At 48.1% G+C, this 67,178-nt stretch overlaps 23 protein-coding genes across 23 annotated transcripts; 13 read left to right on the top strand and 10 right to left on the bottom strand.

Annotated features, from left to right (window-relative positions):
* Window positions 1–507: 507 nt before the first annotated feature.
* LHYA1_G002655 (uncharacterized protein) lies at window positions 508–1,539 on the top strand (the record flags this gene model as incomplete). The annotated part of the gene is made up of 2 exons (XM_031147630.1): window positions 508–646; window positions 695–1,539. Coding segments are annotated over 2 exons (984 nt in total), but the record flags the coding sequence as incomplete, so codon positions are not given.
* Window positions 1,540–3,573: 2,034 nt separating this feature from the next.
* Window positions 3,574–4,389, bottom strand: TVP23 (Golgi apparatus membrane protein; the record flags this gene model as incomplete). Its single annotated transcript, XM_031147629.1, has 4 exons — window positions 3,574–3,731; window positions 3,829–4,112; window positions 4,184–4,232; window positions 4,302–4,389. 4 exons carry the CDS (start codon window positions 4,387–4,389, stop codon window positions 3,574–3,576), a joined length of 579 nt encoding a protein of 192 aa, XP_031006841.1.
* Window positions 4,390–4,731: 342 nt separating this feature from the next.
* On the top strand, window positions 4,732–5,773 carry CLYBL (Citramalyl-CoA lyase, mitochondrial; the record flags this gene model as incomplete). Its single annotated transcript, XM_031147628.1, has 2 exons — window positions 4,732–4,780; window positions 4,872–5,773. The coding sequence occupies 2 exons, from the start codon at window positions 4,732–4,734 to the stop codon at window positions 5,771–5,773; spliced, it is 951 nt and encodes a 316-aa protein (XP_031006842.1).
* A 6,706-nt stretch (window positions 5,774–12,479) lies between these two features.
* Window positions 12,480–13,221, top strand: RBG4 (Glycine-rich RNA-binding protein, mitochondrial; the record flags this gene model as incomplete). Its single annotated transcript, XM_031147627.1, has 5 exons — window positions 12,480–12,499; window positions 12,582–12,654; window positions 12,712–12,818; window positions 12,866–13,092; window positions 13,145–13,221. 5 exons carry the CDS (start codon window positions 12,480–12,482, stop codon window positions 13,219–13,221), a joined length of 504 nt encoding a protein of 167 aa, XP_031006843.1.
* A 371-nt stretch (window positions 13,222–13,592) lies between these two features.
* LHYA1_G002651 (Glutathione-specific gamma-glutamylcyclotransferase) lies at window positions 13,593–14,650 on the bottom strand (the record flags this gene model as incomplete). Its single annotated transcript, XM_031147626.1, has 5 exons — window positions 13,593–14,151; window positions 14,349–14,353; window positions 14,406–14,455; window positions 14,512–14,543; window positions 14,598–14,650. 5 exons carry the CDS (start codon window positions 14,648–14,650, stop codon window positions 13,593–13,595), a joined length of 699 nt encoding a protein of 232 aa, XP_031006844.1.
* A 678-nt stretch (window positions 14,651–15,328) lies between these two features.
* Pdcd6 (Programmed cell death protein) lies at window positions 15,329–16,462 on the top strand (the record flags this gene model as incomplete). Its single annotated transcript, XM_031147625.1, has 5 exons — window positions 15,329–15,369; window positions 15,431–15,449; window positions 15,511–15,898; window positions 15,951–16,374; window positions 16,426–16,462. The coding sequence occupies 5 exons, from the start codon at window positions 15,329–15,331 to the stop codon at window positions 16,460–16,462; spliced, it is 909 nt and encodes a 302-aa protein (XP_031006845.1).
* Window positions 16,463–18,378: 1,916 nt separating this feature from the next.
* On the bottom strand, window positions 18,379–19,949 carry LHYA1_G002649 (uncharacterized protein; the record flags this gene model as incomplete). The annotated part of the gene is made up of 5 exons (XM_031147624.1): window positions 18,379–18,798; window positions 18,846–19,277; window positions 19,330–19,499; window positions 19,550–19,724; window positions 19,815–19,949. The coding sequence occupies 5 exons, from the start codon at window positions 19,947–19,949 to the stop codon at window positions 18,379–18,381; spliced, it is 1,332 nt and encodes a 443-aa protein (XP_031006880.1).
* Window positions 19,950–22,617: 2,668 nt separating this feature from the next.
* On the top strand, window positions 22,618–23,676 carry LHYA1_G002648 (uncharacterized protein; the record flags this gene model as incomplete). The annotated part of the gene is made up of 1 exon (XM_031147623.1): window positions 22,618–23,676. One exon carries the CDS (start codon window positions 22,618–22,620, stop codon window positions 23,674–23,676), a length of 1,059 nt encoding a protein of 352 aa, XP_031006879.1.
* Window positions 23,677–24,202: 526 nt separating this feature from the next.
* LHYA1_G002647 (uncharacterized protein) lies at window positions 24,203–24,914 on the bottom strand (the record flags this gene model as incomplete). Its single annotated transcript, XM_031147622.1, has 2 exons — window positions 24,203–24,465; window positions 24,524–24,914. 2 exons carry the CDS (start codon window positions 24,912–24,914, stop codon window positions 24,203–24,205), a joined length of 654 nt encoding a protein of 217 aa, XP_031006862.1.
* Window positions 24,915–24,985: 71 nt separating this feature from the next.
* LHYA1_G002646 (uncharacterized protein) lies at window positions 24,986–25,405 on the bottom strand (the record flags this gene model as incomplete). Its single annotated transcript, XM_031147621.1, is given in 2 exon segments — window positions 24,986–25,146; window positions 25,159–25,405. 2 exon segments carry the CDS (start codon window positions 25,403–25,405, stop codon window positions 24,986–24,988), a joined length of 408 nt encoding a protein of 135 aa, XP_031006861.1.
* Window positions 25,406–27,675: 2,270 nt separating this feature from the next.
* LHYA1_G002645 (uncharacterized protein) lies at window positions 27,676–28,455 on the bottom strand (the record flags this gene model as incomplete). The annotated part of the gene is made up of 1 exon (XM_031147620.1): window positions 27,676–28,455. One exon carries the CDS (start codon window positions 28,453–28,455, stop codon window positions 27,676–27,678), a length of 780 nt encoding a protein of 259 aa, XP_031006860.1.
* Window positions 28,456–30,716: 2,261 nt separating this feature from the next.
* On the bottom strand, window positions 30,717–32,452 carry LHYA1_G002644 (putative WD repeat-containing protein; the record flags this gene model as incomplete). Its single annotated transcript, XM_031147619.1, has 3 exons — window positions 30,717–30,899; window positions 30,955–32,161; window positions 32,190–32,452. The coding sequence occupies 3 exons, from the start codon at window positions 32,450–32,452 to the stop codon at window positions 30,717–30,719; spliced, it is 1,653 nt and encodes a 550-aa protein (XP_031006859.1).
* Window positions 32,453–32,651: 199 nt separating this feature from the next.
* Window positions 32,652–35,657, top strand: prp16 (Pre-mRNA-splicing factor ATP-dependent RNA helicase; the record flags this gene model as incomplete). The annotated part of the gene is made up of 1 exon (XM_031147618.1): window positions 32,652–35,657. The coding sequence occupies one exon, from the start codon at window positions 32,652–32,654 to the stop codon at window positions 35,655–35,657; it is 3,006 nt and encodes a 1,001-aa protein (XP_031006858.1).
* A 435-nt stretch (window positions 35,658–36,092) lies between these two features.
* Window positions 36,093–39,528, top strand: mph1 (ATP-dependent DNA helicase; the record flags this gene model as incomplete). Its single annotated transcript, XM_031147617.1, has 3 exons — window positions 36,093–39,041; window positions 39,104–39,322; window positions 39,358–39,528. 3 exons carry the CDS (start codon window positions 36,093–36,095, stop codon window positions 39,526–39,528), a joined length of 3,339 nt encoding a protein of 1,112 aa, XP_031006857.1.
* Window positions 39,529–40,141: 613 nt separating this feature from the next.
* acr3 (Arsenical-resistance protein) lies at window positions 40,142–41,565 on the top strand (the record flags this gene model as incomplete). Its single annotated transcript, XM_031147616.1, has 4 exons — window positions 40,142–40,439; window positions 40,539–40,681; window positions 40,759–40,845; window positions 40,909–41,565. The coding sequence occupies 4 exons, from the start codon at window positions 40,142–40,144 to the stop codon at window positions 41,563–41,565; spliced, it is 1,185 nt and encodes a 394-aa protein (XP_031006856.1).
* Window positions 41,566–44,406: 2,841 nt separating this feature from the next.
* On the top strand, window positions 44,407–46,081 carry crnA (Nitrate transporter; the record flags this gene model as incomplete). The annotated part of the gene is made up of 3 exons (XM_031147615.1): window positions 44,407–44,558; window positions 44,616–44,714; window positions 44,773–46,081. The coding sequence occupies 3 exons, from the start codon at window positions 44,407–44,409 to the stop codon at window positions 46,079–46,081; spliced, it is 1,560 nt and encodes a 519-aa protein (XP_031006878.1).
* Window positions 46,082–48,189: 2,108 nt separating this feature from the next.
* LHYA1_G002639 (uncharacterized protein) lies at window positions 48,190–49,014 on the top strand (the record flags this gene model as incomplete). Its single annotated transcript, XM_031147614.1, has 1 exon — window positions 48,190–49,014. The coding sequence occupies one exon, from the start codon at window positions 48,190–48,192 to the stop codon at window positions 49,012–49,014; it is 825 nt and encodes a 274-aa protein (XP_031006828.1).
* Window positions 49,015–50,213: 1,199 nt separating this feature from the next.
* On the top strand, window positions 50,214–52,852 carry vtc4 (Vacuolar transporter chaperone; the record flags this gene model as incomplete). The annotated part of the gene is made up of 4 exons (XM_031147613.1): window positions 50,214–50,783; window positions 50,828–51,073; window positions 51,126–52,523; window positions 52,571–52,852. 4 exons carry the CDS (start codon window positions 50,214–50,216, stop codon window positions 52,850–52,852), a joined length of 2,496 nt encoding a protein of 831 aa, XP_031006829.1.
* A 594-nt stretch (window positions 52,853–53,446) lies between these two features.
* LHYA1_G002637 (uncharacterized protein) lies at window positions 53,447–54,340 on the top strand (the record flags this gene model as incomplete). Its single annotated transcript, XM_031147612.1, has 3 exons — window positions 53,447–53,657; window positions 53,810–54,065; window positions 54,175–54,340. 3 exons carry the CDS (start codon window positions 53,447–53,449, stop codon window positions 54,338–54,340), a joined length of 633 nt encoding a protein of 210 aa, XP_031006884.1.
* A 2,596-nt stretch (window positions 54,341–56,936) lies between these two features.
* OST1 (Dolichyl-diphosphooligosaccharide--protein glycosyltransferase subunit) lies at window positions 56,937–58,518 on the bottom strand (the record flags this gene model as incomplete). The annotated part of the gene is made up of 3 exons (XM_031147611.1): window positions 56,937–57,210; window positions 57,259–58,157; window positions 58,183–58,518. The coding sequence occupies 3 exons, from the start codon at window positions 58,516–58,518 to the stop codon at window positions 56,937–56,939; spliced, it is 1,509 nt and encodes a 502-aa protein (XP_031006823.1).
* An 885-nt stretch (window positions 58,519–59,403) lies between these two features.
* Window positions 59,404–60,975, top strand: hxkA_1 (Hexokinase; the record flags this gene model as incomplete). Its single annotated transcript, XM_031147610.1, has 4 exons — window positions 59,404–59,547; window positions 59,597–60,004; window positions 60,050–60,504; window positions 60,552–60,975. The coding sequence occupies 4 exons, from the start codon at window positions 59,404–59,406 to the stop codon at window positions 60,973–60,975; spliced, it is 1,431 nt and encodes a 476-aa protein (XP_031006821.1).
* Window positions 60,976–61,393: 418 nt separating this feature from the next.
* Window positions 61,394–62,689, bottom strand: RMT2 (Protein arginine N-methyltransferase; the record flags this gene model as incomplete). The annotated part of the gene is made up of 1 exon (XM_031147609.1): window positions 61,394–62,689. The coding sequence occupies one exon, from the start codon at window positions 62,687–62,689 to the stop codon at window positions 61,394–61,396; it is 1,296 nt and encodes a 431-aa protein (XP_031006822.1).
* Window positions 62,690–63,371: 682 nt separating this feature from the next.
* REG1 (Resistance to glucose repression protein) lies at window positions 63,372–66,595 on the bottom strand (the record flags this gene model as incomplete). The annotated part of the gene is made up of 4 exons (XM_031147608.1): window positions 63,372–64,021; window positions 64,075–64,343; window positions 64,394–65,908; window positions 65,955–66,595. The coding sequence occupies 4 exons, from the start codon at window positions 66,593–66,595 to the stop codon at window positions 63,372–63,374; spliced, it is 3,075 nt and encodes a 1,024-aa protein (XP_031006826.1).
* Between the last annotated feature and the right edge of the window lie 583 nt (window positions 66,596–67,178).

Below are 67,178 nucleotides of genomic sequence, written 5' to 3'. Positions count from 1 at the left end.
TACCCCCCCCCAACTTGCCCTAAGCCAAGACAAATCCGGGGTAGGTACTTGTAATCTTACATACAGTACAGTACAGTTTGCCACTGCTATAAATATTCTAAGCTTGGCTTTGGCTTGAGCTTGTCCTACTACGGTACGGTACGGTACTACTGACCCTTGGGCCTCAGCTGAGTTCATGCATCCCGATGGTTTGCCGCGCAATGGCCAACACGGCCCACGGGACACAGACAATCGAAATAGCCTCGGTGAGGAGGGAAAGGTGGCCCTGCTTGTGATGCATACACAAAGCGGCACTCATTATGGCCGTTTTTTAATGTGCCACTGCACCTGAAACATGCAACATTGATGCTGCTTTTCTGTCCAGGCTTGCCGAAGCTATCCCAGCTAAAAAGTGATACCTTTGCTACATCCAATTCCTACCTATACCTACATATTCATCGCTCAACAACATGAGAGAGAGACTAGTCTAATTGAACTTCGGGTATTCCTTCTCGTGACAACAAAGTCTCAATACTGTATACAAAAACGGGGTCTAAGATGGCTTCGGGACGCAAAACGACGACTTTTGGAGACGCTACAGCTGTGAAAGCCTTGTCAACTCATAAATATAGTGCCTGGTTTCACGATGATTGGTGCATTGGTTCAGGTTTGGATATTCTCTCAGAATACACATACCCCAACTAAAATATTTCAGTGCCTCATGGAGGATATGTAACAAGTATCTTCATGCAAGTTGTGGCTACACACTTCAACACCACCCTTTCCAAGCAGAATCAACCCCACACCATAGCTCTACACTTAGACTTCCTCCGGCGAACACAAGTCGGGGAGGCACACTTCACAGTCAAAGACACAAAGCTAGGTCGCCAAGCCTCCGTTGTCCACCTTACCTTATCTCAAGCTGGCCGTGAAGAGGTGCTAGGCGTAATCACCAATTCCAACATACTCACCGAGACTGGCGTCACATTTCCAACTTCCTGGAGTCTAAACCCGGCGCCATTACCAGTCTCTCTTACACGTCTCTCGGAAAACAGGGATGAAAACTGGTGCTTGCAACCCGAAATGCCCTTTGCGGCTTTCCGTAAGGCAACGGCGAAAACAGACTTCTTTCTGCCGAGAGACGGGCAGAAAGAAAGGAACAAAGCAGATGAATGGATTAGACTGAGGAGCGGAGAGAAATGGACGAACAGTAGTCTTGGATATGTGGCTGATATGTGGCCTATGCCAGTCGAGGCTTTCATGCGCGAGCAGAATGCTTCTGATGCTAATAGCAACGGCGGGAAGATGAAGAAGTCGGGAACAATGTGGTATCCCACTTTGCTGTTGAATTTAGACGTCAAGAAGGTCCTGCCGGACGAAGGCGTTGAGTGGCTTCTTGTGAGGGTAGAAGCCAAGGCGATCAAAAACGGGAGGATGGATCTTGAGATTGTAATCCTGGATGAAGGGAATGGTCTTGTGGCTCTTTCTCATCATGTTGCTCTTGCTGTTCCCGCGGATAGGAATCTGGCAGAGCGGAATACAGATGCCAGCAAAATTTAGACAAACTCGAGGTCCTGGATCTAGAAACAAAGGTCGCCCAAAAATGGCAAGCTCTCGGCGGTGGGTGATGCAACTGCTGGCTGTTCCTGAGAATCATAACTAATTTGGGTCGATTTGGATGCTTGAAAGTCATAACTACGGAGTTTTCATTTGCCTTCTTTCCATCAACTTTTATTCTCATCTGTTCGCCATGATACTCTGAAGTTTTCGTTTTCCTAGGATTGGAAAACGTGGTAGTTGAAACCGCATATTCTGATCCCAGAGAGCGTTCCATCCATGGACACGGGAAGCATGACATGAAAACCTTTATCAAAAGTATACATGTTTCACACGGCCCCAGAGGCTCCCGCATCCTTTCAGACTTTGGTACAAAAAAAGCCTTTCGCTGCTTCGAGTTCGCACCAATCAATCACATCGGAAATCCGGAAAATCTGACATTTCCCACAAACCGAGACAGAAGCCAGAAAATTGTCTGAAGCCTCGAGCAGTATTTATGAGGAAAACTACAGCGCAAGTGCGAAGCAGGCGTGAACGGGAAGTAAGCAAAGTCATATCGACTTCCTGTGTGACTTATCCCCAAAATAAATTGTCGAATATGCCAACATACACCGGGAAATTGATTGTACGAAAGCTTACTGGTGCTAGGGTGTTCGACTCCTTCCGTAGCCTGAAGTCACAATCCTCGTCGGTGAGAAAAAGAGACCCTATCACCTATCCAAAACCCTTGTCTGTCACTACTCACTATACGGAGTACTCCAATGCCTTTTTCAAGAGCGACTTCAAGGATTCCAAGGCGCAAGTGCTTCCCTTGTGTACCTGCAAAGCACTTGAGTACCTGCAGCGAGGATATACTCGAGGTGGTATTGGCCTACACGGGGACCGGGTTCCTGAACACATGATTTACTAAGCGGCGCCTTCCTCACTCTTGCGCTAGGATATATTGTGTTGTAGATCAAATCACGCTGCAGGATTCATTCTCAAATCTTTCTCAATCCTCTCGACTAAAAACTCAACCCAACTCTGTGATCAACCGGACGGAAGCCGAAACCCCACCTCACAACACAAGAACACACCGAGATCACCCGAGAGACTGCCTCCTAACCGGCCATGCTCTTCCAACGAAATGTGATGTGCCGGATCTTGTATGTGGCCCTCTCGGCTCTCCGTGGCATCGTATCAAGGGCGGGAGAACTAGAAAGAGATTCGCGCTTGGAAAGGAAACGGAGGGGCTGGATGGGTCGGCGGCGGATGTTGGTAGGGTGTATACTCAGGCTATGCGGGGCAATGCTGGGAAGTAAGTACTTCTAGTACTCAAACAATGCATACATATTCCGAGCCATAATGGAGTCTCTTGTGATGATTTCTGGAATTATCATCACAGCGCGCTTATTATCTTAATCCTACTACACGTGTCAAAGCGGATCTTGAAACGCTGTTAGCTTAACTGCCAGGGCCGTAAGATGGGAAATTTTCACAACGTAAAGCGTAGAGTTCAAGATTCAACAGAGAAAGATGTAAAGATCACCCGCGCCGCCGCCGGCGTGTGCAAGCAAATGGTAAGAAAGTTACGTACCTACCCCCTTTGCTTGGAAGAAGGAAAGAAAAGAGGGACAGACAACGTGGGAAAAGACTAGCTTCAAGTAATTTAGCATTTCTTCAAAACTTCAACTTCGTTGTGAAGGATCTTATAAAAGACCTTACAACCATGTAGGCAATGCTTGCTCCCCATCTCTAGACCCTGCTTCTTCGGGCTGCCTGAAAACGCCATAAAACTGAGCCACTCAATCAATCACTCCTTACATACGTGGACATTCATCCCTCATAACAGACAGACTTCTGCGAAACCATGTAACTTAACAGCGCGCCTCCAACAGCAACAAATTCAAACAAATTCCGACCAACGTTATTACATCTGTTTGAAATTCCCGACTGCAGTAAAACTTTTGGCTCCATTCACGCCAAATCAAGATGGTATCATACACTTCCTTCGCCCATGCCCACCTTTCCCCAGTCACCCATCTACAAAGTACCCGCTCAACCCCGAGAGAACATCCGCCCAACCAAGCCCGTAGCTACATTTCCCGCAAGCCCTCCAGAAGACCACGCACTGCCGGCAATATTCGACGCCTGCCCAAACTTATCGCATCTCGAGAATGCAAGCGTATTCGTGACCGTCAGACTAAGAGCAATAACTGTATTGTCCATCGTATCAGTACAGTAAATTTCATGTGTTCCCTCACTCCCTCCATCCAGTAGTCCGTTTTGGAATATGATATAATATATACGTACCAACGAGCGTTAACCAGATGACTTCGAATCTGAATATAGCCACAACAGCCAATGCGACCCAGAGCAGCGGCTGCGAATAGAGTGCCATCCAGAAGAAACGTTTATCTGTCGCGTTGATGACTTTGGTCGAGGGATCAGAGCTCTCGAATACCCAGTGCGAATCCCCCGTCTGGGGATTTACTTCGTTCCACCATCTTAAGCCTACGAGACGGCGGCCGGCAATGTTCTTGAGGTAGTAGAAATCGGCTGCGAGGAGGAGGATGGTGATGATGAAGATGAGGACGCTGCAAGGTATTAGCAGTTTGTACAGCAAACCGTAGCATAGGATTTAATGTATTAGATCAGGAAGACTTACTGATTAGCCGTGAAGAGAATCCCCCCGAATAGATAGACCAATAGAGATGCTGGCGGGTAGACATTATTAGCAAGTTTCGCTGGGGACACGCAGCTGGTTTAAATCCAAGCTCACATACATATTCTGAAGGCCAAGAACCACAACAGTGTAATGGGATGCGAGCTGAGTCTCCAGCTCAAAGAGCCCTCGGGCTGGTTCTGTTCCATGGTGGGATGTGATATATGCGGAAGATGGAAAACTGTCGATGTGTCGTGTCGCTGCCGCCGCGTACTGCAACTGTGAAATCCGTCAAGCTGTCAATTCCTACCGTAGAATTACCCCTGTCCACGCTAGCGATCCACGCCAGAGATCCACGCCACGGCCAAGACAGAGGGAGAACCCCTGTGAGATCTGCCGAGCTTCAACCAACACCCGCCGGCTGGCGACATTAATGTCATTGTTGATATGAGATGGAGGGTTTGATACAAGTAGGGACCTATACATTGCTTTCTTTACAAAATATGGTCATTTTGACATCTAGAGCTCTTTCATATCCCGATTGATCCAAAATGTCAACCACTGCATCTTCTTCCATCCTCAGACGAGCTCTCCTCTACGGTATTTCCCTAACTTCCCCTCTCCCCCTCCCCCTCACTACTCCCCTACAAAACACAACACAACAACTAACATCCCATCTCCCTCCCCACAGTCCCATCCTCCTCCCCCAAATTCCTCGAGAAATCCCGCTCCCTAACCGTAGACACCATATCCTACGACCTAGAAGACAGCGTCTCCCCCGCCCAAAAGCCCAACGCTCGCACCAGACTCCTCTCCTTCCTTTCTTCCTCCCCCCGGCCCCCCCACATCACCGAGCTCTCCGTGCGCATCAACGCCGTCTCCTCGGGCCTAGCCCTTGAAGACCTAACCACCATCCTGCGCGCAAAGCACCTTGACGCCATCGTTGTGCCAAAGGTAAACAAAGCCTCAGACCTGCACTTCATAACCGACATCATCCGACACACGCTCCCCGAACCCAAGGAGAACCCGCTTAAGATCCTAGCATTGATAGAATCCGCAGAGGCAATCACGAATCTGAACGAGATATGCCGCGCGTCGCCCTACCTCGACGGCTTGATATTCGCCGCTGAGGACTTCGCGCTGGATCTCTCGCTCACGCGAACGCCGTCTCTGACGGAATTTCTGTATGCGCGCTCCGCCATTGCAACGTCGGCTAGGGCGCATCATTTGTCGAGTACGATTGATCTGGTGTGTACGTCGTTCAGGGGGGAGGAGGGCCAGAGGGTGTTGCGGGAGGAGTGTTTGCAGGGGAAGGGGCTAGGCTTTAATGGGAAGCAGTGTATCCATCCGTCGCAGGTTGAGATTGCGCAGCGGACGTTTGCGCCGGGTGAGAAGGAGGTGGAGTGGGCTGTGAGGGTTGTGGTTGGGGATGAGAAGGCGGATGTTAAGGGGCGCGGAGCGTGGACGTTAGATGGTAAAATGATCGATGTGCCTGTGGTTGGGAAGGCAAAGGCTACGGTGGAGAAGGCGAGGTTGTGTGGAATGGATGTTGATGCTATCAGAGAGAAATGGAAAGATCAGGAGCCGGAATGAGGTCTGTTGTCCTTGATGAATCCTTTGCTTCTAGCTAATATACCCATAAATCATCCAGACGACAGGAACTATTAGAACCACCTTTTGGGTATAGTACAATCAAAATCAATACCAAAGTGAAAATCGATCAGAAGCCCATTAATACAAGCGGCAAGACTTCCAAAACCCTTTAGCAGGATAGCTACCACCATCGACAGGGTGATTATGGTTTTGTTCTAGTTCTTCGGTTGACACAAATACTTCCTCACTAGGGAGGTCTTCGTACTGATGTATTAGTCCTTGTTCAAGAGGCATTTCAAAGTTCTCTACTTCGTCGGCATAACCTTCTTCGTGGCCCCACATCTGGGTCTCATGAGCATACGCCGGGCTGTTCTCCTCGTCTTCTTCGTAAGTATAATTGTAAAGCTGGTGTTCGTAGTCGCCCTGCTCTTGGGCGAGTTCATCCGCTTGATACGCCAGGGGTTCCTGATGATGGTCGTAAGTCTCTTCATGTTGGAAAGTTTCGACCCCCTGGTTAGCCGAGAGCTTGTAAGGAGGATCTTCAACGCGCAGGTTGCTGTCGAAATTCAGGGTCGCAGGATTAAAGAAATTTCCACTTTGACTCCTGTATTGAATATAATATTCCTGAGGTGTATACGTCCTTGGTATTTGGTGTATGAAAAGAGGCATGGGTTCTATGAATGGTGAACGTCTTGCAGGTTGAAAAGCGGGTGTTGAGGCTCGAGTACCCCAACCCCCTCGTATTGGAAGCCCGAGGTATGAATCATTTTCCGTCCCGTCCTTTGGACCTACTCTCATAGTCTGCTGGGCTTTCGATTCGCTCTGTAAATTGACCAGGGGTAGTACGGATTTTCCTCCCTGTGAAACGATGCCGTGCGCAGCTTGCGCTTTAGCCTGGTCAGATCCAGGTTGAGAAATCATCGTCTCTTCGATTCGAGAATCCTTTGGTGCTGGCCCTCCTTCGTCTGCGTTTGATGCTCGGGGGGGTGACGGTATGGGCTGCTCTCCACAAAAGGCTTGTTGAGCTGAAGCTCCTGTTAGAGGACCTATATCGTGCTGGTCTACAATAAGGGGTGTATTATTTGTGGTCCTTCCCATTCCTACCACGTGAGCTACAGGCAAAGTCGTTGCTGGTCGTTTGATGCGAGCGAGCTTGGCAAGTACTTCTCTAGGCATGGGCGTGCCCTTCGCTTCCGGCTCATTTCCCATCTTCAATTCTGCAGAAAGGCGTACCTCCTGGGCTCTAGAACTAGGTCGTCGATGCCATCCGAGTTCTTGATCAAAATGCTCGACAATGATACGCTGATTATCACGCAGACCTGAGTCTTTCTTCCCGTCCTTGACCGTTACACCAGGTTTATTTTCGTGCGTTTCCTTGTCGTGGAGTCCTGTCTCGGGGAACTTCTCGTACTGCGGACTTCTTGTTCTCTGGTATCTAGGAGTGTGAGAGGAGAGATTGACAACATTTCTATTGCTTGAGTTTGTCACTGGTGACTCTGATGAGATTGCGGGGCCACTGATTCGACCGCGAGGGAACTTTCTTCGCGCGTTCTTTTCATGGCCGGGCCCCCGATGCTGCCGAAGCTGTTCTGCCTCAGATAATACTTCGTTAAAGCTTGGTGGCTCTGGACGGTCATGTATCCCTGTACCACGGTAGATTCCAGTCTTTTGTAGAGACCGGCGGATGGACTCAGGTGTTAGACTGCGTTGTTGGCTCGTATTTCTTAATTGCCTTGACATTTCAGTGGTACGGGGAGAAATTTGACTCTCAGACCACGTGAAATAGGTTTTTGTCTTGCCTGATATTCTGCTAGTCGATTCCGGCGGTCTATCGGTATAATTCACACCAAGGGATGTTTCCCGGAGCTTTAAGAGTCTACCTGATGGAGATCTTTGACGAAAAGTCAAAGCTTGTTCCCTCGTAGGTTCAAGATATTGAGGCCGCTTGTCAGCGTTGTAGTACTTATCAGATGCAAATTGTCTCTCGTAGAAAGAATTTTCAATTGCGGTAATGGTTGAAGATTCTCGACCTCTGGTATTAGGATCGAGCTCTCTTAATGGAGTCTTTGTTGATTTGAAAAAAGTAGATATCTCGTCCTGGGTTCTTACTGCTTTTTGCTTTTCCTTCTCACGGCATTTTGAGGTTATTTTGTCTGGTTTGTTACCGGGCGCGATGCGATCTCCTTGGTGGAGAAACTCCATCTCTGAAAATGCCAAGTCAGGCACTGCACAAATGGTATTAGCAAACGATCCAATAGAAATATGTACTTATACTTACAACCACGACGTTTAGCTGGAGAAGATGCACGCCCATTCTTGAACAAGCCAAGACCGTGAGATGGTCGAAGCTAGGATATTTAGCATAACGGCTATTCGTATCTGGAGAGCTGCTCACTGTCAAGCGCTCTTGGTCCATGCTCTTCGATGGGAAGTTACGTATGAAGTCTTCTCCAGCTTTCTTTGCCGCCTTCTTTCGGCCACGCCTTTTCTCAGGCTTCGTGGTAGGTCGTTTCTCCTCAACTGCCCTTTCGGATGTGTGACATTTCTTTTTGGGTTCATAGCGATCTGCCTTGGTCTTATGGCGTGCTCTTTTCTCGAACGTTTCTTTTGGGGCGCTCGACTGATCGGATAGACTTGCTGTGCCTGATTCTATTGGCTCGGCTTTGCGCTTCTTATGGAGCTGGGGCTTTTGTTCCTGTCTGCCTAGAGACTTGTCTTTTCGTTCCTCTGGAACTGTACGCTGCGGCTTTGGTGGCGCTGAATACTCGAGGAGAGAGCTATCAGAAGATGAATTGTGTATTCGCTTGTATTTTCTTCGTCCGCCACTATCCTCCTGGACAAATTGAGGATGCGCATAACTTGCTACGTTAAGATGTGCATTTAGCAGGTTATCTTCACGTCCTATTAGGTATCGAATCAGCAAGTATCGTGGTAACACGAAGCTGTAGTTTCGTGAAAAGGACATGGCTTACTACTATGCGACCTCTCCACTCCTTTCGTCCTTGCATCAGCTACGTTCTGCTCTTGCTCAGTTTGTGTGAGCCATCGGCGAACGTAATCATTGTCACCGCTCAGTGCTGGCCCTAATAGACTCTGCCCTATACGTGCCCTTGATATTTCGTTGCTCTGGGGAAGAACCTTCGAAGAGGGCTTTTCGACGCGCTCCGATTCTCGTCTGCGATGATGGTCTTGTTTGTGATAGCCTACAGAGTCTTTGGGTTTGCGCTCATGAGCGCGGTGATCACCCTGGTGGTGTCTGTCCATGGACATGTGGCTGGACAATTGATAATGAAAGTTCAATCGAGCATTACAAGCTCGAAAGTGTAATGCAATTGGAGATGGAAATCAAAGTATTGTCATGCGGGTTTGAAAGTTCCAAGCTCCCTCTGAAAGAAGAGACTCATTTTTCAACTGTCGCGAATGCCTAGCTAGGAAGGAACCACTGAACAAGAACGTTCCTGCTGGTTGTAAACGGTACAGCACCAACACCAGCAACACCAGCCAGGCTTGATTTTGCGATGCCACGAGTCACTCTAATTCTAAGGCTCGTTCTCAGCTCTAGGAGTATAAAAGAGCTTGGTAGCAACGGCCCATGAAAATCAAAGATGAGAAGCGAAATGCAAACGGGCAATTATAAAAGATGGATGGGTAGACTAATTCTGAACGAATTTCGATCTCAAACTTGAAGTGTTGACACCCCTGAATCAATACCGATACCATGCATTTGGTCGCCACTCAACTCAAGCATCATCCTGAACACTGCCCCTGCATAACAGGTACTTTGCATCTGAAGTCCTCCGTATGCCAGATTATCGGACATGATTTGAGGGGAGATGACGGTGAGGGGCACAAAACAGCGGTGTAGATGGACCGTCGCAGCCCTACAAAGGTCCCGCCATACTCCATACATGCAGGCTGTTTCTTGCATCCCAAGCATGTAATCCGAGCAGGGGATTTGATGGGCCAACAGATTGAGATGCGATGTCCACCAGCGATCACATGATTTGTAGGCAATGCGACTGAAGATGCCCACGATGAGTTGTCACGAGGGAACCGAGAACCGGGCGATTGGATTGGACCATGGCAAGCAAGCTGGAGAGGCGATCTCTGCAGCTATAATTACCATTGTCCTGCGTTACCTGGAAGTCTGGGACAGCAAAAAAGTGTGATATCTTTAGCTCATTGCTGGAGGAAAAAGTATAATAGTGGGGATACTTTGACCGAAAGTTTCTCACCCTTTCCTTGTTTCCCTTTTTCTCTAGCAGCCAGCCTCCCACCTGCCGCGGTTGAAAGCACGGAGTGGAGTGGGGAGGCGGCTCAATTGCATATCGATGAAAAGCAAGAACAGAAAAAAGCAATACAGGTCTGTAATAGTACTGTAGTATTATTGTACGTAGCTCATCACATGTGCATGTTCCTGAGCAGGCAAGTTCGCGGCGCGGGTGAGGAGAAGAAGATACGAAAATACGAAGTACAGAAGTGAGGGTTGAGTGAGGATTATTAGATAAACATGATGTGCTCCCCTCTCACCCCTCTCACCCCTCTCTCAGAGTCTCAGAGTCTCAGAGTCTCAGAGTCACACAAGTGCCACTATACCGACACCACCACCACCACCAACCACGGGGTATCAAATGTTACAAACTTGAATACAAGTACAAGAAATGGCATGGCGTAGTGTATTTTAAAGCTCGAGCTCGGGCCAGGGAAGGTTAGCGTCGGCTCCTCTTGCAGGTGTGTGTAAGTGCAAGGGCCTCTCTCGCCTTATCGATAAGTTAGACCCCAGGACCCCTCAGGACCCTCAGGACCCTCACGACCCTCACGACCCTCACTCACCTTCCCTTCCCCTCCATCCCAAAATTTCACTCCAACCCCACTAAATTGGCCCGAGCAGTTACAACGAGTGGCAATCCTGCAAACATACCTATACCTACACCTACCTACCTTGCATCATGCACCTCACTCTTACCGGTAGAGAAAAATAATTCGAGCTCCGGTGCTTCTAACAACCAATTCTGATCATTCAAACGGTGTATCCCGCGAGGACCACCACCACGACGGACTCACTCGTAGTTCTACCGAGAAGTGTCCTCTTTTCAAGTTTTCTACCTAACTTTCGCGTTGCCCCTCCCGCTCTAAGCTTTCAGTATCCGCCTTTGTAGATCTTATCATAGCTAGGGGGCACACTTGCGCATCGAATCAACTTACTAGTCTACTGTAGTAAATTATAAAAGAGAGTAGGTAGGCAGCAGGTTCACTCAATCACAGAAGTCGAAGCTGTCCCCGATTCTCGACCCACCTCCAGACCAAAGAGAGAAATGCATCAATTATTGTGTGCTCCAGTATTCCTTCTCCTCAGCCTGCATATTTAGGCGTGATGTCGGAGCAGCCATAAAGTCAACGATAACTGTTCTGCTTGCTGCGATTGGAGCGATTGCAGGCTGTACCATGGCATTTGTAGTTGGCAAAATAATGTGCATGTCGGGCGAGGGCAACATCTTGGTTTGACGCGGACTTTTACAAATCCGGAGACGGTATATTGATGTCCATGGCGGAATCGAGGAATCGAGCATATAATATACGGTGGAGTAGTGCATTTGATATGCTTTCGGATGCTAAGCTAAGCCATGAAGTTTTTCAAGCGGGAGGTAGAGCTAGACGTTGAGAGATGGGCAGGGCAGGCATCCCACCATCTCCCATTGCAATGCACATGCCGGGCGTTCTAGGCTATTCGTGCGTCAAAGCTGCTTTTGCCTCTACCCGGTTGTTTGCTTGATTGATGATGATGATTGGAGGAGGACCCCTTGCTGGCGCACACCTGGTGCACCTTCGCAAGCTGTTTGACTGGCTACCTACGCATCTAAAAGCGAGAGCTTCTAGGTATCCTACAGGTAAGCTGCTGGGCTGGGAAAGCTGGTGAAGCAAAGCAGCATTGCCAGCCGTGAGATGCAATGATATGATATGGTATGATATCATATGACAACAGAACTAAAAGGATCGAGGATCGAGGATCGAGAATCTTGACCCTTCTTTGGGCTATAGAGTAGTATTTCTCATCCACCCACCCTCCTCCACCCACATCCATTCACATTTCTGCAAAGGTCCCCCCCCCTAGACCTCTCAAGACCCCCCCTGGCCTGGCTTAAATCAGACCCTTGATCAGCTTGGCGTTCTTCCTGCCCCGCCTTCCACCCTATCAACCACTAGCGCCCCATTCTAAGCGAGAAGCTGCCCCTCCTTCAAAGTCTCTGCATCTCCTCTCCCCCGCTCCCACCTCTTCTTCCCAAACACCTACACAAATCTCGATATCTTTTCGCGATCTGTCCCGAATCCTAATCTTTTGCGATTTCTTCGTCAAAGCATCCGTTCGTACTGTCCTTTCAGTCGTCCGACAATCGCCTTTGAGTCTCACAATCAACAGTCAGAAATTCACTCCCGCGCCCAATCTCTCACCTTTTCAACTCTTCAAGAAGTTCGTCCTGATCTCCTGCTTGCCTGCGCTGACCTTGTCATCATCGATCTCATCACCTTCCCATGTCCCTTCCTTGTCCGCTCTGCGGAGTCCTGTTCTGCCTCGATGTATCTTTCTTTGCGTGATCCGCATTCCGTCCGTTTCGTACCTGCCATCAACGCCATGGCGCGCTCTTTTCTGTGTGAAGCGCGTGGAAATTGAGACTTTAAGCCAGGTTCTCGAAAAAACACCAGAAATATGTCCAAGCTCTTTATTGGGTAAGTCCACCTCCGCGCGTTTGCGACCGCATTCCATTCCATTCCATCCTATCCTCAAACCGGCGCTAACCCATGCTACTAGCGGCCTCGCATGGCACACTGATGAGAATGCTCTCCGTCAGAAGTTCGAGGAGTTCGGAGCTGTTGAGGAGGCAGTAAGTCAATCACATCCTCATTTCCAATTCCAGATCCTGTACTGACACGCTTTTCAGGTTGTCGTGAAGGACCGTGACACTGGTCGTAGCCGTGGCTTTGGCTTCGTCCGATACGGCAGCGACCCCGATGCCGAGGCTGCAATTGCTGCCATGAACAACGTCGAGTATGTTGGGATTCCACTCCTTGTTAGACAAAATCTAACTTGACTAGGTTCGACGGCCGAACTATTCGTGTCGACAAAGCTAGCGAGCGTGGCTCCGGAGGTGGCGGCGGCGGATTCAACCGTGGTGGAGGCGGCGGTGGAGGATACAACCGTGGCGGAGGTTCATACGGTGGTGGTGGATACGGCGGCGGCGGCCGTGAGGGTGGATATGGAGGCCAATCAGGTGGTGGTGGATATGGTGGTAGCCAGGGCGGCGGCTACGGAGGTGGCGGTGGTGAGTTTCCTCTTTCTTGACCCTTTTAATTCCCTCCCATGCTGACCATCAGATAAAGGATACCAGGGTGGTCAGGGTGGTGGCTATGGTGGAGGCGAGCAGCAGCAAGGCGGTGGCCGCTGGAACTAGGTGCTTGTTGGATGTGATCTTCTCTCCGACCTCGCGCGTTCGTACGAATTGACAGCAAGAAAAGTTAGCTTGGGTGTGCAGCGAAAAGGTTCATTGGTGTAGGCTTAAGGATATCATCTTTGATGGTGTCTCACGGTCAGCTTCGTGGTCTCTGAATGCGGTTTGCCTTTTGCTTTCTCGGAGTTGGGGGGATATTACCTGTTGCTCGGTCTCGGTCACGTATTCTAACAATTCATCACAAATGGTCTCTCAAATATCCAATCTCAACTAAGATCACTTTGATCAAGGTCTTCTTCATAGCTACTGCACTTCGCAGTCTAGTCTAGCGGGGGTAGGCAACAATGACCCGTCTTAGGGGAATCAATGGCTTCTTACAAAATCCGCTTCTCTGTCTCTTCTTGCTCATCGGTGCTGTCGACCTTCTTGAGCTCATGATCCAGTGCCTCTTTGCCCCGGCTCACGCCACCAGTGGCCTCTGAAATCTTCTTCAGTCGATCAGCCAGGTCCTTGACATGGTAATCTCCACTTTCTGGGCTCAAGCCATCTAAAGCCGTCTCTAGACTCAAAAGATAATCCTTATTCGGCCCGCTTGGACCTTTGCTCCGATATATGTGCTCCGCAAGCCTCTCCGGATCTTGTGGGCCCATGAACTGATCGTTATCTGGGGTCCCGATATACACCAAAGTCTTGATCATGGGCGACGCATCCGCGGGATGGAAATCTGTGTAGTGGATGGTGTACCCGTTAATCTCCCGAATGTCGAGATACTCCTTGACCTCGGCGACTTTGGCTGTCTCAATCCGATATGCGGTGCCCCAAACTTTGTCTGAAGATGCCGAAGGGTGGGGATCAGACAAAGTCTCCCAGAAGGATCTTTCGATCAGTGTCACAACCCGCCCTGGCTTGTCAGGCGTTCCACGGTGATCCTGGCTTAGTCAATGTCAGCATAGTAAGCTCAAAGTGTAGTAGAGTTGTTGGACAGCAAGAATGACAACATCTCAACTATGGGCGGCGATTTGAGATTCCAAGAAATTCGGATGTCTCTTTTCAGGCTTCTATAGACCACCGCCATACTTGAGATATTGCTGCTTTTTGTAATCCATTTGAAAGAGGATTCTTCTTCTTACCTAGCCTATGATTCATAAGTCACAATCCAAAATCTCCAGATGGGAACAGCCACAGACCTGCCAAAACCGACGAACGTAACCTGTAACATAACCAGGGATACGTTGGTCTGTTCATGGGTTCAATGAAACGCCTATGAAAAGACGGTCGGGGTTCAGGACTCACCAAAGTGCGGTGGAGGTTTCCAAATCAAACTCCTGGATTTCACGTCAGAGGTGTTGCAAGAATAGAAAAATGGAAAAATAGCCTACCCGTAACCAAAAAGCCAGAATTCCTCTGTGCTTATAGAAGTATCCACTGCCATGGCGAGTTTTCTGTGAGTGGCCGGGTGACACTCAAATGAAGCCTGTCAAAGGCGCGAAGACAAGATGGAAACGACGCGGTCGCGGTGTCTCGTTGTTGAGCACTTGACTCTCGTAATAGATGACGTGGAGGAGATGATGAGCGTATACAGCAGGACTACAATTTAAATGATTGTGAAACAAAGTCGTGGGTGACTCTTCTGTCACGCGGCGAGGTTGGAATGTATTGTTGATGTTTGAAAATACTGGTATGCGACCAAGTACGTACATCCCCATCCCCATCCCCATCCCCTCCTTCAGCTGGCTTGGCTTGGCAGCAGGTAGCTTTGCTGGCACCAGCTGTCAGTTCTATTTATGTGTCGATGCAGATTCTCCTCTAATCCAACAAGATCCTTTCTTTACTTTCGCTGTATATATTCCTGCATTTTATTGATTGTGCGAGTTCCTGTTTTCATGTAAAAAGCTCGGGTTGTTTGCTCGCACCTGCGCCCACCCTTGTCTCAAGCCAAGGCGCAGCATCCCGCCAGTGCATGGTTGGTTGGTTGGCTTGCTTGACTTGATCACTCGAGGCTATCAGAGGGTTTAACAACACCACAAAACCGCCCTTCTGCTTTGATATCTTGCACTTCACAAGTACCATTTTAAGTCTCTAATCCAATCAACCAACTCCTCCCATCAAGATGGCGTACAATCGCACCTTCAATCCCGATTCCCTGCCTGCGTAAGTAAACAGGAGCAGTTCCAACCCCGCTGCGAATTGAGGCTGACCTGAACATTCACAGTTTCGCAGAGCCAGAAAGAGTACTGATTCACTATATCGAGCGCTCGAGTCATAGGACCTTCACTAACATCACTGCTATAGAAAACTGGGAAGGCCGAAATCCCTCCGCCCTTGAATTACTCCACTGCGCCCTCTGGACATACCCAAGCACAGCAAATGGCTCACCAACCGTATAACAAACCTCAGCCTCCTCTTCCCACACAAAACAGAAGATCCTCACAACCTCCGATTCCAGGAGGACAAAGACTATCGCCTCAGTTGCCACCACAAGGAAACTACGGTTATGGCAATTCCCCGCCACCCTCATCGCACGGTTACGCTTCTCCTCCGCCAGGGAACCATGGCTCGCGGCCACCACCAGTCCAGCAAAGACCGCCTCCAATGTCAAGACCGCCTCCATCTCCTGCCCCACCAAGTGGTGCCGGAGACCCAGCACTTTGGCCCCTTTTCAAAGCTGTTGACAAAGATGGTACCGTAGCCTTATTACACCCCTAGAAACTATTCACTGACTCGCTCTTCAGGTAGCGGACAACTGAGTGAGAAAGAACTTCGGGCGGCACTCGTAAACGGCGACTGGTCATCCTTCGATCCTTATACAGTCAGAATGATGATTCGCATGTTCGATAGCGATCGCTCGGGACTTATTGGTTTCGAAGAATTCTGTGGATTATGGGGATTCCTAGCCGCGTGGCGTTCGCTTTTTGATCGATTCGATGCCGACAGAAGTGGAAATATCAGCCTCGACGAATACACAAACGCGTTAGTGGCATTTGGCTATAGATTAAGCCCTCAGTTCGTAGAGACGCTATTCAGGACATATGATAAACGGGGCGAAGGAGCCATCAGTTTCGATCTCTTTGTGCAGAGCTGCATTAGCCTAAAGAGAATGACTGATGTTTTCAAGAAGTATGATGATGATAGGGACGGATACATAACGCTGTCCTTGTAAGCCATGCCCTTCAATCACGAAATTAAACTCCTGCTAATCAAACACAGTGAGGACTTTCTAACCGAGATAATTCGACAAAAGTAGTCTAAAACTGGCTCTCTGGGGGTTGGAAGTCGGTTTTCTTACACTGTCTTTTCTAGTTCTTCCTATTACGTTGATGTTTAAAGACTCATAGACAATAATGATACCCAATCTAGCATCATGCTTTATAACCTATCTTGACTGTTTCATGTTTTCAGATTTGCTGCTTCGAAATATAATATTGTTGCTGAGATGGCTGATATATCTATACACTAGCAGTCAAGATTAAGAGAAGTTGCATAGTCAGTTCTCAGCTTGCAAGGCAAGAACTGTCGCGGCAAGCGTCGTGTAAAGAGGATCTTGTAAGAAACACTAGATTCCTGCTTGTTAGCAATCCCAGACTCATACTCAGACTCAGACTCAACCATAGTTTGCCAGTCCATAAGCTTTAGGCATGCGGTATCCCACTCAAATCAAACATACTCGTGAGAATTGAGGCATCATGAATGAGCCTTACTGATCAAACACTTGGCTTGGCTTGGCTTGGCTTGGCTACCCTATAACGCAGCGCCTCTCATATGACTGCTTTGGAGAAGCACCATCGCCCTTTACTGCAACACCCTCAAATGAACCTCATCTGGTATGTTCGTTCCTCTCTGCGTTTACGTGAGATGCTGTACAGGCTATATACTGTAGCAGCGAGATCCCAGCCTGTCGCTATCTTTGAACCTAATTGGTTTATCCGAGGAAGCATAGTCTTGCTTAGGGGAGTTGGTGTTTGTTGGTGTTGGGCAGAAAGTGGAGCAGAGTTTGTTCATCGCGGTGAAGAGACGGAAGGAACGGAAGAATAGTAATGTGATAGATATATGGACATGAGCATGTGGAGAAGCAGTTATTCCGAATGTTCAAGAGGGGTTGTCGGTGTACATACAGTATGTATCTTGGAGGACGGTAATGTCGAAACTGACTGACACTATATATGGATCGAAAGCATTGCCCAGCATTGATTCCTTTTCTTTCATTAGCTTCCAACTGCGAAACATCATCTTCTTGTTGATAGATGAGGTGTCCTGCTCGTTTACAGATGGTTATGGAACTAGCTCTGCGATAGAGGTTCAACCGAAGCATTAAAGCGACAAGTTGGTTATTCCTGATACAGTAGCCTTCGAACCTCCCTCCTGCTTATTCTAGAGGTACTGTAGAAGCAGAAGCTCCGCAAACAAAACACCTTCCCGTTATCTACATCGATCTCATTTTCGATTTCTTGAGACGGAGAACTAGAAGTTGTCCTTTTTGGGGGAACGAAAAGAGGGCGACTTGGAAAATAAATTATCTTTTTCATTACCACCATGTCTTGACTCTGAGAGGCTTATTTCTTACCTTCAAGAAAGTTACTTTGGCCTCGAGTCGTCGGTATATATCGTCACCTACTGTACATACCTTGGAGCAAAGCAAAACGTGCCGTAGAGAGGATAGACCTGAGACGGCGAGTGTTGGGGTGCTGATCTGGTCGGATTCTGTGGGTGGTGAGGGATGGCTTTTCTGCAGAGAATTATGGGTTTGTTTGTGGTTGTTGTATACCTTAGGGATGCTGAGGTTTTGCTTTGTATGAAGAGTGGACCTTGAGATATGTAGTGTACGGAGTAAGCAAGACCGATGTAGGCTTTACCCTCCCTGTGCTTGAATGCAAACATTTGATGGTGAATAGTCACTATCTAGGAATAAATTTGATTTATTTTGAGACGATAGACATATGTCCAAAGCCAGCTTTACGCTTCATCACCAAGTGCCCTTAGGCTTCTTCTTATCCAAATGCATGCACCCAACCCATGTCAGAACTGATGACCCGAAATTGACCAACACCGCTATCCTGTTCTCATCAAACGCCTCTCTATGACCAAGTAATCAAATTTGCAAGCCATGAGATAATAAAATAAAAACTCCACCCCAGAAACATGTCCGTTGAATCCATCCGTTCATTATCGAATATCCAACTGAAATGGCTTGAAACGTCCTCCTATAGTTGCGCACCGAGGACACTTTCTCCGTGCGCCTTGCTCTGCCATTAAAACATCGACGCACGCTTGGCAGATTCCACATATGCATTCTGTACAGGCATACGATTCCTTCAAAAGCGATACTCCCTGACATGCTGCGCAATAAATCTCAATACTCTGTGAAGAAAAACTAGGCGACGAGTCGGACAGGCCCCGAGATTCGATGTGGAAGTTCTGACCACTTTCGCCACTTTCCACAGAGGGGAACGGCTCCGGGGCTTCGGGTAGATATGATGGTGGTGTAAGTGCTTGTTGGAGTGGTGAGGCTTGATACCCTTGAAAGTGGGATGTGGAGAATGGAGGCAATGAAGCTCGATTTACTGAAACGGGCGAGGGCGGAACCTGGAAGGTTAGTATCGTCATGAGTAGGAGAAGTTGTAAGAGCTTACAGGGGTCCTATCGTCTTCGACGTCTTCAGTAGCTGATGTAGCAGCATCGATCAGGTCTTCCCATCTTTTACCATAAGCTGCAGACAAAGCACTCGAAGGCTCAGCAGAGAAGGCTTTACGGTCGTAGCTCATTCGTCTCAGGTGAGCATTCTCTCGAGACTTATGCTTTTTGTGTTGTGGCTCTCTTGCACGCTTTGAGACGGACTGTTTTCGTGGGCGACCATTGGGACCTGGTCTCTGAATCGGGGGAAGAGTGGATGATCGGCCAGGTGGCGAAGTAGACAGAATCGAGGGAAGAAGTTCTCTCCTCCGATGTGGATTGAGATGAGAGAAGGGTTCGCTTGTGGGCTCAATATTGTTTCCTTGTATTGGTGGGAGCTCGATCGACGACCTCATTGCCTGTTTGCGTGCTTCCGTATCCGACATCCAGTCCTATCAACAGAGTTAAAAAGGAACATCTATCTTGAATGCTGGGTTTACAAACCAGTTCCGAGTCCCAGTCTCCATCCAACGTATGATTATGCAGCTGTGCGAGGGCAGCCGCGGCGCTAGCGGCTGGCAGCATCGAACCAGAATTGAGGTCGTCCAGGTTCCTGGGAGTATTAGGAGTACTCGAATCATCGCCATAATAACTATGCCGGTCGTTTCCATAGCCTGTGGGACGTTAGCGAAGTCTGAATTATTACCGGTACTTCGGTACGAACCATGGGGACCCAAGCTGGAGCTTGTGGGAGGAGGTGGTCGTTCGGATGGCGGGGTAGTGATCATGAGCTGGAAGCTCTCCTCTGTAGCAGGGAGCTTCGAAATGTAGTGCTCTGGGTGAGCTCTTCGTATATGCTCTTGCATAGACCGGTATCGCTTTTCCTGCCCATCCAAATCCTGTTACCACGATTGAACGTTGCAAGTACAAAAAGCATGAAAGCTCCATGAGGGGTGATAAAGCAGACGCAGCAGAGTAGAGGCACTCACGCCGAGGCAACGTTTGCGACAGCTGGAGCCATCTTGATTGCGCAGTGGACAAACAACCTCATTATTTGCGTCCGAGACGGAAAAAGACGATGTCAAGGAGGATCGAGGCGGCATCGTCAATGTCGACCCCACCATTCGGGCGTGCGTGCGTGTGCGTGCGTGGGCTGCAGATTAGATAGGGTGGGATCGTAATCGCAAGTTCCAAGTTCAAGCTCTCAATAGACGACGATAAGTATCAGTAGCGAGTGCAGAGCTGCGCATTATTAGGTGAGCGATGTTCCTGTGGTGGTGAAGCTGTGCAAGACAAGATGGGTCAATATCGGGAAGTGAAAATAGGTGTGGGAGTTTGGAGCTGCTTGGATCGAGCTGTCTCCAGTGCTTTCATACAATTGGCGTTTTGAAAGAATGTGGTGAGGGGTAGCAAGCAAGCTGGCTGGTCAAAAAGTGCTGGCGTGGACGAAGGAGCTCGGCTGTACTACGTAAAAATGGGGAGCTTAAAGCTACTACTCTGCTTCCCCATAGGTAGATAGGTAGGAACTTTGAAGGCTTCAATTATAACTGCTATCAACTCTACTTCAACCTCATGCTGTAACGCCCCCTTCACCATCCCTTGCACCTACAAAGCGCTGCGTAGTGAGGAGCTGCGGCAACATCAGCTGTGAAGGCGCGTGTTGGATAGACTACGGTACTTGGTTTTGGAAATGAAGCCTGGTGTGTGCGATGGACCGTTCAGGCTGATGCAGCCAATGCGAACCTTCAGAATTGTTGATGTGGTTGGTGGGGATTCGAGCGAGCACTGTTCCTGGTCTGCCCAACGAAGCCCAATCAAGCAAGCACTGTATCATTGACATGCCGGTTTTTCACATAAAAGATACCTGTTCGATCCAAAGGAGTGGTGAAGTGCAGTGGCTATGAATCGCGAACTTCCTAAAATGAGAAGAGGTTTGCCGGTATCCGCCATTATTGCTCTGCAGATTGATGGCCCTTGTTCCTCCGCAATTCCAAACAGCCTTCGGACGAATGCGCCGTCACTCCACACTCAATTGATAAAGCTCGTGGCCAAAAGAAGCAGTTCCAATAAGCCGATCCCACTCCCGCCCTGCACCTGGGATCATGCATCGATCCTATCCAATCCGTGGGTCGGTCCATGTGCCTCAACACGTGATGACGATCACGAGCTCAAGGCTGGAACTGATTGAAACCCAAGGAGAGCTCAATGACAGACATTCGGTCTCCGCCTCTATGCAAAAGCAAGGGCGTTGAACCTTGGTGAAATGGAGTGAAATACCTTGCGACCTATTTGAGCTATTCGAAGACCTGAGATGAAAACCTCCAGGACCTATGCGCACAAGTAGTTCAATGTCACTCGGGAATTACGTTCTAGTGAGTTACTTCATATATGAGCATTCAATAGACGTGGAATGAGAAATGATATCCAACTATCCTGCCTTGTTCGAAACGGGACCGCTAAAGGCCTTGAATGGAAAGGACTCCAATAATCCTACGAGAAGACCAAGTAGACCAGGCCGAGATTTCATTCTCAGAACGCTAGTTCCTGTCTCGGTGAAGAGTGATGAAATTGGCCCTTCTTTTGTCGACCCAGTCAACCACTGAGTTGAGCATTGTCAAGAGCATTGATGATACTATAATGTTCCAGCCTAATAGGCACTTTTACGACAGAGTCCCACTGGGGAAGCTATTGACCCTACACCAAAGGGAATATTATACTGCGAGGTCTGACCAAGCCACCTATACAGAACCCTTCAGCAGATTGACTATGGAGTTGATGGAAATGAGAAGACATAAAGTAGAGAGGAGAGTCCATTTGGGGACGCTTTTAGCGCTTCAGCGGATATGATGGTAGGCTCGATGTGTACAGCATAGTATCGTATGTGAATTTGCCCCTGAAAGCCAAATAGTAGATTTGCGTTGCGAAGGAAACTTTTGGGTGAAGTCTACAAACGGAAGCAGCCTCTAGCCACACTCCAAATAGGGGGGAATCAAAAATCAAATAGATAATGTGAGAGAGAACCTACTGATAAATCGAAAGGAGGGACTTTCGTTTTCCTGCCTTGAAAGGAATAATAGTATGTTTTTCAAGAAATATTTTTAGAAGATCAACGAAGAGGTTCAGGTTCCAGATCGGGATTTTATCTGGGATTGAAGCCGGGAACCTCCCGGTAAGATGCCACCCGACAGCAGCAGCAGCAGCCGTGGCGTGCATGGCTTGTTCGTTACGACTTGCAAAGATCTGCAGACTCGACGTCTTTTGGCAGCAGGAGCCGAGGCGTGGTAGGACGGAAAGACCTGGGCCTGGACCTCTTTGATTATGTTTGCTATTCTTAACTGCAATTATAATGGGATTTATCTATTTGGAAAATACGTATCAATCCCTAAAACCCATACATGAATCTGTGTTCTTAAAGAAGGAAAGGCTGGACAAATAGGTACAAGTAAAGTACAGAGATCTGATATCCTCGGCTTCTATCATAGCGTGCGCCATCGCGTCAAGCTGTCAAGCTGCCCTGAGTTCCAAGGAAGTAGGTACCTAAGTAGTACACGTACAAGTACAAAATACAGAACTCCCCCCCCGTCTAGCCGCCTCCATGTTGCTACACGTTCTTATGGCACGGCATCGTTCTACAGTCGTGTTACTCATATATACCTACTCTCTGCTTATATTGCACACTCCAGCATACTCTCATACTATACTTATCTGACTGCTCCGTCTTTCAATTTTACCAATTTACCCATGCAATGACCTTTCCCTTTCTCCATCGGACGATATACAAAGTATTCCAACATGTCCTTGACCGTTAAGCATCTGAATGCAGATGCTTCATTCCTGCTCACCTTTACGCCCATTCTCCAAGCCTCGCCCTCCCCCGGACAGTCCAATAGGGCATTTACCATTGTCCTCGATCCATGGATCTCTGGAGCCTCCAAGATATACCATTCAACGTTTTCCATCTCAACACACAACTCTCCATCATGTATCACGTCTCTACGAGAACTGCCGGAGCCAGATGTTGTAGTTATAAGCCAAAACAAAACCGACCACTGCCATCAAGAGACGCTCACCCAGCTACCCCGACACGGAGGAAAGACAATCATACTCGCCGAACCAGCCGCAGCAAAGATGATTAGGGGCTGGAAATATTTCGATGAAGAGAAAGTTGTCACTCTACCGAAATGGGACGGCTCGAGACCCCACAAACCACTCATAGTACATCGCATTCCCATTCAACCCCTCGATCCAGGTGGGACAATGGGAGAAGTCACCATTGCCTACCTCCCCCAGAAAGCGGATATCACTGGGCTGCACAGCGCCATTGGCATAACATATAGAGCACCGACTTCTAGCTTCGACTCGTTACTTCCACTGACCCCGCCGGCTTCCCCGACTCCCTCGACACTTTCGACGCCTGCCTGCGATCGAGCACTCTCTGTTATATTCTCCCCGCACGGGTGCACTTACAAGACTCTCTCTCCATACATCGCCTCGCACCTCACCTCCGAAATGGCTTTACCGCTCACTGCCCTGCTCCACTGCTTCGACCGAATAGATAACCCGTGGTATCTAGGAGGGAACATATGCTCTGGGTTTCCGGGTGGATTGGAAATCGCACAGAAATTGTGTGCGAAGGCTTGGATATCAGCACATGATGGCGACAAGGAGACGACTGGACTGGCAACTACCAAGATAACCGTGGAGAAGTATGATAGGGAGAAGGTGGAGAGCGTGATCAGTCCCAGATGCGAGAAGTTTCCCCATAGAAGAACGGGCACAGAGGCAGTGGTATTGAAGGCTGGTGAGGATATGACTTTAAGTAATAGTATGGAATTTGGATCGGATGAGTAGGCTGATGAGAACGAACTTATGAAATAAATGAATGTGTGATGGATTTCGAAAAACCGTCTTGGAGGAAACTACGTTTGAGATTTAGGATGCAAATGGCGGGGACATGAATAACTCTGGATATATCATCATAGCTACCGGCGTTTTTGGGTTGGAGATACCCAAGATTGAATATCGTGCAATATATATAGCTACAATAAGTTTGAAATTTCCCCTAATATTACTTGTCATCTCACTCTGACTTCATGTGAGACGGAAATATAATATTCCACAGGGAGGACATTTATATAAGCAGGCCTCTCGATATAAAATGAAGGTACAAATAAGATTCAAACCAACTTGAAGAGATATGGGGGAAATTTATAAACATCACCAGTGAATTTTACAACGTGTGTATATTGAAACAATATAATACCATGAGATGAAGAAGTGATAAAACCGATCCAAAGAGAGGCTGGAAAACAGGCTTTTAATTTATACTGAATGTCATCAGATTGGGTGATCCGACAAATTGTCCTCTTGTGTCACTCTATTTCTTCGCGCTCTTCAACATCGTCTCCCGCATTGCCGCTCTGGCGCTCCTACTCCCACCCAGCTTCGGTCCCTTCAGAGCTTCTTCTTCCTTCTTACCACCAGGGCCCCTGGCCGGCGGCGGCGCAGGCGCGGTCTTCTTCCTCTGTCTCTGAGAGACCGCATCCATGAAATCCCTCTTGAATGCCTCTGCTATTCTGTCATCTGCACCTTGGTCGTCATTGTTAGGCGGCTCTTCCTGCGGTTCCTCGTAGATTTCCACTATATCAAATGTTAGCGTCGTGACAATTAGAGGGAAAGAAAAGAAGAGGGCACATACGTCTATTCTCCCTCATCACCTCTTCAACAAGCTTATCCCTCTTCACATCGTCACTGCCCCTTCGTTTCCGTCCCCTCCAAGGCTTTCCATCAGGCCCCAAGCGGATCTTCACAGGCTTCTGCACAACTTCCTCCTCGACCTCCTCTCCACCTAGCCTTCGCCTCGCCTTATCCGTACGCTGCACGTTCCGATCTCTCGCCTCATCCCCCAGATCAATCTCCATCAGCTTCCCCAACGCAGCAGGCTGTCTCTGCACATCAATATCCTTCCGCAGTCCACTCTCGTCCTTCCACCCCACCGTACCACCTCCCCCTTCTCTCGCAAATGCAGAAACAGGTGCTAGCCCTTCGGCTGCCTGACGTTTAGCTAGCTCCGAATCTATGTACGCCATCCTTCCTTCATTAGTCACGTTTCTTTTCACACCCTTTTTATAACATAATGTATGAACGGCAGGAGAAAGACTCACATATGCTTATTCACGTCCCCCACCGCGCCCGTCTGCGGCGCGAACTTCCTAGCCACGCCATCCAGAGCCTCCGGTTCTTCTCTCAGCACAACAGCGCTCTCTTCTTCCCTCGTCCCGTGGATAGCGCTCGCACTATCGGCGCGGAACTCCACGCCCCCTACGAACTTACCCTTGCGGAGCTTCCTCAGCCGCAGGATTTCGGAAATGGGGACGGGTGTGCCTTCGATTTCTGCGCGTTGCTCTGAGTGGCTGGTTGATGCGATTAGGTCGTCTAGGCTTTGCGGGACAAGGACGGGGACTGATGATTGGGGAGGTGGCGTGGGTGAGTGGGAGGTGGCGCGTTGGCGGTATATCTTGCGCTTTTTGGAGGGGCGGAAGAGGATGGTTGATTCGGGGGCTGGGGGTGGTGTTGTCATCTTTTGTTGTGGTTGTTTGGGAGGTGTTGGAGGTGGAGGTGGAGGTGGAGGGGTGGGGAGAGGAGGTTGCGAAAAGCTGGGGTACAGTAGTTTTGGCGAGGCGTTGCCATTTTTGATCAACCAACCTATCACGTTGCAAGCTGTCTTATTATACAGCACTTGATTCACCACAGTAGAGAGATATTGCTGTTATATTTATAACTCCAATGTCATCAGCTGCAAACCAACCTAATCCTAAATATTATTTTTCGTGTGTATATATATAAAATCCTCCATCTAGCCTTGGATTGTATGCAACTATATTTCCCTGGGCCATCACTCCAAATCTCACAAGTCTGAGCGCTGTAGTACTCAGGCAGCAGTCGATAGAGGGCGTTCGCAACTTTCCGCTACGAGTTAATAGGTGATGAGCCCGCAGTGGACTCTCAACACGGCAACGGAATCTAGGTCGGTCAATGAATAGAAGCGGAAACTCGGAATAGGCAACGGGATTGTGACATATCCCTTTGATTGCATACTATCCTTTTGCAACTAGAAAGTATACCTGACATCTGTTCATAGCTCTGGCAACAACTCACAGAACTTGCTTGGCCTTCACAGGTGCATATCAACTAAAGTTGCCATAATAGATTTTCGGTAGTATTGCGTAACCCGTTGGAGTTTCAATACAGGAAAAGAGTCCGTAAAGAACCATAATATGAAGAGACAATGGAAAGAAGCCATGTAAGATGCTACTTTTTCCATCTGTAACTTCCCATATCAGAATGTAGGAAGACATGTTCCCTCAAATCTTCTCCGACCTACCTTGTGTTGGCGCTGACTTGTGCCGTGCGGGACAAGAAGCTTCACGGATGTAATCCATGAGTCCGACGGGGCCTCCCGAGGGTTTCTACCGGTGTTTCAGACATGGCTAACATATCTTCCGTATACAGTGTACCTGGTTGTTGTCGAAGCTTCAAGCCGAGATGAAGTCCAACAAAAGCATCGGTTCGAGCTGACTGTGCCTCTTCCGAAGCATCAGCCCATGCTTGACCGCAAATCCATAAATGCTATCGTAATCTCGCAAGATGGATCCAAGCTAGGGCATTGTAGAACGACATTCCTGAAACTCAAAAGTCAGCTTCAAAGGCACTTCAAGGAATCTCCAATTTCCAAGATTCGCAGACGATGTGAGAAACACGGCAGTTATTTTCAGAAACCCAGGTTCTAAGCACCGCTAACATCCACTACGGCCTGCTGCATATGTCGATGCCAACACAGGGCGCGTGTATCTTGTAGATGTCGGCCTTTTCCGGCTCTTCCTAAAGATTGTTTGAGGGTATTGGGATGTCATCATTGTATGTGAGCTGCCGCGGTCTGGCAGATGCTGGAATGGATAATAGATGAAAGGCCCAATGACTTACCGAAATTCTCAAGCTTAAGAGACTGTGATATCGGTTGAAGGGCGTCGTTGTGTTTCGAGGTGTTGCGGAGTCTGGTCTCAAAAATCCGAAGGAGTTATGCAGCAAGAAAAAAAAAAAGGAACTTTCCTCGCATGGCTTACATAATCACCCCACATTTTTCATATCTTTTTAGCTGAACCTTGACTTAGATCTTGGGAGATCACACACAACGGGTTTCCAGATTTCAGATACCAGATCAAAAGAAAATCCAGAGATCTAGTACGGTTTTGTTGATCAGACAACGCCGATCAATGCGTTGGACATCATTTCTCCACAATCCGAGATTGAAGGGGATATCTTCTCCGCATTCTTTTGGGACGCGGATACGAATGCGCGGCTGATGTATCAGATAGAAGTTTGTTAATGTACTCCTTCTCTACTATTGTTTCCTCACGTATACAAATCATGCGATATAGGTTTTAGATGTTCAAATTTACTTCAGCTGAAGTTTTGCAGCAATATTTAAAAGTTATTCCGGCGCGCCCTTACATAATAGAAGGGTGCAAAACACGCAATCTCCTTTCAGCAATCGTAACGACCGTAAATGTCATAGATGACACACAAAGGAGTGTATGGAGGCTCCAAGAACTCCTCAGCTAAAGCAGCAACCAGGCACCAAAGACTGCACAAAGTCGTTGCCAATAATCAGCCCAACCATGAACTCCCTCTTTCCTTTTCCGTCGAGCCATGTCGTAATATATTTCCAAAAGTTTCGTAAATGAGAGTAAGAATGAGCCAGATGGCAGAATAGTGATATGTACAAAGAAAATCGACTCCTCGCAACAATTGGCGGAGAGACGTTAGGGCATGGAAGACCAGTACCATGTCCTATATCCACATCGACGACGGCATAGTAGGCCTCGCATCGCTGAAAGCACTCTGAAGGAACCCTTGGATCTCATTCATGTAATCTTCAGCTCGGAATTTGAAAAGACCCCGTGATAATAGCTCCTGCTCTTCTTTATCCACGACGGTCAATCTCTCCTTGCTTATACCATAATCTTCAGCTATCTCCGAGACCTTCGCAAGCTCATTGCCGAAGGGATGTTGTTCGCTTTGCTCCGGAGTATTAGATGGTAGGCTGAACATGTTGATTGACGATCGAACTGTAGACACGCTGTTTTTCCGAGAAGATATCCGTGATATAGATCGTTTCCGTGCTAGAATCTCAGCATTCTTCTTGGTATGCGACAGGGCTCTGCTAGGAATCTTGGGAGCGCCTTCTTCGCCCGAGCCAGATCCAAAATAACAGGAGAGATGATTGAGTTCTGGCGACGGGGGGATCGATCCATTCAATGAGCCATCTGGGGATGAAATTGGTGATTCCGGCATAGTCGCTGACCGAACCGAATCGTCGTCGTCGGAGTTTGAAGACCTAGAGGATGTGGTGGATTTGGGAGACGCTGAAGTCTTTGGAAATATGTCTGGCGCATTGTAGGAAAGCATATTTGTCGTTGAGATGAGCTCTACAGGTGCTGAGATTATGTGTCTAATGGTTCCGGCGGGGAAGGCGTGCTTCGTAGTCAAGCTCCTTTGAGGAACTGGTAATCCCGCAGTCTCTTTGGTGTTCCGCCTCCCTCGTGTGGTGAAGGCTCTGGATAACGACATGTTGCTGGCTGAATACCCTGGATTTTGCCCCGGATAAGGATATATCGACAGTGTTTCGATTCCACCAGGGAGAGGTCTGGGAATATTCAAGGTGGGGTTTATTATCCGAATTTGTGAGCTGCTACGGATTTGGTGAGGTGCAGGTGCAGGTGTCGGTTGATTGGCAGATGATCACACGCGGGCTGCAGGTGTAGTTTTGGCGTTTCGTTTGGTCTGAAGACACCTACTTTTGGAAGGTCTGAAGTGTTGTGCGACTGGTGATTGCGCAGTATTCGTTCAGGTGATAACGGCAACAATGAAGTTGGTTTGTAGAAAGATATATCGACGCGCCTTTGTTCGCAGAACAGGGAGCTAGTGCGCGCTTGGTTGGGGGATTCAAGTGAAGTTTGTGCTGGGAGTAATACTGCCGATTCGTGCAACGAGATGGTGTATTCGAAAATGAGAGAGGACGCAGTCCTTTGGTTTGGTAGTCTGGTAACGTAACAGTTGTGCAGGCTACTTTGCTGTGGTGGATAGGGATGCCTCGTAGTAAGTGATAGACTGTTCGATAAGGAATGTTCGAACAACTGGGTTCGCACAGAAGGAATGTAGATAAGTAGTGAATCGACCCGGCGATGCTGATGATGCTACTGCTGCTACGCAGAAAGAGTGTGATGGAGAGGGGAGGAGAGGAGAGGAGAGGAGAGGAGGAGAGAGGCAGATAGCGGAGGAAAATCCTTTCTGCACGAAGGCGGCTTTCGGTGGAATGGGGGGCTAGAAAGGTCTGTTGAACAGGGGCGAAGTGGGCCAGGAACCAGACTAGAGCAGAGGCACAAAGTTAGGCCATGCGTCCAACCGAGTTATTTAAACCACGCATTATTGAACTTGCGGAAGGATTTGGTCCACTTTGGCTATGACCAGCCAGTAGTCGACCTCTCGGGGCATCCATTTTTGTGCAATCTAAAGCAGAACTCGCGGAGCTACGCGGGTTAGCACCACGATGGCCTAAAAGGGGTTTACGGGCCCCAGGGACCCCAGAGTAGCTTGATGATCCTCCGATCAACTTGCCACATTTGATTCGTTTCGCTCGGGGCGTCGACAAGGTCCAGGCAGTTGGCAAACCATCGATCGCACAAGCGAATAATCGTTGCCGCTCAGATGAATTTGAAACGGACGCACAAGGAACGTCTGACCTCGGGCACTGTCATTCGCCCATGGGTCAGATGTTTCTAGTTTCAGATACACAGGTCCCATGGATGATCACCCTGGCGTTTCTTGTACCCTATCAAGCAGCTTCATGTACAGTGCGTCCAGCTGTGCAAGTGAGAGGCTTCACATCAATACCCCAATACTTCTCTCTGATCTTGCGAGTAATCCTGATGAAAACTCTCAACGCTCAAGGCCAGCGAGGCTGTGGATCCAAGATGCAACCCGTGGCGCGCGAGTATGCGGTTGGTTGGTTGCTTCGTGGCATCGCCTCAACACATCATCAATGCAGCACGAGCGTTAGTTCATCAGGGGAAACATGTGCTGCAGTCATCCCACATCTGTTATTTTGAGAAAAGGCGCGGTGGTGCCTTATTCCACTTTTTTCCCTCCACGACCACCTCGGGAGGCGGGAGGCACAGTACAGTTGCCTCAGCCGCAAGGCTTGCAACATCTAAACTTGGTAGTCTCGCAGATGACAAATCGTGGAGAGCTTCTAAACCAAACATCGCAGACTGCTGTAGTGCTCACTGTTGAACCTAAGTGGCCTGTTGTGAGATCATATCATGGATATCTCAAACAAAATGGAAAATTAAGGCGGATTTTACCTTATTGGAACCGTCCTCAAGTCCTCACTACTAGAGTTGAAACATCCCAATTTCTTTAAACAATTTGTGGGAACTATATCTGTGAAAGCATTGAGATGAGATGACACGGATGACCTCAAAGCGCAAAAGTCAGTGCGATGACTTTCAGACGATCGCCAAGTATGTATCAATGCATTGTGAGATCGCTCATCGACGAAGACATGCATCTCGAGATTATCTGCGATCTTTTGAAATCGGAGAATATCTCGCATTCCGCGTCTAAAAAGGCAGCCGCATGCGAATTTGATACCCTATTGGATTTTGGCATGCATGGTAGTCGTACATTTCCAGTCCACCATTGACTTCTGGTCACCTCAAAGCCCACGTTGCCCTTTGGACAAACATGCCGAGTTGAAAGTTGATAGATTATCTGGCTGCCAAAGCGGAAAGCGAGAAGGCCAAACCTCAAATCCTCCCAGGAGTCGGTCTTTAATCTTCGTCCATGGACTCCCAGCCTTCTCCAGTTTTTCCGCCCTCTTCATCAGGCTCACCCTCGTCTTCGGACTCGCTACTATCGTTTTCAACTCCCACTAGTCGTTCCCTAATCTCTCCATCCACTGGTGCGATTCTATCTGCGAATGCTGCTCGGACGGCCTTGTTGGTTGAAGTATCCTACCAAGTTAAAGAGTTAGTAGATGTTTCATGTTTCACAAGAGGTAATGCTTACCCAAACTTGGACGACACCTTTACTACCCGCTACTGAAAGTCTGAATCCGACTTCCTCATCAGGAGCAAAGACAGTAGAAAACACCTTTCCAATGTCCAAATTTCGTGAAACAACCATGGTTGGCCCAGATGATTGTATATTCCAAAGCTTGACTTGCTTGTCTGTTGAACCAGTCGCCATGAAACCGGGGATTGTAGGGTTTATATCAAAGGCCGAGACTGATTCATCATGAGCCTGTAAGGTCCAGACAGGCTTGCTTGCAGCTGGATTCGATGGTGCGTTCCGAGCATCATGAAAATGGATGATACCATTCTCAGTCGAGATATAGAAGTAGTTTGGATCATGGGGGTCCCATCGGACAGTCTCTATATCGCTTTCAACACCCCATCTAGGAACTTTAGCATCGGGTGCTCTCATATCGGCGGCAACCACTGTCCGGTCATAACTCCCACTCAGTAGTAATGTCGAGTCCCGTGGATGCCATGCCAACGAGCAGACTTTATCCGTGTGATGCGTATATGACTTGGCACATTTCGTTGTGTTGAGATCCCATAGCTTAACAGTCTTGTCTGCGGAAGATGAGGCCAGGAGATTTCGATGCTGTCTGTTGGCAGCGAGTGAGAGTACAGCATCTACATGGTGCTCTGCGTTTGCTTTCTTCGACTTCTTCTTTTTCTTCTTCTTGGTACCGTCTGCGTTTGCGGCTTTGCCCTCTCCACCTTGTCCAAGGATTGCATTTGGGTACATGCAGTCGACAGTATCTAAATCCCAAATTTCAATATCTGGATCAAAAGTTCCAACGGCCACAAAGTTTGCACGAGAGTCTTTTTCGGCGCCAGGCTTGCCTACTGGTATATCTAACCATTCGACACACAGAGGTATAGCAGGGAGCATAAGGTCATGGTGAACATAGAGATTGTCGGCTTCGTCCTCATAAACGTAAACCTCGAGATGCGCCACTTCATCTTCAACTTTCGCTGCAAGAAGCATATTGTCTGTCGCAAGAATCTGAAGTTCTTCTCGGTCTTCGTCGTCTTCGTCGTTTTCTTGCATGGTAATGTAAGGATCGTCTTTATTAGAGTCATGGTATGCAAGAGACTTGACGTTTCCAAACATTGCCATGCCCGCGCCCTCCTTGCCTTGATCCATTTCCACATCTTCGTCGTAGTGCTCTAAATCATATTCTTTCAGGTCGTCGTCCTCATCCCTGAATTAATAAGTATTAGTAAGAAAACATCAAATTGGGTGGGTAAACTTGCCCTTTCGATTTCAATGCTTTTGCACCGGCTTCATCGTCTGAGCCCTCTTCTTCGGCGTCCTCGCCATTCTTCTCCGTCGATTGGTTGCGTGCCTCCTCCAAGTCCTCGTTCGCATCGTCAAGTTGCAGCTTTGCAAGATCCGCAATTCGCTGGAACTCTTCCTCGTCAAATGTGTATTTAGTAGGGAAAGGGGCTGCAAAGCCGCGGGGCACCCATGCTGTAGCTGTTATCATAGACATCTTGACTTCTTGTCGTAGATTATCCAGTTACGAAGGAAACCGTGATACAGTTAGTTCAATGTGCCCAAGAACTTTTTTTTGCCCACCACCCCACATCGCCTATCTAATCGCAAAGCGGGCGCTAGCGGGGCCTGCTCAAAGCCCATTCTCAGGGGAGCAGCTCTGAGGCCAAACAATATCAAGACAGCACAGCACAACCATGGCTGGGGATGAAGGAGAATCCAACTCCAAACGGCGGAAACTGGAATTCAACCCTTTGCGATCTGACGATAGGTTCGTGGTACCCACGAGACCATCTTCAGTCCACAATGGAAAACCCAGCTCTGCACAATCGAGGTCCCAAAGCCGTATGGGAACATCCAGGGCATCGACTCCGCGTGCACAGTCAAGATACCCATCGACGGCTCGCTCAACTCCTCACCAAGAAGAGTTTGATGGCCCTGAGCCCTTTGTGAACGAGGAGGACTCGAATGCCCTGGATAGAGACTGGTATGCTGGTGATGAATCTGGACATACCTTTGGAGATGACTCGCACAACCCATTCGGTTCATACGACAATTCCTGGGCCGATCAGCAGCGAGAGGTAGCGTTGACGGAAAAAAAGACTGGGAAACGAGTTAGCGCGCGAGCAAATCAAAAGCAAAAAGATGTTGACGCTTGGGAGACGAATCGGATGCTCACGTCCGGAGTGGCTCAGCGAAGAGACTTTGGAGACGATTTTGAGGATGATGAGGAGACGACTAGAGTCCACTTGCTTGTGCACGATCTCAAGCCTCCTTTCCTAGATGGAAGGACTGTATTTTCCAAACAGCTGGAGCCGGTGCCCGCGGTACGAGACGCCCAGAGTGACATGGCGGTCTTTAGTAGGAAAGGCAGCAAGGTGGTGAAGGAAAAACGGCAACAAAAAGAGCGACAGAAGCAGGCACAGGAAGCTACAAATATGGCCGGAACAGCTCTTGGAAATCTGATGGGCGTCAAAGAGGACGAAGGAGATAGCGCCGCCCCCATACCAGGGGAAGAAGACCAAGGAACCAGCAAGTTCGGCCAGCATATGAAAAATAATGAGGGCGCAAGCAATTTCAGTCAGAGCAAGTCTCTGAAGGAACAAAGAGAATTCTTACCAGCATTTGCGGTTCGCGAGGACTTGTTGAGGGTCATACGAGACAATCAAGTAGTCATTGTAGTTGGGGAGACTGGTTCCGGCAAGACAACCCAACTCACGCAGTTTTTATACGAAGACGGTTATGCAGACGTAGGCATGATAGGATGTACGCAACCTCGCAGAGTCGCAGCAATGAGTGTCGCCAAACGTGTCAGTGAAGAGATGCAATGCAAACTCGGTGGTACCGTTGGCTATGCAATCCGTTTCGAGGACTGTACGAGCAAGGAGACATGTATCAAATACATGACAGATGGTGTTCTTCTCAGAGAATCCTTAAATGAAACGGATCTTGATCGCTACTCCTGCGTTATCATGGATGAGGCCCACGAAAGGGCCTTGAATACCGACGTTCTCATGGGATTATTTAAAAAGGTCTTGGCTCGACGACGAGATCTCAAACTGATTGTGACATCTGCTACCATGAACTCGAAGCGGTTTTCTGATTTCTACGGAGGAGCGCCTGAATTCTTCATCCCGGGACGAACTTTTCCTGTAGATGTCATGTTTCACCGATCGCCCGTGGAGGATTATGTTGATCAGGCAGTCCAGCAGGTCCTTGCAATTCACGTATCCATGGGAGCCGGCGATATATTGGTCTTTATGACTGGGCAAGAAGATATCGAAGTTACTTGCGAGCTTATTCAAGAGCGACTCAATGCTCTGAACGATCCCCCAAAATTGAGCATTCTACCAATTTACAGCCAAATGCCAGCAGATCTACAGGCGAAGATTTTCGATAAAGCTGCTCCTGGAGTCCGAAAAGTCATTGTCGCAACGAACATTGCGGAAACCAGTTTGACAGTAGATGGTATCATGTACGTCGTCGATGCGGGCTATTCGAAGCTCAAGGTTTACAATCCCCGGATGGGAATGGATACCTTGCAGATCACCCCTATTTCTCAAGCGAATGCTTCTCAGAGAGCTGGTAGAGCTGGACGTACTGGACCTGGGAAAGCATATCATCTCTTCACTGAAGCTGCTTTCAAGGATGAATTATACATCCAGACTATCCCCGAAATTCAGCGCACAAACCTCAGTAACACAGTGCTACTATTGAAATCTTTAGGGGTTAAAGACTTATTAGACTTCGATTTTATGGACCCACCTCCCCAAGATACCATTACAACATCTCTTTTCGACTTGTGGGCACTGGGTGCCCTGAACAACATCGGTGACCTCACCGCCGTCGGCAAAAAAATGACCGCATTCCCTATGGACCCGTCTTTGGCTAAGCTACTCATTACTTCTGAAGAATATGGCTGTAGTGAAGAGATGCTGACCATCGTATCTATGCTCTCTGTTCCAAATGTGTTTTATCGGCCTAAAGAACGCCAAGAAGAGTCCGACGCAGCTCGTGAGAAGTTTTTCGTTCCGGAATCTGACCACTTGACCTATTTGCATGTTTACTCCCAATGGAAGTCGAATGGATTTTCAGACGCTTGGTGTACTCGGCACTTTTTGCACCCCAAATCTTTACGCCGAGCAAAAGAGATCAGACAACAACTCCTAGATATTATGAAAATGCAAAAAATGTCCATGATAAGTTGTGGTACTGATTGGGACGTCATTCGGAAATGCATTTGCTCTGGTTACTATCATCAAGCTGCGAAAGTCAAAGGTATTGGGGAGTATGTCAACTTGAGGACAAGTGTGACAGTCCAGCTGCACCCTACAAGTGCTCTTTACGGACTTGGCTACCTTCCGGATTACGTCGTTTACCACGAATTGATTCTCACCTCAAAAGAATACATGTCAACAGTAACTTCTGTTGATCCTCGCTGGTTGGCAGAGCTCGGAGGCGTCTTCTATTCGATTAAGGAAAAGGGCTATTCCGCGAGGGAGAAGCGAGTGACAGAAGTTGAATTCAACAAAAAGATGGAGATTGAAGCGCAAATGGCAGAAGACAAGGCCCGCGAAGACAAGAGGCTGGAGAACGAGAGTTCGAAATCTACCAAGAAGATCGCATCATCTGTGGTCAAGAAAGTATCTTCACAAGGGGCAGTGAGAAAACCCATTGTTAAAAGGTCTGGGCGGGGATTTTGATCCATGCCTAAGGCCATCGAATGTTCCAATGGCATCTTATGGATTACAAGAATCTATGAAAGCCCGGTCTTTCACGATTTTTGATGCAGATGCGCAGTAGAAAATATAAGATATATCTATATCATACTTATCAAAGCTAACATTGAAAGCGTGTGCGTTTGAAAACTAACTGTTGACATTTGTGTCCAAGTATGCCGCCATACACGCTCTCTGACCTTTCTCAACATTAGAAAAAAACTATTCAATGCAACTTGCTCGTCATTACCCTTAAAATACTAATTCGTGAGTCGCGAAGAAGGATTGTTTCAACCTCGAGTGAACCACGTGACCGTGTATTAGTAGCATCAACGTCGCGTTCCTTTTCGCGACAAGACGCGACACCTCTACAACTCGCACAGTGCGATATGCTTGGCCACCTCAACACGCGCAGCCAAGATGGAAGAGGAGGACTATGGCGATATTGCAGATGAGGATTTTATTGAAGCCATCAGCCAACCATCTCAACCTCTGCTGTCGAATTTACTCTCCCCACATCGAAGAAAGCGACGAAGGGTCAGCGAAACATCAGATGATGAAGTATTGATTGGGCCTCGGTGCCATTCTCGACAGTCGGTAGATGCAATTGAGTCTGGAGATAGGGAAGGTGAGAATGGAAAGTCAGCGAAGAAGCAGAAGAAACTCAGAATCCACGAAGGCGTCGAACCAGTACCGGCAGCCCGAATTCTTGGGGCCACACAAGCAGAGGCTTTCCCCAACTCCAGCCCCGCATATCAGATTAGAGGTGCCATCTACAGAAAACCGCGACCAGAAGTATCCAAGCCGCCAACCTTCACCGCTGCTCGTCAAAATGCTGCTGCAAAGCCCAACATTCTTCAGAGGCTGACTGGCAACATTTCGGGTCCGAAGACCAATGATCCAGCTAGAGAACTGGATGATCTCCCTGATGACGCCTTCTCTTCTCCAGAAAATAGCCCTGGAAGCAAAGAGCCTATCACGATTGGATCGTCTCCAATACGCAATTCTCAAGCCAGTTCATTTCCACGACAGCGCCTAGTAGCCCCGCAAACTGGTCTCCGACAAACCACTCTTTTCGGCGGTCGCGCACAAGAAGAGCAGGTGCCAGCATCGCAAATTAACAAAGTGCATAATTTCATCGTAGATCTGCCTCCAGAAGAACCCACCCATCACAAGCTCGACGACGATGCTCTCAAAACCTGGGTCTACCCAATCAATCTCGGTGCGATCCGTGACTATCAATACAGCATTGTTAGGAATGGGCTGTTCAACAATCTCCTCGTTGCTCTTCCCACCGGTCTAGGGAAGACATTTATCGCTGCCACGATTATGCTTAATTACTTTCGATGGACTACAGAGGCTCAGATCGTATTCGTTGCTCCAACAAAACCGCTCGTGGCCCAACAAGCCGAAGCGTGCTTTAATATTGTCGGCATACCAAAGTCTCAAACCACGATGCTTACGGGTGAGCAACAACCGGCTTTGCGAGCTGATGAATGGGCTGAGAAGCGAGTATTCTTTATGACCCCTCAGACGCTTCAAAATGATCTGTCAAGTGGTATTGCTGATCCAAAGAATATTGTGCTTCTTGTTGTTGACGAAGCACATCGGGCAACTGGTAACTACGCCTACGTAAATGTGGTCAAGTTTATGCGTCGCTTCAACAAGAGCTTTCGCGTCCTGGCGCTGACAGCTACTCCTGGTGCAAGCGTTGAAGCGGTCCAAGAGGTAGTCGATGGGCTGGAGATTTCCAAGGTTGAGATTCGCACTGAGGAGTCTATGGATATCCAGCAATACGTCCATAGTCGAAATATTGACCAAGTCCTTCTCGACCCGTCAGATGAGATGGCCCTAGTGCAGGAGCATTACTCGAAAGCACTTCAACCATTGGTAAATCTACTGTGTGCTCAGAACGCCTACTGGAAAAAGGACCCGATGTCACTTACTGCATTTGGCATGGTGACTGCTAGGAAGCAGTGGATGGGATCCAATGCAGGAAAGACGGCTAGTTTTGGCCTGAAAGGCATGATGAATGCACTATTCACTATTCTTTCCAGTGTAGCTCACGGTATAAAATTACTAAACTTTCATGGTATTGGACCGTTCTATTCCGCAGTTAAGGACCTTCGAGAAGCTGTTGAGGATGGCAACAAAGGTGGAAAATATCGAAAGCAAATCGTTGAGCATCCAGAATTTAAAAAGATGATGGATAGAATAGGATCGTGGATCGGTAATGATACTTTTGTTGGTCACCCCAAGCTTACCTTTCTTTGCGATGCCGTTTTGAACCACTTCATGGATGCCGGTGAGGGACGACTAGGAGAAGATTCCCCTCCATCAGCCACTCGGATTATCGTATTTGCAGAGTACCGGGACAGCGCGGAAGAAATCTGTCGTGTCCTGCATAGACATAGGCCTATGGTTCGGGCCTCAGTCTTTGTTGGTCAAGCTGATTCGAAGCGCTCTGAAGGCATGAACCAAGCAAAGCAGCTTGAGACAATCAGTAACTTCAAGAGTGGAAAGATCAATGTCATTGTCGCAACATCTATCGGCGAGGAAGGCTTAGACATTGGTCAGGTCGATCTCATCATCTGTTATGATGCTTCTGCATCTCCTATTCGCATGCTCCAGCGCATGGGACGAACGGGAAGAAAGCGAGCTGGACATATTGTGCTGCTCTTGATGCGTGGCAAGGAGGAGGATTCATTCATTAAGGCGAAGGACAACTACGAGCAAATGCAAAAGATGATCAGCTCCGGGGCACGGTTCACTTTTCGACATGATCTTTCCGTTCGGATCATTCCGAAATCTATTACACCGAGTGTTGATAAAAGAATGATAGAAATTCCTATTGAAAACACCCAGGGCCCAGCGCTGCCTGTGCCAACAAGAGGACGACCCAGCAAGGCACGAAAGAAGCCTCCTAAGAAGTTTCATATGCCAGACGATGTCGAGACTGGCTTTCGGAAAGCTTCAAAGTTAGCTGGTGGTGGCTCCACTAGTTCCAAACCTGGTGTAGCTATCAAGAGCACAGCGGTACAAAAAGGTCAAATGGCTCCTGTGCTTCCATCGGATTCGGTCCTACTAAGCAAAGCAGACATAAAAGATCTTGAAAAGAGATATCAGAACATCGCAGGGGATGATCTACAGGAAGTAACGATGCCTGATTTAACATCTCACCCTATTGTGCAACGATCATTGACTCGGAGCGTCAAAGTCCCACATGGTGAATACACCAAGAGATGTGTAGAGCTCTTCAAGATCTTGGCAGCATCTCGAGACACGGAAAACCGTTTCAAAAAGCCTTATGGTGATCGAGAATCTTCGCTTGCATACTTGGATTTGCCTTCTCTTGTTGATGATGACAAGGTGGAAGCTGCAAATCGTCTTGCAAAGCAGCAGTGCCAAGGAAGAAGCCAACTCAAAAGCAGAAAACTTCTCTGGTCTTTTCCGATATTGAGAGCGGCGAAGAACAGAGCAGCCTGCCCGAGCAGCATCATTCAAATTTCAGAGCGCCGGCGCCTACGTTTGGAGATGAAACTGAAGGAGAAGGTGACGATCTTGCCAACAGCGAAGGGGCATCAGAAGATAGTGAGATGGAACCCTCGTCAAGTCTCCTCGATTTCATTGCCGAGGACGACGATAGTAGAGTGAGGAGGAGACAACCTTTGACAAAATCATCAAGTCCCCCCCAGCTGTATCGCCAAGACGCAAGCCATCCGCCGAGCGGGCAATATACGAACTGGATTCAGATGATGACAGCTTGCCAGATATTCCGGATCTCATAAGTAAGAAGCCGAAGCCGGTCTCTCGAGCTAAGAGTAGAAGGGTCGTAGAAGATGACAGCGACGAATGATGTATTGTTAGAGTATTAAAACTTAATTTTGGAGTTCAGGCGAAACTTTATACGGATAAGCTAGCTGTTACTCATGTATAGCCTTTCTTTAAAGGCATCAGGTCATGGTACAGAGTAGTGAAATTGAATGATTACAGCAATTCTCGAAGATATATAAGACAAACTCTACTTGTAGAGCTAGAAGAATGTCATCGGATTCTTATGAATGCCGTGTAATTTTGCGTGACTTGCACGCTTTCGTACTACATACAAAAAGCGGCACTGGATGTCATTAACTTCTGATGTCCCACTCCACCTAGACACAATTCGAATTGGCCGCCGCTTTTTCTCTCCAGGTCAAACCGCTAAATGGGAAATGTCACTGCGACGCTCTGATTGGCCAGTGGCCTCGCTAAATTATTACAGTTCTTGAGGCGAACGACTTCCGCAGACCCTCGAGTTCTACTATAAATCCGACCATGCCTTATCATGAATGAAGAAAAGTTAAGTTGGTTCTTGAATATCAAAGTCCTTTGATTCAATCCCCTGTCTTTTCATACTCTCAAACCCTTTACATCTGTCACTCCTTTCCAATATCAGATTTTCCCTTTCCATATATCCTCACCAAAAAGAAATGCCCAAAGTCCTCGTCCTCCCCTCTGACCATGTCTTCCCTTACCAACCACAATCACAATCACAGTCTCAACCGTGCGCAGGTTCTTCGGATGTGGAAAAACAGCCTCCAGTAAGGGAGGAGGGAGAAGAAGATGCAGCGAAAAGTTCAGTTTTCAAAAGTCTAGGATGGTTGGATAGGTTTCTGGCGCTATGGATCTTCTTGGCGATGGCGGTTGGGATTCTTTTGGGGAACTTTGTGCCTAATACTGGACCGGCTCTGCAGAGGGGGGAGTTTGTGGGGGTTTCGGTGCCGATTGGTTTGTTATTTCCTTTCTTTCTTTCTTTCTTTCTTTCTTTCTTTCTTTCTTTCTTTCTTGATCAAGTGTGTTTTTATATTGACTTTTGGGTTGAATTAGCTGTTGGGCTTTTAGTTATGATGTATCCTATACTTTGCAAAGTCAAGTTCGAGACTTTACATCGGGTGTTTCGGAAGAGGGAGATTTGGGTGCAGATTGGGTTTAGTGTTGTTGTCAACTGGATTGTTGCTCCGTTGGTTATGGTATGTTCTGTTCTTGGCTTGAGCAAAGGATATAGATATATGGTGGGCGTATCGCTGATGATGAACTTTATTTCCAGCTCGGACTAGCCTGGGCTTTTCTTCCTGACAAAGGAGGGCTACGCGAAGGTCTGATTTTGGTGGGTTTGGCGAGGTGTATTGCAATGGTAAGTTTGAATAAGTCAACTCAACTCAACTCATAGGCGGTCAACTAATAACACACACACCAGGTACTAATCTGGACCGGCCTAGCAGGAGGCGACAATGAATACTGCGCCATCCTCGTAGCCATCAACTCACTCCTCCAAATCGTCCTTTACGCACCGCTTGCTCTCCTCTTCATAAAAGTAATTTCCAGCGAAGAAGGAACCCTCGATATCGAATACTCCACCGTCGCCAAATCCGTCGCCGTGTTCCTCGGCATCCCCCTCGCCGCCGCAATACTGACTCGGTTCTCGCTCCGCAAGCTCACCAGCGCGCGCTGGTACGACCAAGTATTCTTGAAATGCGCCGCGCCATGGTCGCTCATCGGCCTCCTATTCACCATCCTCGTCTTATTCGCGTCCCAGGGTAAGCACGTAGTGCACCAGATTGTGTCCGTAGTGAGGGTAGCCGCGCCGCTGGTGGTGTATTTTGCCATCATCTTTTTCCTGACGCTGCTGGTTACTTACCGGCTAGGCTTTGGGTATAAGCTGGCTGCTACGCAGAGCTTTACGGCTGCGAGTAATAACTTCGAGTTGGCTATTGCGGTTGCGGTTGCTACGTATGGCCCGGATAGTGATCAGGCGCTTGCGGCTACTGTTGGGCCGCTGATTGAGGTGCCGGTCTTGCTGGGGCTGGTTTATGTGGTGAAGGAAATCGGGAGGAGGAGGGGGTGGAAGGATTAGGTTGATGCGATGGGGGTCTTTCTGAGGTAAGGTTAGCATGTTAGTAAAGTATACTCTATACTAAGACCTTTATAGACTACATTCTGTTGGTATGGCATTTTTTCTCACCGGAACAGTGTTGACTCCCTCAAATTTCACCGCTTTGAATGTCTCATAAAAGCCGAGATGATCAAGAGACAGCCAATACACATATAAAGGTTTGAACCATGAATGCCAATCAACTCTTATAACGAGAAGCCATGAGTAACGGAACCCAGAATTATCCAAGACTCTGCATGAGTTGGGAAAGAGAAGTTCAGTTTTCCGAAATACGCTTGAGATGGCACAAGGTCCACAAAAAGGCAAGTACGGAAAGAGCTCCTTCCTCCCGTCTGCAAAGACATCTAGAATGTTCCTCTTTAATCAAACTCAACAACCACCACAATTTAAATATCTTCACAAAACATTTCTTAAAAGCCACCACCACCTACTCGCTCCAAATGCCAGCATGGTTCTGCTGCCAAGAACATAAAAAATCGAGCAGCCGTGTAGACGTGCCACCATCCCTTTTCTTGCAATGGATAGCTGATAGTGGTTCTACTGCAGAGTGCCTATAATACCTCAATCGACGTCACCCGCTGTAAATTATAGGACGATTGCCAGCATGAGCTCTGCCCCGATTGCGTAGTTATGTCGGTCGAGATGGAGAAGGAAGGATCTGATAGGCTCGCCGCGCTGACTGCAGCCTAGGAGGCGGGTGCGGCATGCGCGGATCAGTTGTTGGCTGAATGGTTCGGTCAAGATTCTGGAAGGGCCCCGAGGAGGTGGCGGAGACGTAGAAGAGGCTGTTGACGGTAGGGAGGAAATTGACGGCGCGGGAAACGATGGAGTTATTCAGGCAGATTTGGAATGGAGGGGTGGATGAGGGATGGAAGAGAGGAGAGAAGATCAGGAAAGAGTATGCGAGTGGATTCAGAGAGATGGTGATGAGTACGGAAGACGGGGTTGGAAATGCGGGTTTGAAGGTGGATCAGAAGCAGAGGAACGGGCATGCTTGATATGGAAAGAGTAACTTCAAGGAGAGGCAGAGAATGAGATGCTAAGCGAGAGGGTTGCGACGAGCACGAGGAAATGTGCAATAGAACTAGACTATCATTCGCTTCTTGCAAATAGATTTCCCATCAAGAAACAGCGGTATGTTTCGTTTCAGATACTGTTTCTAGCACCATGCCATCAGAACGCAGAAGTCCCTCTTTCAAGGTTGAAAAAGAGGTTCAGATTGGGTAGGAGAGGAGTAGTACTACATATCTGATGTACCAACAAACAAGGTGAGACTCGGGAGGTCCCGTGAATGAATGGCATTAACTCTAGGTCTCCCACAGATGACGCTGCTATTACTGAGAATCATCCTCTGTTGTACTGGCTTATGAATAAGAATTGCAGCTGTAACATTCATCAATGGGATATCTTATCTAGATCAAATGCACCGGAGATGCCAATATCGATCTGGTCGGGCTATTGATCCCCCTGTCAAGATAACGCTGACCGACGTGGGGTATTCCAGGACAAGAGAAACACACACAAGCAATCCCACCCACGCATCGTAACTTTCTTTTGCGTGAAGAAGGGGTTATGAACAACATAAACAAATAGATCTGTTGCGGTGGTGTGTACTCGGTAGTTCCAGTGGTCCAATCAAAGTTATCAGGTGTTTTTCCTTCCCAGGAGATCGAAATCGTGGTTCTCGTGGCGATTTGAGAGAATAGTAATGTCTCCGTAAAGTAAAGACTAAAGACTCCCCGCGGAAATGGACGGACATGAAGCGGTAGGTATTTGAGCTTTATGAGCCTTGTAAGGTAGTCTCTTATCTTCAAGTGGGTCGTGAAGCTGGTAAATTTCCAGTTTTAAGCCATTAGCGCCTCGTCAAAGATAAGGGGAAGGGGTAAGGGTAGCCACACCACACCACCTCACCTCACCTCGCATCAGCATATTATATCATGAATCTGGGGAAGTACTTGTCCTGTATCGTTCCAGTCATTGATGCATGGATGAATAGGCAGACTGTGATTGGCCAAATCCTACCTCCATCGATAAGGCCGTCTCGAGTAGTAAATACTTTCCCACCACATGTTCTGTATACCTGCACAGACTGCCGGTCCCTTCTTCCCGTTCAGCCTCAAGAATCTGTTGTTCTCTTCTGAGAGGTTTGGGAGAGTTTTAGTTTCTGCTTTTACAATGTTATGAGTCCTTCTGAAGCTTGATTAAGTTTAGTTCACTGCCACCGGTGTAAAAGCATCGCTGTACGAGTATGATACAAGGTGGTGGAACAATAACGCCCCTCATCTTTTACTTGTATACGGAGTAGAGCAAAGCATCAATTGAGCCTCTGTCTCACATTTGGAATAAGGAGAAGCTGTACTTGTATAGTTTTCAGCATCCATCTCCTGGACGCTAAACATTTGGGGAGATCCAGACCTCCTTGGATTCAGAGTGCAGTGAGTGCCTTGCCCACATCTCAACAAGGATTGGTGGCTCCACCATCAAGGGTCTGGTCCACCGGACGCTGAAGATCTCCGCATGGAATAATACCCGCGGATTTGCTGTTTGTGATCGCTAGCTTGGGTTCGTTTATGAGTTTTCCGGAGATATCTGATCTGATTGCCCTTTGACGTTATTCATCTGGGACTTATAAGTACAATCATTTACCACAACTTATATTTCCTTCGGACAGTCAGACAATCAACCTATTGCCAGTATCCTCAAATCCACTTGGATCTCAAAATACTTCTCACGCCTCCCACCCCGGTCGGATATCTTTTTGACGCCCTGCCAATCAATACATCTGAAAGTATTCAGCAAAAAATGGGTTTCAAAGTCACAACACTTTGGAAGGCGCCAGAGATCAATCCGGTAAATGGAAAGGCTCGTTCGATCCCGATTCTCAACCCTTTCAATAAGCATGGAAGGGTGTTCCACTTTGCTTGGTTCGGATTTATGATTGCCTTCCTGGCATGGTAAGTAGATTGTCCCTACATGGAAAACGAAAATGTATACTTACATAACTTTCCCAGGTATGCCTTTCCACCGCTGTTAAGTGTTGCAATCAAGAAAGATCTCAAGTTGACCCAAAATGAGATCGCAAACTCGAATATCATTGCTCTGACTGCAACGTGAGTGCTTCTATTTGCCTGCTCTCGGAGCTTCAAAAGCTGACTTGCTTGCACATAGGCTTCTCGTTCGTTTAGTTGCAGGACCGATGTGTGATCGTTTCGGCCCCAGGAACACTTTTGCAGTAACCTTGATCGTCGGTGCTATTCCCAGTGCTCTCGCCGGTACAATCTCTGGGCCAGGAGGTCTCTACGCAATACGTTTCTTCATCGGAATCCTTGGTGGATCTTTCGTGCCTTGCCAAGTATGGTCGACTGGATTTTTCGATAAGAATGTCGTGGGAACTAGCAATGCTCTGACAGCAGGCTGGGGTAACGCTGGTGGAGGAATAACATACTTCGTCATGCCCGCCATTTATGACTCGCTTAAGAAGGATCAACATCTCACTTCGCACGTTGCTTGGAGAGTCTCCTTTATCGTCCCGTTTATTATCATCACCTTTACTGCCATCACGATGGTGCTCCTCTGTCCTGATACCCCTACAGGAAAGTGGTCGGAACGCCACCTCGCCGTCCAGCAAAACCTCCAGGCCCACGGCATCCGTGGCGAGGAAGTTGTCGACATCCCCGGCACCATCACAGACCACCAGAAGACCGGCACAAACATACTGGGTAGCTCAAGCGACGAAAAGCGTCTCGAAGAAGAAGCAGGCATTGCAAGTGCTAAGCACGGTTCATTTGACCACGAAGCCACCATGAGCGAACAAGATATGCTGAGTGCTGCACGGGGCGAAGTGGTCGTCAAGCCCTCCTTCCAAGAAGCCATGTCTGTCATCTTCACACCCCAAACCTTAGTAGTGGCCGCATGCTACTTCTGCTCTTTCGGCGCCGAATTAGCCATCAACTCCATCCTAGGCGCTTACTACCTAAAGAACTTCCCCAAGCTCGGTCAAACCGGCACCGGTCGCTGGGCTGCCATGTTCGGCCTCCTGAACGTAGTGTGCCGTCCCTTTGGCGGAATAGTCTCGGATATCGCCTACAAGAAGACCGGCAAGGTCTGGGCGAAGAAGATACTGGTGCACTCATTTGCGCTTGTCACCGGGGCCTTCCTCATAGCTATCGGGCTCGTGAACTCGCATTCCCACTCGACCATGTTCGGACTCGTCGCTGGCATGGCATTCTTCCTCGAGGCTGGAAACGGAGCGAACTTCTCCCTTGTGCCGCATGTCCACCCTTCTGCCAACGGCATCATTTCCGGAGTCACGGGCGCGATGGGGAATTTCGGTGGCATCATCTTTGCTATCATCTTTAGATATCTTGGCAACGATTACGGTAAGGCTTTCTGGATCATTGGTGTTGTGACCATTGGTCTCAATTTCGCTGTTTGCTGGATCAAACCGATTCCCAAGGGCCAGGTTGGTGGTCGTTGAGAGGTGGTAATATTTTTGCTTTGCTTTGCTGCTGCTGCTGTGTTTGTCAAGGGTTGGGCGTAATTGGATGAGGCCTGTAATGCGTGCTCCAGGGAATATTGCGCCTCGGTCCGGGGGCTGTAAATAGCATATTTTACACATACAGAGATAGCAGATGAAATTGGTTCAAGTCCCTTGTGCCTGCAGCCTGTCTAACATCCTAGAAAGGGACTACCTTGGCTGAAAGATCGCGCTATGTTCTTTGAATATTCGTCATTCTCAAGCCTGGAAGAGGGCCATACAATCTCCTGGCATGGCAGCTTCCCCTCAACTAGAATTCCTCGAAACTTGAACTTGATACGGTATCAAAGAGAAACATGCCAAATAGGAAATCCAGAGGCACAGCCTGCATCATCCCATACCCCAGCTTGAGGAATAGGATCCAAAGCCCAAGGAATACAGATCCAACAGCTGCACGACAAGCTAGCTTTGCGACGACGCATTCTATCCGTGCTGCGACCTCCGGACACTACCTAGTAGCTATAGGTTGAGCAGAAACGTCTGTACATGCACACACACTACCTTACTTTGTGCATCCTCAGCAAAGAAAAATTGGGGGGTACCACCTCAAGGCTACTGACAGACACTCGGAGACTGCAAACAATGGATGGAGAAGAAAAGGAAATAAAGAGGTTAGTTACGGTCTCTTTCCTTCCTAAATGCAGCGACCGCCAAGGATATCATTAGGACCAATTAGATATCTAGAATGTAGCGAACGAATTGTTGTAAAAGGAGACTAGATTCGGGACCTGCTGTGTTTGGTAGTGTAGGAGCCGTATCTCGCGAGTTCGATATCCCGACATAGATTGAATGCTTACTATACTTGTACTACCTACTCTACGGTTATGATATGGTATGACAATACGGCGTACCCGTTTGTTATCACGTAAACGTTCCCATAATGAAGGTAGTGGCACAGTTCGAAATGCGACGGCGAACAATTTAATTGCGATGCAAAGGTGGAGGAGCGGAGCGGAGCCGTGCCTTGCCTTGCCAAGACTTTCAAGGGGCACTGCACTGTACCTGACTAGCCTAAACGGGCAGGACTGGACTGGTGCCTGGGAATTACGGTAAGTTATGAACCTTATATTTAGCGCCTTGGTTGCTGATCCACCACTCCACTTCTGCTTCTTCAGCCGAAAAGGAAGCTGGAGAGGGCATGATTTGTACTGTACTGCATATGTGAATGACAACGTTTGTGCGAGGCAGCAATGGAGATGATGATGGCGCAAAGAGAAGATTTAGATGTTTCATTGCCAAGTGAGTCGCGTCTTTATTTCGCATGTCGCTGATGTTACACTTTCAATTTCCAGTGCGTCGGTAGACCCCTGGGCGCTAGGGAAATTGGAGCAAACGATGCTTTGCGGAGTAACGGCGGTATAGTGCCTCTGTACAAAAGCCATACGAGGAGTCGGAACGGGTGGAAAGTTAATGTTGGTAGAGGTGGGGTGGGATTGAAGTCGAGGTTCCCAATAACTTTCTTTGACTTTACGCCTTGCCACTGCTGATGCTGTCCTAAGGTACCTACAAGTAGGTACGGAGTATTGACGTCTGAAAAGACTGCATTTAGCAATATTGAGGCTTGAAATCACCATCATCCCCCAGGCAGAATCGGACGAATGATGTCCTTGTCTTACATGTACCTACCTCCACCCTACCCTCCGTACTACCACCTTTGTATACAGTACCGTTTGTCAAAAAAGGGGCTGTGCGAGCCGATCCTGGCGAATCTCGCTTGCAGTAGCTTGGTGAGATGCGATGTGCTCATTTCCCCCTTGACACCAATTTGTACTTGGTACTTGGATTCCAACCATCCCATCCTTCATCGGCTTACTGCCCCTCATTGTGCCTTGAATCCAATGCTTAATTACGGCACAACGCTTAAAATACCCTCGTGCGTGATTGAGCCCTTCGAAATGACTCGCTTTAAATATCCCCAGATGCCCATTCCTTCATCCTTCCCTCGTCCGTCCATCACTGCACTTTTCATCTAGTAATTCCTCACTGTTTGTATCTCAGATACTGTCCATTCATTGAAATCTTTCTATTTCTCCCAATAATCAATCATCATGCGTTTCACCCAGACTATTTTCGCGCTCGCCGCCTTCACCTCCGCTGTTCTTGCGACCGACCCTACTCCCGGCTTCGATGCCATTAGTTCGCCGAGTACCAAAGATCAAAACCTAGTTGCTGGGTCCGATTTCACCATTACCTGGACCGCATCTAGCTATACCTCCGACAGCGATACTGTATCAATCGTTATCTTGGCTGGCAATGACCCCGCGACCCTTCAACCGGGAGACACCATCACTTCCATCAAGAACAGCGTCGGCAGCTACACTTGGAAGGTTCCTTCTTCTACCGCTGTGACCTACGGCTTCAAGATCCAGTTGAACTCGGACCCAACTATCTTCCAATACTCTCAGCCATTCCATATCACTGGAGGCTCTGCCTCTTCCTCTTCCTCGTCTTCTGTATCCTCAGTCTCATCCGCGAGCGCCATTGCCAGCGCCATTCCCAGCGCCATTCCCAGCACCGTTTCCAGCGCCGTTTCCAGCGCCATTCCCAGCCCCTGCTCTAGCACAATAGTTTCTATCGTCACCGTCACAGCATCTGCCGGCCTCACAACCCCCGAGGTAAAGCTCGCATCCGCGACAATCTCCAACTCCAGCGCAACCGCCGCATCCAATACAACTCTCGTGGCCCCAACAACGTCCGCCATCGCCAATACTAGTACCACGCTGCTCAAGTCGACTATCGGCGCGACCAAGACCGGAGCCAGCTCTAGCTCCTCGGCCACCGCGCCTATCGTGGTCGCCAACGCGGCTGCGAGCAACTTGGCCCAGGGTGGTATTGCGTTGATTGGAGGACTTGTGCTTGCTTTCGCATTGTAGATAGATACTTGGCTTGCTAGGAGACAGGATGAGATGTGGTGGTTAATTTTCTCGCATGTAGTCATGTGGATATAGCATACGGTTTTGGCGTTTGCATTCGCAGTTGCGTTTGCGACCTATGGCATATTCTTGCATTGCATTGCATCTAGCTGAATAGAATACCTAAAGGGGAGAATATTGTGTATTGAGATGATGGTGATGAATATATAAGGCAATGTCATAACTATAAACACTTTCTCTGCGCCTGGTCTCCATTTCTCGGGCAGTCGCATATCGAGTACTGTATCATCAATCATCATATCACAAGTCAAATTAACAATGATCTCTTCCCTCGCTCTCTCTTTCCTACTACCTCTAAGGCTGGAGGATCTAAAAGATCGATTGATGAAATGTGGCCTCGGACTTGGGAAGGAGCGCATCGCTCTTGCGAGACATTTATTAGGGTGCCAATGATAGAGTACGCTCAAAGCCTTTCTTTACTTAAAGAGCTCGATCCCAGGCAATATCCACCTACTCTATCCCAGCCTTAAAAAGAGCATACCACCCTCCGACTAAGGCTGGTTCCTTCTCCAAGAAACATGACTCAGAAATCCAACATCTTTCCACCAACACACTGTACGGTAAACACTTGATTAAGAGCATGAAAAACACGCAACAAAAAACCCCGAGTTTTGAAAGCTTAATTCAAGTAGTAATAAAGTTTAGCGGGTGCACAGAAAAGCACTGATGTATAGTATGAGTGTAAAGGTCTTTTGGGTAGTTCAAGATCAATGCAGTAGAAGAAGATGAGGTGAGGTTAGGAAATGATATGCTAATCGGCTAATACTCATATATACGCCTAGGTTACGTTGAAACGAGAACTAAGCAATGCGATAAGATACTATAGTGTACTGTACGGAAGTACCTTAGCTTGCACATGTGCCAGTAACATTATTTAATTGGCCAATGGAAGAGCTTCCCCTCCAACGACCCAATCTTCTTCTTTTTGGATAATATTGGTAAAACTGGTAACTTGTTCGCTGTCACTACCTTTCTGGCAGAAATTTATAGTTTTATCGCAGTCCCCCGCTCCTCCCTTCAATAGGTATGCCAATTTCACAACCAAACACCTGTCTTGAACCCCCCTCAACGTTCACTCTGAGGCTTCATCGTGCCCCTCAATCAATTATCTTACAACGCGCCCTCGATATGACTCTCAAATGCTAATTCTCAAAGACCTCAGGACCAAAAGAAGTCCCTGGCAGTTTCAAATCCGCGGAGCTCGAGGGCAATACAATATCCTACCAGGCTTTATCGTCATGAAGTTCGGCGAGCAGCTCCGCTCGAGTATAATTGACGAGTACGAATGGTACTACATCGCCTACGATGAGCTGAAGGAGACTCTGAAGAAGGATTATGTGTCGCCTCCCACCAAGCAGAACCCCAAACCGAAGAGGCAGGAGTGGACCGAGGAGGACGAGGGCAAGTTTATCTCGCGCATCGAGCAGGAATTAGATAAAGTCTATACGAAGCAGAAGCTCAAGATCATTGAGATATCCAGACGGATCGGGAGTACCGAGAAGGAGGTCAAAGATGTTGTGCAGAGAATGGAAAGTAGGAGGCCCAGGGCCAGAGATGGTAGTGGTGTCCAGGATAATGATGAGCCGGATAGCGAGGACTTCATGCTGCTGGAGGAAGATCTGAACGAGATCACTGCAGAGGTCAATGATCTCGCCAAATTCGTCCAGCTGAACTACACGGGCTTCCAGAAGATCATCAAGAAGCACGACGTAAGTTTGAATCTTTGCTTTGCAGGCAAGGCTGACCATAGCAGAAACAAACGAAATGGATCCTTAAACCTGTTTTTGCGACGCGACTAAAGGCCAAGCCATTTTTCAAGGATAACTACGATTCGGACATCATCAAGCTTTCAAAATTGTGGGATACTGTCAAGTCGAAGGGAAAGCCTGTGACGGGTGATAGCGCCGCAGGTGGTAGCCAGGGCAGCTTCATTCGACAAACAACCAAATACTGGGTGCACAAGGACAATATAACCGAGGTGAAGCTTATCATAATGAAGGTGTGTATATTTCTGTTTTGGGGTGGTCTTTTCTCTCTCTAATAATAAATAGCATCTCCCCGTTCTCGTTTTCAACTCAAATAAAGAGTTTGATGAGAAAGACACGGCCATTACTTCCATCTACTACGATAACCCCGAAGTGTGGGATCTCTACGAAGGTCGCCTGAAAAAGACAGAAGGCGCGGAAGCGATACGTCTGCGATGGTATGGTGGAATGGATACAGAAACCATTTTCGTGGAGAGGAAGACACATCGTGAAGACTGGACTGGAGAGAAGTCAGTAAAGGCTAGATTTGCTATGAAGGAGAAGAATGTCAATGCATACCTACAAGGAGCCATGCTTCCGGAAGCCATTTTCGAAAAGGCACGGAAAGATGGGAAGAAACCTGCTGCGGTCATAAACGAGGATGAACGACTTGCAAAGGAAATCCAGTATTCGATATTGAAAAAAGGGTATAAGCCAGTCTGCCGATCGTTTTACCACCGTACCGCCTTTCAACTACCTGCTGATGCTCGAGTTCGAATTTCTCTCGACACGGAACTTACAATGGTTCGCGAGGATAACCTCGACGGGCGTGCCAGAGCTGGTGACAACTGGAGACGAATGGATATTGGAATCGACTTTCCGTTCTCGCAATTGCCACCTGAGGATATTGAAATATTTCCATACGCAGTTCTTGAGGTGAAGCTTCAGACGCAATCTGGCCAAGAACCACCTGATTGGGTTCGACAGCTGATTTCCAGCCATCTGGTTGAAGCTGTACCAAAATTCTCTAAATTTATTCACGGGACAGCAACACTCTTCCCTACTCGTATCAATTTGATCCCTTTCTGGTTCCCACAGATGGATATCGATATTCGTAAACCCGCCACACATAATTTTGGCATCCACCATGCTCCTCGGACGAATACAACTAGCACTAGCGACGACGAGGATGACGATTCCGACGATGATTACGATATCTCACAGGAGTCATCAAACACTGCTGTTGCAAATAGCTCGGACGAGAATATTAATCGATTACGCAAGACCCGCGATGAACTGGGCGATCGAGACTTACAGAACCGTGCTACCGGAAACTCTCTAGACATTGAAGAGCAATTAGCTGCGCTTCCTCTCAATGAGGATTACCCTCTATATGATTCCGATGAGGAAGATGACGAGGTAGAAGCCATCGAAGAAGCGCGTCGAATTGGAGGTTGGCCATATTACTCGAAGGTTATAAAGAAGCACGCAAGATTGGCTGGTCAGTCCGTGCTTAACACTCTGCGTATAGTCAAGCCAATAGCAAAGCCATCAGAGGTCCCTAGAAGTGGAATGCAAGCTCAACTTGGAGAGGGTAGGATTATCAGCAGGAGATTCAAAGCACCAAAGGGGAAGAAGATTCATGTGCCGGTGAGAGTAGAGCCAAAGGTCTTCTTTGCTGCCGAGAGGACTTTCTTGTCTTGGGTATGTACTCCATTCACATGTTGGTGACAATACTAACATTTATCCAGCTTGAGATTTCCATCTGGCTCGCTTTAGCAGCCACGACACTACTGAATTTCGGCGACAAGCCATCACGCATGTCCTTCTTTGCCGCTGGAAGTTTGACTGCCATTGCCGCTTTTTTCCTCCTCTACTCCGTCGGTATCTACATGTGGAGAAGTTATGCAATCCGGACGCGGAAGGCTATCAAATACCACGATAAATTTGGACCAACCATGTTATGTGTGATGTTGGTCCTCACTCTGGTACTGAATGCTGTGTTTGAGTTGAAGGAAAGGGAGTTTATTTGATGTACTGGGACAATTGTGTAGCGTAAGTAGTAGGGTTGCTCAAGATCGTGTAGCTACCCACATTGTACATTACGAGAGGGACGTCATTTTCTGTTGCTGAAATCCGGCTGATATTTATCTATGTAATGGGATAAATAGCGTCGCATTTAATACAATCTATGCTTCATGTGCTCCTAGAGACAGAATTGTTAATTCAACCCCTAAGTTTTACCAAAGGATTTAGGTAAGTATCCCAAGAGTACATTGCTTCTCTAATGTGTGTGGTAGAGGAGCGTGGAATAGTAAGCGCTTATCTCAGGGGGAAGCACTCGAGAAGTACCATCAGCACAACTAAGATTTCCAACATCATCCGCGTCACAACCTAGTAGAATATGATAGATATCTCCTTATGTTTTCAACGAATTCCAATTCCATACCTACAAAGTGTAAAAAACCGGAGCAGACAAGGAGTCAAATCACGTGAAACCTGCTGCCTACCTACCCCTACCTACCCAGGACCTTCAACTCAGCCTCTTCCATAGCACTTTTCTGCAACTATCTCTCCTTCTCTCTTCCAACCCTATTTCCCATTAAGTTCCAAGTATCTAGACAAACATGGAGCCTAAGCCCCTCAGAATCCTCTGCTTCGGCGACTCCCTCACAGAAGGCTACACGCACCACGGCCTCAGCTACGCACCCTACTGCACGACGATGGAACAAGTCCTCACAGCAGCCTTGCCGGGAAAAGAGTGGGAAATCAGTGTTGATGAGCAGGGGGTTAGTGGAGAGCTGGTGCTGCATATGGGGGGACGGATGAATGAGATTTGTATGTTTTGTCCTGTCCTCTTGTTTCCCCTCCCCTCATATCTCTCCTCTCCTACTCCATACAAAGTCTATGAGATTAGCTTGGGAGGAATCGAAACTAGATTTGATTTGATTTGATGTCATGTTTAGTTAATCAGGTAGACGAATAAATAGATGCGTCGGATCGAACGTCCGAAGAACCATACGACCTCGTGATCTTCCTAGGCGGGACGAACGATCTCGGCTATGGACGACCCGCGAATGATATATTTACGGATATCAAGAACGTGCTGCAGATGCCACTGGATCATGGGGCGCGGGTGGTCGTTATGACGGTGCCGGAGTGTGGGGTCAAGAGCGGGAAGTTAGATGCGAAGAGGGATGAGTTGAATGGGTCTATTAGGCGGTTTGTGGAGGAGAAGGAAAGCTTGTAAAGTTTCCTTTTTTCCTTTTTTTTTTTAGAAGCGGGAAGCTGTTCTTTGGGATCGATCGAATAATGAAGGGATGTTTTGACTAACGAGCTGGCTGTGGATTTCTAGGTTTCTGTTTGATTTGAAGGAAAAGATTCCGTATCATAGTATGAGTGAGGAAGAGAGAAAGGAGATTTGGGATGATGGGTTGCATTTTACCGCTAAGGGGTATGCGAGGATGGGGAGGGGGGTTGGGGAGAGGGTGGTGGAGATTATGAGTGAGGGGGGGAAATGATTCATGGGGTATCATTTCCTGGGATTTGATAGAGCTCAATGGAGGGGTTCTGAGTATTAGGAAGTGAGATAAATGAAGGCTTCATAGACACTGGCGTTCAAATTCAAGCTTTGGAGACTTTACATTAAGACTAGAGCTCTGTATACCCACTCAATATTTACAACCGTATTTACAAATATTATCTCTAAATATTTAACATTTCTTCAAGCTAGTTCATGCCTCGGAGCATCGTTTCCACGCAATTCCTGTCTCCCAATAGTAGTTTCCGCGCCGTAGGACTCTTTCTCAGGAGGATACTCTCTACTCCCATAGCCACTACGAGAATCCTCCGATATTGGCACTACCGGAGTATCCCCCATTCCACTGCTGATATCACTATATACTGTCGAGTTTTGAGACATGGGACTTCGCGCAATATGCTGCATGTTCACTTGCATATTTCCAAGTTCTGGGTGATGTCCTACCACTGGGTAATGTTCTACCCCTGGGTGATGTCCTACCAGCGCTCCCCTATCTGTGACTGGCGACGGTCCCACTTCCGCACCGCCGTAGCTTCCTTGCTTGTTCCGTCGATGGCGCATTGCAAAGAATATTATGAGTCCGATTATCACGAGACCACCGATTGCGGATCCTATACCGATTCCGGCCTTTGCTCCTGTGCTCAAGGTCCCTGCGCTGGAAGTACTCTTGCTGACAGCAATGGCCGAGGCTGAGGCCGAGGCAGATACAGCAGCAGGGTCAGAAGGATTTGAGGTTGAACTTTTATGTGTATGCGTACTTATGGAAGCAGCAGTCGTACTCACAACGCTCGGCACGGTATAGTATCCAGCTCCCAGATGTACAGGGCCCGGCGCATCAAATAACTCGGGCTCCGGATCATCGCAGTGTATAATGCCATCTGTATCGCCACAGCAATGCCACCTGTCTGTCGTTTTGTTGTAGACAATATCTGTGTAGTTGAAAGAGGAACAGTGGGTGTTGCAGTTATCGGAATTTAGGCTGGGATCTGTGCAACCGCCGACGTAGTAGCCGGTTGTTTGGCCTAGAGTAGGGCCTGCGTGTGTATATTGGCATATGCCGTCGGCGAGACAGGTGTCATTAACAGCGCAGCAGGTTTTGTAGCCCTGGGTTTGTTAGAAAGGAAGTAATAGTAGTAGGGGAAGACGCACGGTACCAGGTGATATAACACCACATGGTCCGTCTGAGGAGGACTGTATTTGGTTGTTCGTCTCATACCAGCAGGATGTGTCGAGGTCGTTTGCTTTTACATTTGGTATACTGAGGAAGAGGGCAATTGCAAAGAGGGGTGTGGACGAGCGCATCTTGGGCTCCTACTACCTCTGCGAGGTATCTGTCTCTGATGGCTGAAATTATCGACCGAATGGAGCGTCGGTACACCAATGCTTCAATTGCTCGTAGGCGAAACACATATATCGAGTATGCAAGCAACACTGGACACTGAAGCTGAGTAGAAACTTAGACGGTAGAGTGCAAAGGAAAAGACCCAGGACACAGGAACAGGCCCAGGACGCAAGGGATTGGCTACCGACGGGTTTATACAGTACAGGGCAAGAAAGAGCACCTCATTTTCTCATTAAGCCACAGTTCCTCCGAGACTGTGGAGTACCTCTGCACAAGCACAGCTCCGTATTGTTATCAAGTGACTTCCAGTCGCCGACTATTAGTGGCCTCGTCGCTGGGATCCCCAATCATATTTCAGGGAACAAGGAACCCCTCCAGAGAAAGTGGGCAAGCTGTGGGGTACGATAAAATAGGCGGATTTGATCCATACTAAATCCACCACCTAATATCACCTTGCTGCCAGCAATAATTTGAAATTTTGAGTAAACTGAGAGTATATATATTAAATAGAGCTACGATCTTTTATTTCATAAATTTTCCAGAAGGAATTCTTCATATTTAGCCATAAAATAGGTTATTTTAATGCGAATTTAGTAGGGTGGCTTGTGCAAAAAATGTGCCTATTTTTCCGTACCGTTCCGTAGAGGCACCTGTCGGCTGATGGACCACATGGAGGATGTAGCGTTGATCCTAGATCAAGCTTAACTTCTCGTCCCGCTTAAGTTTAAATATAGAATGATTCAAGGACGGGACGTTTCAGATAACAATCACCTCACGGCTTTCAAGTTCTAGATTTCAAAATGCTTCAACTTGCGGATACAAATAGAGCTGTCTAGTCTGCGAGCGTGGCGCATTCTGATGTGCCTTGAATCCCTTGAAGACGGCGTTTTTTATATGTGCAGGCATATCTCGAGATCGCGCTTCGCATTGACGCGCCAACTTGGGCAACATGTGCGAGTCAGCTGATACTATTTGTAATTACAATTAGCGATCTTTTGACAATCGATACTCGAACCAGGTTGTCCCCGTTCTTACAGCCCACAAGCAAGGCATGAGAAATGATTTAAAAAACCCGAGCGTGCTTGTGATTAAGTCTCAAGAAGAAATCTCCCACTGTCGCAAATGCTAGGTAGGCACTTGCCATGACGAAAGCCAAGAGAAAATGGACAAGGAAACGACTTTTTATTCTACATCGCATCGCTATAACTGTACATATACGCCTCCCAGAACTCCTCTAAGATCGCTTGTTCTTTATTGTGACATCCAGACTGCCAATTCCCCACGCCGCAGCGAACAAGCTCAAAATGGTCACAAAAATCACCAATGGTTTCCGGAAACCAGCTAGGAGTGGGTAGTCATAGGTCACTATCAGCTCACGGTCTCGGAGATCATCGACGATGTTGATTGCAGTCAGAGTGAGTGCTGTGCGGCCGGTAGTGTCCATGAATGTTCGGTGGAGGGAGGTGCTAGCGCTAACGAGAGGGACGGTGGTGCTGTATTGAACATTCCTGTGACTTGTTAGCAGATGCAGTGTTGAGTAGAAGTGGATAACATACTCAGCGCCCTCTGGGAGGATCACACGAAGCTCGATATGTTCGTACTCGATTCCTTCAGGCTGTTTTGGCCCCTCAAGGAAAGGTACATTCAGAACATAGCCTTCTCCACCACTCAGTTTACGCAGGTACTTTTTGAGATCCGCGTTCCATCCGACACGGAATGGGTAGTTCCAGCCTCCGAATACTGGATATCTGGGCTTGATCTCAAGGTTGGCCTCGCGTCTGTTACTCCTGAATCTGGATGTAGAGACGTTACCAATAACATCCGTGAAGTATGGCTCCAAGCTTCCAACTCTCAAAGGGAACCTGAGTTCCTTCACTGCTGTGGATGGAGGATTGTAGTATGTCTGAGAAGCCCACTCGACTCGGGAGAACTGCTTGCTGAGGTTGGCAGCCCGGTTCGTCATGATATATCGCTCCTCGAATGCAATGTTTCCACCCCAGTGGCTAACTTCAATATCCCTCTCCAACTCTGATACGTGGATCAATGGCTTCGTGAATTCATATCGGACCTTGACTGGCTCCACGGCACCAGCTGGTACCTCTCCATATGATCCATATGTGAACTTGGAGCCCTGCTTCTGGGGCGATTCCGGTGAGCCCTTTGTTCCTGGAACAATCGTGTATTCAGGAACCGTAGTCGAGGGAAACTTGACCTCCGTCTTCTGCTTCAATGTATCATATGCTGACTGGCAATACGCGGATAACGTGTAAACGAGGTATTGCTTGTCTGCTTGGGCAATGGTCGCTGGTAGAGGGTTCAATGCCGAGAGGTAGTAGAAAGAAATGCCTAATGTTTGCTGTGCCTTGGGTGCAAGGGGTTCTGGAAGATGTATGCGATAGAATTGCGTGTCACTATAGCATCTGTTAGTGCCTGTCAATGGTAGGTAGATAATGAACTTGCCTTGTAGTGTCAAATTCAACAGCCTCCACTTCGAACAAAGGACTTTCTGGGTTCTTCCTGTCCTTCACCTCCAATCCTCCAATCGTCGCCATCTGCTGGGACGTGAATGGTATGAAATACTCATCTTGGGGCGTACTGGCGACGTTCTCAATCACCACATTGATGGATTCTTTTGGATAGCTCTTCTCTAGATTGATAATATGTACCAAGTTGGCATTTTTGAAATTCTGCGCGGGTCTGAAGGTTGAGGGTAAAATAAGTTTGGAGGTAAGTGGTTTCGTCAAGTTTCCCTTCTCTACGCAAACAGCAGCGGATGCAAATGAGAGGACGGCGGTTGCGATCGCCAATGGCCTCATCTTGAATCACAGAGGCAGGCCAGCGGGAAAATCAAATGGGCCTCGGAGAAGAAAAGTCCTTGGTTTGGAGTGGTGGTGATTGTAAGTATACGCGGAGTGATTAAGCTCTGTGTACTGTAGAGCTTACGCAAGGTGTTCTTCTAGAGATGTGTCAGCCACAGTGGTTTCCTTGTGTGGCTGTGGCTGAAATAATTGATGAGTAAGCAATGTTGGTGGGGGTCGCGTCGCTGTGACGAAACGGGCCGGGGACATCCCACCAGGTTTTATCACAAGAATCAAAAACTCTCCCCATTTCCCATTGCTTCTTTTCCATCTCCAATCCTCTCTCGTCCTCTTATCCTTCAATCTTTGGGATCCCAAGGTTCACATACAGTCCATCCCTCTTCCCTCTCTCGCAATCCCTGTTCAATATGGTCGGTCTTGGACCCCGCCGTCCGCCTTCCCGAAAGGGTCAGTACTCCCCTATTTCCCACGCATTGTTTGTATTCAGATGGAATCCTTGTGAGGGAGGTACTGCGTTATTCAAGGAATATACTCTGGCATTTGGCTATTCATCATGCCCGCGTGCCCTTGTGGTACAGTGGAGTTTCTCCCCGTTGCAAGGGAGGGGTATTCTTTCAGAGTTCACCAGCCCCGAGTTGCTTGATACTCTTATTATGGTACTCCTATTATGGTACTCCTGCTCTAGCATTGCTCTTGACAGATCCAACCGCATTGTTTTCTCCTTACCAAACAACAATATATAGACTTATATACGCATACTTACCTCATGAGACTGGTAAAAGCAAGTCAGCTCACCGCTATTACGTGCTAGTGGCCGTATGATCTTGGCTCATGGTTGCTTTTGTGCATGCGGGCTTATACTGACATACAAATATAGGTTCCATGGCCGATGTGCCAAAGGATCTTCTCCAGCAGATCGAGCGGCTCGAAAAGCTATTCACGGTTGACGCGCACATGCTGAAGAAGGTCACTGACCACTTCATTACTGAGCTTGATAAGGGCTTGTCAGTCGAGGGAGGTAGCATCGTAAGTCAACATTCAACATTCTCGTATGTCATTTGTTAAATCCTCTTAGCCTATGAACCCAACATGGTGCATGGGTTTCCCCACTGGTGATGAGACCGGGACTTTCCTTGCGCTGGATATGGGTGGAACAAACTTGCGAGTTTGTGAGATCATCTTGACTGACCAAAAATCTGAATTCGACATCATTCAATCCAAATACCGCATGCCAGAAGAGCTGAAGACTGGCGAGTCCGATGAACTTTGGGAGTACATCGCAGACTGTCTTCAACAATTCGTCGAAACCCACCATAATGGTCAAAAGCTCGACGAATTGCACTTGGGTTTCACCTTCTCCTTCCCAGCCACACAAGATTACATAGACCACGGTGTTCTCCAACGATGGACCAAGGGATTTGATATTGCAGGTGTTGAAGGCGAGAATGTGGTTCCTATGTTTGAGGCTGCCATCGCCAAGCGGGTATGTCGTATCTGCTGATTTTAGGATATCACTAACATCGAGAAGGGCGTTCCCATCAAGCTAACTGCTTTGATCAATGATACTACTGGTACCATGATCGCTTCTGCTTATACCGACCCCAAGATGAAAATTGGATGTATTTTTGGTACTGGATGTAACGCAGCTTACATGGAAGATTGTGGATCGATTCCGAAGTTGGCTCACATGAACCTCCCAAAAGATATGCCAATGGCTATCAACTGCGAGTGGGGTGCCTTTGACAACGAGCACAAAGTTTTGCCACGAACTCAATACGACATCATCGTCGATAAAGACTCTCCACGTCCGGGTCAGCAAGCTTTCGAGAAGATGATTGCTGGTCTATACCTCGGTGAAATCTTCCGTCTCGTATTGGTGGACCTTCACGATAACAAGGAGATCCACATCTTTGAGGGCCAGAACATTGACAAGCTCCGAAAGGCATATACCTTGGACTCATCATTCCTTTCCCTGGTCGAGGAGTAAGTTTCGTGTAATACTATGATTTGCAGAACCTGACGTCATACAGGGACCCTTTTGAGAACTTGTCTGAGACGGGCGATCTTTTCAGTAACAAGCTATCTATCACCACAACCCGCCCTGAGCTCGAGCTCATCCGTCGTCTTGCAGAGCTGATCGGAACCCGTGCTGCACGTCTCTCTGCTTGTGGTGTCGCCGCCATTGCAAAGAAGAAGGGATACAAGACCTGTCATGTCGGCGCCGACGGATCCGTCTTCAACAAGTACCCCCACTTCAAGCAACGTGGTGCTGTGGCACTCCGAGAGATTCTTGACTGGCCAGCCAAAAAGAGCCCCAAGGAAGAAGACCCTATTGAAATCCTTGCTGCTGAGGATGGTTCTGGAGTTGGTGCTGCGCTCATTGCTGCATTGACTCTCAAGCGCGTCAAGGAGGGCAATTTCGCTGGTATTCTGCACCCCGAGAAATACAAGTAGACACTGTACCGGACATGAAGAAAGGATGCTTGTATATGCCAGAAATTACGACGAAATGATAAAGAACTTGTGGTTTTACGGAGGGTTGTTTACACTAGAAAAGGTTGGTCGGATTGGAGGCTAGATTACTATGTACCTCTCCTACGGAAGCTTGGTCCTTGTCATTATGCCTTCTTTATGTACTGTGAACTATATATGCTGTTTACAAATTTAAAAGAGGAAATATCAGCTAGAATCACAAAGACATACCAACGACAAGAACGGGTGTCCAGATCTAAGAGTCTCAATCCTCCATTTGAGAGTTCTATGCACTTGAAGTATAGTATATGCTTTTAGTCTCATGTGCTACAGCACGGGTATCATTTAGTATATCTATCGCCAGCTTCATCTCTCATAAATCCACCCCTCCCATCTCATCTCAAGCCAAGAAACTGCAAATCGGCAACCTATATGTATCCAATGTCCAGTACCGTCTCCTGACACCCTTCCACTCCCCCTCACCCTCACCACCCAACTCCTCCACAGGCACATCGGTCCACTCCACATCCATCCCTGCTTCACTCAAATCCAACTCCGCAACCCTGGTATACACATCATAGCACACCCTCCTATCAGCACCCAGGCCATTAAAGAACCCAAACCGCCCATTCTCATCGAGTAGTCCCGGCACGAACTCGGAGAAAAATTCCTTTAGCGCGCTGTAATCTTCCCCGAACGTGTCGAAGTAGATGGCGTCAAATACCTCTCCACTTTCCAAGAGTCCGGGTAGCGTATCCTGCCATCTGCCCTTATGAACCACGTATTTCCCTCCTGGTGGCGCGCTGCTCTCCCACGCACTGCTGAAGTCCGAGTCTGCTGCTGCCAGTTTCTCTAGAACCGCGGGGTGTGCTTCGATGATGTGATGCGAGCGTGGTTTGGTGGCTGCGAACATGCGGTCTATGATGCCCATTCCGAACCCGATGTTCAGGATCCTGGCTCCTTCTCCTGCTTGCTGGTTCTGGTTCGGTAGGAGGAGATCGACACTGCGACGCATGATATTGGTTTCCCAGGCCATCATGACACCATTTGCGTCGGCATCTAGCAGTTTATCGTCTTCGAATTTCAGGGTCGAGGCTAGGTAATCCGCGGAGTTGACATCTTTCTTTTCTTCCCCCTCACCCTCCACCCCTTCTGCCGTATGCCCATTCGTTTCGCTCTCCATGGCATCGACATCGGCCTCTCCCTCCTCCTCATCCTCTTCATCCCCACTATCCAACGCCTCATACCTCCCCATAATCCCTAACAGCATCTCCGCCCTAACCCCCGCCTCCACACACAGCTCATACAAGTCCCTCGTCTTCGTCCCCAGCCTCCACGCCAGGCACCCTGGCGTCTCATTCCTTACATCGAGATCATTCCAAATCGCGCCCGACATGAATAACTCCCTCACGACATCCTTAGCCTTCTCTATATCCACCTTCTCCCCATCCCCCTTCTCCCCACCCACCTCCCATACAACCACTTCAGAAGAATTCCCCTCCTCATCTTCACACGCCGCAATCGCAGCATGCAGCGGCGTGAACCCCGTTTCCGGATCTTGCACAGATGCGTTCCCCGGGATGCGCAGCAGGGGTTTGAGGGCTGCGAGGTTGTGCTGGGAGGCGTGCAGGAGGATTGTTTGCGTATTTTCGTCGATTGGATTTAGAGTCGGGAGGGTGAAGGCTGGGTCATCCATTGTACTTGTTAGGTATAGGTAGGTATGTGTATGGATGATAGGACTTTTTGACTCTTTGGTGGGATGGGAGAATGGAAACTTTTTTGGTGGGGGTGGGATGCGGTGGGCGGCGGTGTTGGGAGGCAGAAAGAATATTGACACGTGATGAGGACCCTTCTGCACAGAAAGAGATAGTAGTTTGGTGTAGAGATCTGATGTCTTGCGTGTGGACTGTATAGTGGCGTTCAGCACATTAGATCACATGTTGAAATGAATACGGAGTGGTTGTGGTTGAGGTATGTTTTTTGATTCGATACCTGTAAAACCATGCTTGCCAGAACTTGCTTAGTAGCATATCTAATTATACGGCTAATTCTAATATGATATATGGTGTAATGTGCAAGTATACATATCTTCATATACACATGCAAACCCAATTAGCACAACTGGTTAAGTGCAATGACCGAGAACCCGCCTTTGGTTTTCTCGATCGTCTTGAGACTTGCTATTGTGTGCAGCTCCATTCTGCTGCGCCGCCGAATCCTTTATAAGGCTCCGATGTTGATCAAGAGCCGATAAGTGGGGCCCGGCCTTCCTCCGCGATGATGGTATATATTCGGCAAAAGTTCTATACTTTGTTTTGCCGGCTTTCATGACCACCCCAGATGAACAAATGTATCGAAAGGCTTCAAGGCTCTCAATATCAAATGTTCATCCACCAATCAGCTTCATCTTCCGTCGATTCAAGTTGATGCCAAGAGGGATAGGCGTTTGAATCGCTCAAACCGAAACGATTAGTAGGAGTACCAGAAATGCCATCTTGGATCCGTGTGTCGAGACCCGAATTGAGGCAAGTACAAGAACCCTGGCAACTGCAGCGAGGCTCACTTGCGTATCCAGAGTCGGAGAAAATATCTCGTCTTGGTTGTTCGGCTTGTCCGAGCCGTGAAAGGTCCAGTGCAGGCTGTTCAGTACGAAGAGGAGCTTCAAATGCAGCGTCGAGAAAGTTTGACTGGAGAGGTAAGCTGTATGCGGCCCAGTCTTCAGCCCAAGTTACTCGCGGCAATGAACGAGACATATTATTGCTCGCCGGGGAGATGGCTTGGGTCACCATATCTGGATCAACCCCTTGCCTTTCTCGGTATGCTCGAAAAACTCGGTCTTGGCAGTCTTGAATGATTCCGACGAGGCTTCCGATCAAAGAGGCCTCCAGCGGCTGGGTCTCCCGGTGGACAACTTCCTCGATATTACTACGAACCAGGCGGGGGAGCTCACGCCGAATGTACTCCTCGTAATTTGCTAGTTCTCGGGAATCAGGCGACGACGGGGTTTCTGTTTTGACTGCCTCAAAATCTAGGGCACCGTTAGCATACATGTAACTCAGATTGAGCATTTTAGGAACTTACATGGAGAGGGAATTTCTTCATTGGGGAATAGCAGCTTATAAATATCTCTCCATCTGTCACCATCGTTTTGATTTGGATGAGACTTCTTCCTACTTCTGAGCTGTCTCTCGATAACTGGAGTGATTCCTGTAGGCGGGTTCCCCGGTTGAACATGGCATATATCACCAGCGGCAACTGTGATGTGTGAATCAAGCTGTTGCTGCGTTTTGAAGGTTCGCCAACATCTTTTGCAGTGAGGTGAAACTTGATGGCACCTATACAAGTGTTCCCTAAGTTCTAATTAGCATAAGATCCATAAAACCGAGGTCGAAAAACTCACTTCACCCTCGCTATTGACCGCCAGTTATTCAAAGCACATACTCTATTGTTGTATATGTTATATTGGCGCGAATTGTGTTTCCGAAAGGGGCAAGCAAATCTTGTTTCATCTCCTTCTTTTGGCGCTGAGGATCGGCGTGGTTGCCGAGATCTCCTCTCCTCATTGTCCTCAGCCCCTTCATCGTCATCAATCCTTTGCCGCTTCCTTTCAGCTTGCTTCGACGGCGCTGAACTACTTGATGTGGTGATGCTAGTTGGTGTTGAGGATGGGGAGGTGTTATTACACGTGGTGATATTACAGTCCCATTCTTGATGGTTGAAAAGGATCCAGAACTCATCCATCACCCTATCTACCAAGTCTTCCTTGATGGGGTTTAGGATAGAGCCCATGTCATTTTTGTCTGACAGCCTCTCGACATCCAAGTCACGAAGAGAGCCATTCGAGGGCTCATCAGACTCCACACTACAGTCTTCTGATGTGCTCTGTGTATCTGAGTCGACGTCTGAGTCTGTTCCTGTTGAGCCCTTCTCGCTGATTGAAGTATCTTCAGAGGCAGCCTCTTCTTCGAGGACGGCGGTGATACCAGATGGCGCTATGTTGTGAGAATGCAAGAAATCATCAGGGTTATCGGTATCCTGTTTTGAGCGAGCATTTCTCTCACTGGATGACCTTGCCTGAGCGACTTCGTGGGCTCGGACTTGATCGTACGTAGAAACATCACGTGAAGTGAGTTCACCGCCTGAAGTCATATCAGACGTCGCATAATAATCATCCCGAGGAGCGAAACATTCTAGCCAGTCTTCCTCGTCACTATCGTCATGGACTGCCCGGATCGAATCAGACTCCACTGTGCATACAGTCCCTATGGATGTGTCGTAGACGTAGGAGGAAGGAGTCCAACAAGTCGATTTATTGGCAGGCCTGGGAGGTGTTTCGGTAGCCTTAGGATCGTTCAGTGTGGTTGTTGGAAGCGTTGCGATTGTTTTCATTGGACTAGGAGGATCCTGTGCAGATTTGTCCAACAGTGAGGAAGCTTTGTTGTATAACCTCACGTTGGCTTGTTGCGTCTGACTGTAATACATCGTCAGGCAATCTTCGAGTTCATTTTCGTTTCCAGGCTCTTCATGGTCCCCCTTTTCCAGTGCAATATATTGCTCCACCCTTTCGTGAAATCGTACGTTTTTTCCTGCCGTCGAAAGGTTTTGGACGGAGTTAATCCTTGTTGTGGAAGCATACCTAACAGAATTCCTGGTCGGATCATTCTGATTCGGCTCTAAATAATCATCATGGGGGCGAAATGCGGTGCTTTCGGGTTGTTTGTCCAGAGAAGACGATGATATGGAGCGTTGGAGCAAAGTCTCGTACAAGGTCCGTTTCTTTAGAATAGGCTTTATATTTAGGGGTAAGACCTGGTGTATAGTTGATACTGTAGCTCCTGAAGTATAACACAAATCTGACTCGTTAGCGATGGTCTGAAGAGGCCCGTATAGCCAAGTGACATCGCGATCCTTGTTCCTGATATATGTTAGCAGGCGACACACACGCGGCTAGCACCACATACCAACTAATGGTGTCAGGTTTTATTGTGACGAGATTCTGTCTTGCTTTCCCCCAAATTCGCCACGCTGCATTCTCTAATCTTTCCTTTTTGCTATAATCTGATCGTTTTGACCGAAGATGCTTCCAAGACGACCAAATATCTTCTTCACACCAGTCATGTGAGAGATAATCTACATGTCTCGAGGGGATAGCAACAACTGCGACATCATCTTCAGCTCGTTCTATTAAGTCTGGCGAATTAGAGTCTCCCGTTGGACTAATTGCCGGAAAGGAATGGAAATCATCGCATGAGCCCGAAACCCGCAGGCCAGAATTGGTATCGTCGTACGAAGGAAAATCAATTTGCTCTTCATCCCCGGGAAGGTCGTCAACGCCGCCGAGGGAGAAGGTAGTGCGTGTTGAGTGAGATCCCGCAACACTACTAGAGCGCCCGGTGCTAACATTGCTTTCTGTTTCACTCGATTGCGAGGCATCAACGTCGCTATCGATCAAATTCAGGTCCGCCCGCGAATACTCCGAGAAGGAGAGATGGCGATTTGGAATGGGGCTCTTTCCGTGCTTTGGAGTTGAGAAAGTTTTATACTCTATGATATCTTCCCATTCAAAATGAACATCCTCGGGTCCAGGCCGTGAGTCGTCCATGGTCTGGGTATAAAAAGTGCTTCGAAGTTCGAAGAGACAGGCACGGGCCGCCAAAGCCTCGTCGGATAAGCAAAAGTCTCAACAATTTACGCTCTTTCGATAATGGCCGTCCAAGGGGTGCAGATTGTCGGGTCATGTCAGGCAAAGATGACTCGTACTCGTAGGCGGCGGAATGCACGACGTGATTGTTTGTAGATGTCAACTCCGGAGGCTCTCTTCGAAGATTCTCAGAAATTCAACGTTCAGCTCGGACGTATGTGGTGGCTGTTGAGAACTCGCGACTTGCGCGTAACTACTTTAGATGGACATCACCTCCCAGATCGGGCTAGAGACGCAGGGGAAATGAGCCTTATGCGCGAACGCGGGCCGCTTTTTACTGTAAATTCGGAAGTCCGGCCTCACGCCCTCAACAAAATCCTGACAATTTATGTAAAGCAGCGGTGTGATCTGCTGTTAGCAGCGGTAATACGAGGTAATTATTGTAAGATTATATTTAATCCACGCCTCTGATACATTTGGTATCATTACGGAGTATTATTATTATAGCATGGGGTTGCAATCAGCCGTCAATTTCAATACTGTA

Source organism: Lachnellula hyalina (genome assembly GCF_007821495.1).
Source record: "Lachnellula hyalina strain CBS 185.66 chromosome Unknown contig00037, whole genome shotgun sequence".
Lineage (NCBI taxonomy): Eukaryota > Fungi > Ascomycota > Leotiomycetes > Helotiales > Lachnaceae > Lachnellula > Lachnellula hyalina.
Note: the sequence above shows the minus strand (reverse complement) of the source record. Positions and strands in the feature narration are given on the sequence as shown.